General features: G+C 38.2%; 4 protein-coding genes and 2 long non-coding RNA genes across 10 annotated transcripts; 2 read left to right on the top strand and 4 right to left on the bottom strand.

The window, feature by feature from the left end:
- Positions 1 to 3,077: 3,077 nt before the first annotated feature.
- LOC133744183 (uncharacterized) lies at positions 3,078 to 4,016 on the bottom strand. Its single transcript, XM_062172327.1, has one exon. It carries the CDS (start codon positions 4,014 to 4,016, stop codon positions 3,078 to 3,080), a length of 939 nt encoding a protein of 312 aa, XP_062028311.1.
- Positions 4,017 to 22,098: 18,082 nt separating this feature from the next.
- LOC133743424 (uncharacterized) lies at positions 22,099 to 27,716 on the top strand. The gene is made up of 13 exons (XM_062171366.1): positions 22,099 to 22,527; positions 22,874 to 22,947; positions 23,106 to 23,189; positions 23,334 to 23,414; positions 23,668 to 23,748; positions 24,457 to 24,549; positions 25,355 to 25,534; positions 25,700 to 25,767; positions 25,911 to 25,962; positions 26,554 to 26,607; positions 26,715 to 26,807; positions 26,934 to 27,000; positions 27,340 to 27,716. The coding sequence occupies exons 1-13, from the start codon at positions 22,386 to 22,388 to the stop codon at positions 27,429 to 27,431; spliced, it is 1,161 nt and encodes a 386-aa protein (XP_062027350.1). The 5' UTR covers positions 22,099 to 22,385; the 3' UTR covers positions 27,432 to 27,716.
- Positions 27,717 to 28,190: 474 nt separating this feature from the next.
- LOC133743425 (uncharacterized) lies at positions 28,191 to 29,632 on the bottom strand. Its single transcript, XR_009863097.1, has 3 exons — positions 29,269 to 29,632; positions 28,804 to 28,966; positions 28,191 to 28,630 (listed from the first exon to the last, which is right to left on the bottom strand). It is a non-coding gene; the product is annotated as an uncharacterized LOC133743425 (long non-coding RNA).
- Positions 29,633 to 32,513: 2,881 nt separating this feature from the next.
- Positions 32,514 to 36,905, top strand: LOC133707281 (uncharacterized). Of its 4 annotated transcripts, none has more exons than XR_009845031.1 (4): positions 32,514 to 33,003; positions 33,155 to 33,286; positions 33,443 to 33,507; positions 36,601 to 36,905. XR_009845031.1 is itself a non-coding variant. In XM_062132844.1 (2 exons), exons 1-2 carry the CDS (start codon positions 32,706 to 32,708, stop codon positions 36,705 to 36,707), a joined length of 405 nt encoding a protein of 134 aa, XP_061988828.1. In that variant the 5' UTR covers positions 32,518 to 32,705; the 3' UTR covers positions 36,708 to 36,902. The 4 variants fall into 4 exon arrangements, 1 of the variants encoding a protein (XP_061988828.1); XR_009845029.1 differs by having other exon boundaries at positions 32,520 to 33,003; positions 33,190 to 33,286; positions 36,601 to 36,903; XR_009845030.1 differs by lacking the exon at positions 33,443 to 33,507 and having other exon boundaries at positions 32,521 to 33,003; positions 33,190 to 33,286; positions 36,601 to 36,903.
- A 460-nt stretch (positions 36,906 to 37,365) lies between these two features.
- LOC133745390 (uncharacterized) lies at positions 37,366 to 38,791 on the bottom strand. Of its 2 annotated transcripts, none has more exons than XR_009863592.1 (3): positions 38,534 to 38,791; positions 38,174 to 38,450; positions 37,366 to 37,614 (listed from the first exon to the last, which is right to left on the bottom strand). It is a non-coding gene; the product is annotated as an uncharacterized LOC133745390 (long non-coding RNA). The 2 variants fall into 2 exon arrangements; XR_009863591.1 differs by having other exon boundaries at positions 38,174 to 38,390.
- Positions 38,792 to 47,659: 8,868 nt separating this feature from the next.
- Positions 47,660 to 49,667, bottom strand: LOC133742546 (ethylene-responsive transcription factor RAP2-4-like). The gene has a single exon (XM_062170233.1). It carries the CDS (start codon positions 49,132 to 49,134, stop codon positions 48,001 to 48,003), a length of 1,134 nt encoding a protein of 377 aa, XP_062026217.1. The 5' UTR covers positions 49,135 to 49,667; the 3' UTR covers positions 47,660 to 48,000.
- Between the last annotated feature and the right edge of the window lie 11,947 nt (positions 49,668 to 61,614).

Raw genomic sequence — 61,614 nt, 5'->3', positions numbered from 1 at the left:
AAATAACCTGATCAGGGGAGGGCTCCTCTGGAAGCTCAATTGAGCGGATGGACTGGGCAAGAGTAGGCAACGAGCGACAGAAGCTTGAAGGTAAGTTCCACCGCCCATTCGCAATGAAGCAAGACACTTTATCATTCAATAGCTTTTGGACCTCTTGAACATAATTGAGGGAAGAAGCAATGGTTTCCCCCAACCAATTGTCACGCCAAAATCTAATGGAATTGCCATTACCAACTAGCCACTGAACCCCTTCCGACAACCTTGGCCAGAGCTTCTTGAGACCTAACCAAACCGAAGATTTTTTATAATAAGAGTATGGTTGCAGATCAATTTTTACGAACCGATCGTGCAGAAAGTTGGTAGAGGTGGACGCACGAGAGGCAACGTCCCAACATCTTTTGAGAAGCAAGGCCCTGTTCAAAGTGAAAATATTTTTTAGTCCTAATCCCCCCTGCTCTTTTGGGGTACAGACTGTGTTCCAGGCGATGAGGGCGGAGCCATCCTTGAGAGGGTCCCCGTTCCAAAAGAAGTTCCTGATCCATCTTTGAACTTTCTTTAGCAGGGCCTTGGGCCATTCATAAACTTGAAAACTGTATATCAAAATGCCATGAATCACTGAGGAAATGAGCTGTACTCTACCTGCTTGTGATAATTGCCTACCTTTCCAAGAGTTTAGCTTACATCGCACTTTGTCCGCAATTGAAGCAAGGTGCTCAGGTTTCGGATGTCCAGTAAAAATTGGGACTCCAAGATATGTGAAGGGAAGATTGTCCACATGAATCCCCAATATCCGGCTAATTCTGTGTTGTGTCAACAAAGCATGCTTCCCGAGGAACAGATGTGACTTCGTTTTGTTTATAACCTGGCCAGAATTCAAAGCATACTCATCCATAAAAGAAAGAAGGTTCCGCAGATGAGAAAGTTTACCTTGCACGAACACCATAATATCATCTGCAAAGAGCACATGAGAAGGCGGGGAGATGCCTGACGGCGCTGCAATACTTTTAATCTTGTTTGTGGAGATAAGAGAGGAAAACCCTCGGCTTAGGACCTCCTCAGCAAGGCAGAAAAGTAAAGGCGATAAAGGATCACCTTGTCTGACTCCTCTAGAGCATGTGAAATAGCCATAGGCTTGCCCATTGACATCAACAGATAGATAAGCTGATTTCAGAATGGCATGGGTATAAGTCACGAAGTTCGCATTGAATCCGAAGGCTTTTAAGACACGTAACAAGAAGTTTCAATCTAGGGTGTCAAAAGCTTTGCGAACATCAAACTTAATAGCCACATTTCCATATTTGCATTTATGATCCAGCAAATTAATACATTCAGAGGTAAGAACAATGGGGTCAGTGATGGAGCGTCCTTTGATAAATGCGCTCTGGTTGGGGGAGATGATCCGCGAAGCTATGGGACCAAGTCTATCTGCAACAATCCTTGTGATGATTTTAAAGACAAAATTAGCAAGTGCAATAGGGCGGAAGTCAGAGATGCTCTCTGAGTCATGTACCTTTGGTATAAAGATAAGGGTGTTCGAGTTAAAGTGAGGCAGAATGAACCCATTGTGAAAGAAACTTTGAGTTGCCCTAACCACATCATTTGCGACTACAGGCCAACAAAAAGTGAAGAAGTCTCCACTGAAGCCATCTGGGCCGGGAGCACTCTTCCCATCCATGCTCTTGACAGCTGCAAAGACTTCCTCAGGAGATGGCATAGCAAGGAGGGAAGCGTTTTCCTCATCAGTGACTAAGGAAGGGATGGTTCTCTCAACCAAGCCCGTATTCGTAATGCGTGGATCACAGGAGAAAGCCTCTTGGAAATGTTGTTCTATATGGGCAGCAATGGCAGGTTGATCTGTGAGCACTACGTCATCGACTAAGAGGGAGGATATGGAATTATGAAGGCGACGAATCTTTATCATATTATGAAGAAAAGAAGTGTTCCTGTCACCATCTTTTAACCAACGAATTCTAGATTTGTCCCTAAGCAACGTTGCTTGTAGAGACAAGTCCAAAAGATACTTGGCATGGGCTGCCGTTTCTAATGCAGTCCGCTCCGCATTTTGACCATGAGTTGAAATTTCGGACTGAATTGCGTCCAAAGCGGCGCGGGAGTTATTCACCTGAACATGCACGTCCCCCACATTATCCTTGCTCCATGATTTTAACATGGATTTCAGATAGCGCAACTTGGAAGCCAGAATAAACTGTGGACAACCAAAGAATTGTAGAGAAGCCCAGAAAGTCCGAATAAGCTCTAAAAAATTTGGCTTTTGCAGCCACATGGTCTGGAACTTGAAGGAAGGGCGCGGAACAAAACCCAACTTTGAACAAGATACCAAGATGGGACAGTGGTCAGAAGTGGCTTTTGTGAGAGTACAACAGTCCATCAGGTTCCAAGCATTCATCCACTGGAGGTTGGCAATTGCGCGATCTAACCTTACTTCCGTAAATTTATTAGACCAGGTGTAGCTAAGGCCCTGTGTGGGAATATCAATAAGGCCACATGAAGTGCATGTTTGACTAAACTCGAGGCAGGAAGTTGCGTTTGGAGGACGACCCCCACGTTTTTCATGTGCACCCAAGACACAGTTAAAATCACCAAGGACAACCCATGGGCACTGGCCATGCAAAGAGTGAATGTAGTTTAGCTCCTGCCATAACTGACGTCGACCCCCAACTGAAGTTTTGGCGTAAACCGACGTAAAGATACAAGGAACTCCCTCATAGGAACAGGAGACAGTAATCTGTTGGTCTGAGCTCAAAATGACCTGTGTGCTCAAAGCTTCCTGACATAAGAACCACATGTTGGGGGCTTGGCATCCCCGGTTATTAGTAGTTACAAGTTTAAGGCCCAAGGACCTCCAGAAAGAGAAAGGAATAGATGCAAAGTTAACAAAGGGCTCTGAAATACAAACAATGAGGGCTTTCTGTGATCGTACCATACTAGCAAGGGCACGCTGAGAGTCGTCGTTGCCGATGCCGCGTGCATTCCAATAAAGGATTCTCATCAGAAACGCTTGAGATTAGCTCCCTTACGAAGGAGAGCACGTCCCGCAGGTTTATGGGAGATTATTTTCATTTTTGCTTCAGCAATTTCTTCGACTTCTTGTGTAGGACGGGAGTGAATTCACCTTCCTCCAAGAGGTCAGTTCTAACTCCCATCTGATAGTCACTTTGATTACAGTCTGCCATAATGATTGGTGGAGCAACTGAAGAAACCACGGGAGTCGACGTAGAGCTAGCAGGTTGGAGATCAAATTCCGTTTCCATCCGAGTAAATCCAGGCGGGACGCTATCACTTGAATCAGAGTGTTGCACGGGCACAGCAGGCATCACCGGCTCATCCAAAACTGGAGTAGCAGTGAAAGCTGGAATTGCAGTGATAGATAGAGCTGCTGGGAAAATCTCGACATTATTCAAAACCGGTGAAGCCATCGTATCATCAAAGTCGTGCCTTAACTTTGCTGTTGTGGTTGCCGGCCGTGGCGAAACCTCAGGTTGTCTGGGTCTGACTGGTCTCCTAATTGCACCCCCATGCTTTGAGTTGTGCTGTGACTTGCGTGGTCGATTATTCCTCCTTCTCTTCAGGTCAGAACGCTCTGTTGACCTTCCCCGCTCGTTTGGGATAGCAGCCACCGTGTCGACCGATGCCTTAGAGCGGCAAGTACCAGCGACATGACCAACTATCCCACACCTGGTGCAGATGTCAGGTACAGACTCATATTCGACTCCAATCACCACAACCTCACCATTGGCCCTAGTGATTCTGAGCTTGTCATGAGGAGGCTGCGAGAAGTCTACATCCACAAGAATTCTGGCAAACAAGCCCACGGTACGGTTCATGGTACGGGGGTCAAGTTTAAGGGGCGTACCAATACCAGATGCAATTTCAAAAAGAGTTTGTTGATCCCAGTAGGCAAACCCTAAATCCCAAAAGCGCACCCAGACCTGTGCGAAGGTGTTTTTGTATGTAGATGGCGAGAACTCAGGTGACCATTTAATCAAACGAAGCATGCCAGGATTAAGTCGTACAGTCCCCGACGATCAAACGCGCTGCATGTCAACCAAGTTTTTGAACTGGAGCATGAAAAAACCCCTACCTAGAGGTGCCACCGTCCAGAGATCAAGGCCCGACCATAGTAGCTTCAATTGTTGTACAAGGTCTGGAGTCTTGACTGGGGCAGAAACTCGACCAATCAAGTTGGTCTTGCATCTCTCAAGACAGCGAAGAAATGGTTCCTCGGAGATGCGAATGGAAGTCAAACCATCTTCTAAAAAAGGGGAGGGCAGGTCAGCGATGGCAAAGGAGATCGGGGACCCCTCAGACAGAGCTGCTGCATAGGAGGACTTTTGTGTTTTCGGGGTGTCTACCTCCATGAAGGATGGCCGACAAGAACAATGTATGGGCCGTCAGAAGAATATCTTGGGAGTTGCCATGGCACGCCGAAGATTCCTGTTTGCCACCTAGCTGAGGGCTAACCTGCCACAAATAGCTTGGAAAGGATGTTTTTAGTTAAAAATGAAAAAAGTAAGTTTTTTAGTTGCACGCGGAATATTCCTGTCTGCTACCACCACCGGAGCCCGAACCCGAGAGGGGGGAAGAACCTGTCGAGAACCACCCTACTGGCAGCCAAGTTGCGGCGGAGGAGAGGGTTTGGCTAGGAGAGAGCAGCTACTTGCGTCCATCACCGAGTACCGCCACTAAGGAGGCCGCTCATCAAGACGAGATGGAGGTAGTTGATCCAACGGAGTCTGCAGCACATGCCGCAGCGGCGAAGCCCAGCGAACGAGAAGCTTGGGGACGGCTCACCAGCAAACGAGCCAGATAATCTAAGCTATTATCATGATTGGTGGCTTGAACGCCCTGATTGCTATGATCAATTGGTCGAGACGAAACAAGTGATGACAGTATGAATCATCGCTGGTTGGGTTTGAGGTTGGGTTTGAAATATGTGCATATCGAGATGGAGATCTTCAAGGCTGGTCAGATTGCATAGTGCTGTTGGAATTGAACCAGTGAGTTCATTTTGGTCCAATCCTAGATAAACCAGATATTTCAGGGATCCGATCTCTTTAGGAATGGTGCCAGACAGTTTATTTGTAAAGATAGAGAGAATGGTAAGGTTGGTCATGTCACCTAGTGATATCGGAATTGAACCAGTCAGTTGATTGTTGTTCAACTCTAGATCCACCAGAGATCTCAAGTTCCCAATCTCGGCGGGAATTATGTCTGAAAGATTATTAGTATGGAGATACAAAACAGTAAGATTTCTTAGAAGACCAATCTCTGGCGGGATTCTCCCAAACAACTGATTAGCAGAGAGATCAAGATGAATGAGTTTCGAGAGGGAACTGATTTGAGGTGGGATTTCACCGAATAATTTATTCGTGCTGACATCAAGGTATTCAAGATTAGTGAAGGACAAGAACGAAAATTCATTTAGCGTACCTTGTACACCATAATTGGCAAGGGTTATGTTGGTGACACTTCCAGCTGCATTGCATGAAATACCAGTCCAAAAGCAAGGGCTTCTTCCGTTTGATTTGGGATTGTGGGAAGAATTGGTGGCATTATTAGTACTGGGAAGGTTCATCCATGAGTTGATGAGCTGGGTTTGATTTTGTAAGCTGGCTTTCCATTTCAGAAGGGCTTGTGCTTCAGTCGTTGAACTGGCATAAGCAAAAGCAAAGTAGTTTTGTGATGAAAGTAGATGAACATACAACAAAATAAGGCAATAATAAGATCTCATGCATGGTTATTGTTTTGTTTTTGTGTTCACTTTGTGAGGGTTAGCTATCTCTTTATAGTGCCCTGTTCTGGTTTTCCACGTACATTAATCAAACTGACTGGTTTTTCAAGTCTTTCAAGAATCTCATCTTTTTTCATCTCACTTTTCGTTAAGATGGGCGTGTCGATCGGGGAGAGTTTTGCTGATCGCAGTCAAAGTCTTTGTCCTTGTGTATCCGTAACATTGGAAAGTTTGAGCCGTCTCATTGAACAAGTGAATGAAACTGATAATATCCACATGACTGAAAAACAGTATCATTGAATTTAGACTAATGAAACCTGGAGGCCAAAAATTTGACTAATAATATCAGTTATTATTCATGAGTTTGACAGAAAAAGACCTAGCAATTGAATAAAAATCAACCAAGACTTTTCTTCAAGTCGTCTAGCATTGTCTTGCTTGCATGACTTGATGAATAGATGAAAACTTTTCAATCAAGACCATATTGTCGCTTGGTCTTCTGTTTGTTTTGTAGCTTATGTACTTTCAAGTATCGAAGCTTGGCTTGCAAAAACCGGGATAATTTGAATGCGTATGTTGCCTCCGTAAAAATGGAGGCCTAATTAGTTAAAACGATATTGAAGATTAGTTCCTAGCTATACTACTGTTTTTTCCAGGATGATATGAATAGTTGAATAGTGCTCTCAATTCTCAGCAGGACTTGTCAGAAATGAGAGAGGGGATCTCCTAGTTGCAGCTGGCACTTGATTATATGTTCCTTTCCTTTTATTGAAGCAGTCATTGCTTTAAGGTCTCGTTTGGTTCGCGGAAAGAAAATCAATTCTTTGGGAAAGCTCATGGAAAATGAAAACAAATTTCCCACTAGCTTTCCTTTCCGCTATTTGGAAACATTGGGAAAGCCACGAAAAAAGATATGTTTGTTTCCATTTTAGTGTTTGGTTTGCGTAAGGAAAGAAAACTAAATTATAGTAATATTCCATTTATATCCTCATATATTAAAACACAAATCATAAACTTTTCAAATAACAATTTTCAATAAGGATATAAATGTATTTTTATCATGTAATTAATCCACATTTAATGCTGGGAAAGTAGGAGGGAAAATGAATAATTTGGGTCTCGTTTGGTTCGCAGAATTGAGGACTCAGGAACTGAAAGTATTTGGTAACCACAAACTCCGTAAATACTTTCCTGACAGAGGGGAAAGTAGGGGAAAATCATTCCACTCAGGGCATGTTTACTTATTTGGAATGGGAGGGAATGATTACGGGGTAAAAGTATTTATGCGTTTACTAAAGTATAAAGGAATCAGAATGATTCCGGATAAAAGTATTCATGCGTTTACTAACACATGAAGGAATCAGAATGGATGTAGGTTCCACCTCTTTATAAGGAATCGATTTCTGAATACTCAGGAATTTGATTACGAATGGGGTGATGGGTTTAGGAATCAACTCCTCCGGAATCAATACCGATTCATGATTAGTTTCCATTCCAAGTAAGTAAACGTGCCATCAGACCCCATGGGATTGATTTTCCGTTCCCATTTCCCAGCATTTATTACAAAAGTTTTGGACAACAATACCCTCTCTTGCATAAAAAATTGGTGTACTTTTGAATTTTTATGATGTTGTTTTTATTTTAAAATACAAGGGTATTATTGAAACATTGATATATTTTTACTTTCCTTTCCTGCACCAACCAAACACCGGAAAGGAAATCAAATGGTCTTTTCTGAATACTTTCCCTGCTTTACCAAACAGAGGAAAGGAAACCTGACAGGAACTTTAGTTTCATTCCCATGGGAAAGACAAGAGAATTGATTTCCCTTCCGTGAACCAAACGAGGCCCTATATTTTCCCTTCTTAAAGGAAATTTCCCTTCTTAAAGGAAAATTGTTCTAAGGGAGAATTTTTCAAACAGTACCTGAAGTACCTGAACTAAAGGTCACTGTGAATTAACGTGCCTCACTTTACACTAACTACACTTTGGTACCTGGACTATAAAACCCGACTACATTTAAATACACGCCATTAATAACACCGTTAACCTCATGTTATTATTCAATTTTATAAAGGGTAGTTTGGTATTTTCACTCTCTCTCTCTCTCTCTCGGTCATGATCAAATCTCAGCTCCAATCTCCTTTTGTGCTCATCCGATCTCCTAATTCAAGACTCACTTAATGATCTGATCTCTTCCGGGCCGCCTTCACCTACTGCCTAGAAGCCCAGACAAACCGTAGCTGCCATTCCTCCAAGCCAGGTCGCCGTCAGCCGTCGTAGCCTCTCCGAAGTCCACCTTCTTTGTCAGATACGAAATCGCATCTAGAATGGCAGCAGAAGATCCTACTATACCTTCTCAATGTGGTCATAACTCAAACAAAGGGGAATCCCACCGATTTCTTCTATCTAGTGTCTCAAATCTCCTCACCAAATCTTCAAAAATGTTATCATCATAAGCATCTTCTCCCTTCTCCCTGCGCTCCTCATTCCATTTTCTACAATGGGTTTCATCATCATCACAATATACCACACAATACCTTATTCATGTAGCACAAGCCGGACACCACAACTCATACCTATAACCCTTGATGCTATTCAAAGAATCTACTATTATGATACTGTCTCTTGACACCGACCTATCAACTTCAGATCTCAGCACTCCTCTTAAGTTCTTCTCCGCATGCATATTGGCATATCCTCTCCGGGCCGCCGTAGCCCTCCGTCGCAACCCATCTCCAACCGTGCCTACCCAATTTTTCTCTCTCTTCTTCCTTCATTCCTCTTCTTCTCTCTCTCTCAAAGTTTTGATATTTGATCCATGGTTTCCTGACCCAAAAAACCAGATTGATAGATTGGCTGAAATTGGAGATAAACAAATGAAGAAAAGGTCGAGTCTTTGAATCTCCAAATTGATAGTTCGGCCCCTCCGCTTCCCCGACTCGGTATTCCGAGTTTCGAGTGGTGGTCGGAGACTCTCTAAAGCGATGAGAACTCCTATTGTCATTTTTGTGTTATTAATCTATTTAAAAAAAAAAAAAAAAACTTTCCAATGGTGAATCTACTGTTAAGATTGCACCACCAATTTTCTTTTTCTTTTTATTAAAATTTTTTTTTGACTTTCTAAAGGTGAATAGTCAAGAGACAACTTTACCCTTAAAAGTATGCTAGGTGACATACCAACTAACAAAGTTATTGACGGCAGGTACCAAAAGTGTGTCAGGTTTTATAGTCCAGGTACCGAAATGTAATTAGTGTAAAGTGAGGAACCTTAATTCACAGTGACATTTAGTTCATGTACTGTTCGAAAAAATCTCCCCCTTGTTCCAAACAAAGGAAATGAATACATTTCTTTTCCCAAGCCCTCAATTCCGTGAACCAAACGAAGCTTAAGAGAGTCAGAGAGAGAGGAAGGTTAGCTACCTTCCCTTTCTACATTTTCCATTCATTACATGACATGTGTACTCCACTATTCCTAGAAATCATATATTTAATACATTAATTAGACAATTTTTCTCTTTTCTTTTTTACCCTTATTTAATTCCAATTTTCTTTAAAATTGTGGTTGACTTTTCCTTAACTCTCTGTCTCCCCCTCAGTTTAGTATTCTCTTGATTATTTTCTTTTTCTTTGAACTTGGGTTTCCTTTTCCGCCTCCATTCCAACGATATATTTCATTTTTCTAGTCTTCGATCACAACTATAAATTGCATCATCATCATTTAATCGACGAAATTTCAATAAATTGCCTAGTTGTTAGAGTTTACACAAAAAGAGTACTATAAACTATCTCAGAATAAGCACATGTAAACACAGATACTGTAATTTGCATATTAGGAGTGTTGTGGTAGACGCATCCTAATTTAGGATTGCAACAGTATATCTATCCTAACATCTGCAGATTTACATGAACAGAAGATCAACTATGATAAATATAGGATTGATATGTTATTTTGGTCCTAAGTTAGGATGCATATGACGTTGCAATCTTATAACACATCAAGTAAATATATATATATATATATATATACAGTCCGGCTACACTAAGGATGTCCTTAGTTTTTCTTAGGTACGAATTTCTGGTTTTCACCCACTTTCCGATCAAATTTTCACATCTTAACCGTTCAGTGTTTAGGTCCTGTATAGATCACCTCTGCAAAATTTCAGCCAAATTGGTGATCATTAAGGCATCCAAAACTGCAAATTACAACAATGTAAACGAACGGTTCCGGTTCGACAGATTCGGTTCTTTCGTGTAAATTGCTGTTTTGGACGCCTTAACGATTACCAAATTGGCTGAAATTTTGCAGAAGTGATCCATACATTAGGACCTAAAAACTGAACGGTTAAGATGTGAAAATGTGATCGGAAAGTGGGTGAAAACAGTAAATCCGTTCCATAAGAAAAACTAAGGACATCATTACCTGAGAAAAATCCTATATATATATATATATATATATATATATATATCGCAGCAAGCAATATGAATTGAAATAAAAGATAAAGGGATTGTAGAGATACTAACTAGATCCATATATATTGCAGTGAAACAATGTGATCGAGTCTGAAACCAGATTAAAAGGGGTGTATGAAACTGACAAAATCGATTGCCTCAATCCATTGTTCTTCTCCTAGATTCACCCTTAATCTCAGATTGTTAATGGGACAATTTGATTGAGGTGTGGTGCTCTAGCAGGGATCAATGAAGGCGTTGTAATCCACTTTATATCAGGAAAGCAGTTAAGGCAGTTCCTTCCATCAAGAAACTGTTCTATAACTTCTTTATCTTTGTATGATGGATTACTCAAAATAACCATACTATTTGAATTCAAATTCAAAACAGATTACATTAATAAAACTATTTTCGATTACAAGTTTTATTTAATACTCTGATGTTACAAACTGAACTCTAATACTCCTCACAATGTCAGCTTAAGTCAAAATGCTGATGTCTAGTTCAATAAAGTCTTACACTAGTGCCTAAAATCAGAACTCCCATCTCAAACACGAATCTTCAAAAGGCTTTGATTTACTAACGATCCTCGATGAAGTGAGAAGTTTTTTGGATCTCTTTCGTTCTAGATAACTAGTCATCTCCAGCCATTGTAATCTTTCATCATGAATTTTTCATTAAATGAAATCTCAATCAGAATCACCACTTGGGGCTGACGTCAAACACACCTCATCATCTTCGATCAGTATGTACCCACTCCTAGTTATTGGCATGTTGCTGGTTCATCTTTTATTAATTTTGAATTGATTCTAGATTGAGTAGGTGGGAGGCCATATATAGGGATAGCAACTTAGCATTGTGTATCTTATCAAACAAAAAAACTTAGCATTGTGTATCAGTTCATGAAGGCATGAACCCAGAAAAGAGAGCCCAGCAAAAAGTTCTACGCCAAAAACTTAAATATGAAAAGGGTGCGGCTATTGCCACCCTACCATTTTCTTAGTTCACCCTACAAACATTTAAATTATTGAAAGACTATATTACCTAAGTGCAAAATGACTAATAAGTACACTAATTTTGTAAAATCCAAATCTATAAGGAAAATTAAATGCATAACCAATTAATTAAATACAAGACTACTTAATTTTTCATTGCATAACATTAATCTTTATCTTCTCAACCCAAATTTGAATTTATTAAGTTATTTTTTTAACTTTTTGTTGCCTCCTCAATTTAATCCGTGATTCAATTTACAAAACTATTAGTGTTAACTTCATCATCTTTGTAATACACTTTGTAAAACACACAAAAAAAAAATTTAATAAATCTCTTCTTCATTGCTCATAGTTGTTAACTTACTAATCTTTTAACATGGATTAAATTAGATGAACATTGAAACTAAAAGAAGAAGAAAAATTAAGAAAATGGAAGTAAATCAGATTATGATTTTATTAGGAAACTTTAATAATTGGTATAAATTAAATGAGAGATTTTTATTAAAAAAATATTCTTTAATTGGATGTGTCATATAGGGATATTTCTGGAAAGAGAAATAGGTTAGATAAGTAAATATAATAATAGAAATTAAAATGTAGGGTGTAATGAGCAAGTAGGGTGAACAAAGAATATGGTAGGGTGATAATAGCCGCACCCATATGAAAAACAAAAAAGAATGTTGAACATTTAATAGAAGGGTACATAAGGAAATAAAGTGATTTATTTTTCAATGCAATAAATGATGAGTTTTATATCTTAACGGAGTACACATGGCATATAATGAATGAAAAAGGTAAAAATGAAAGGTTGGAGGGGAATGTTACTAATATTCCTCGGTAACTAAATATAGGTCTCCTGATATTACTCAAAATTATAATACATTGATACCAACTTTCAAACAATAAGTTAGGATCTTTGTTGAGAGTGAATACGGGTATCTCCAAAAAAGTATTAATGAAGACTAAGGTAGGAATGCAAATGGAGAATGGAATTGTGGTGGAGAATATTGTATTTTGGACAAGCCTAATATGAAGATATGGAATTCCACTAGCTTTCTAAGAGTTACAATTTTGGACGGGACAACAAGACTCAAACAAATTTATTTTTCTGTTCGCTAAAAATTGTTATTAGTATTATGTTAAGACAATAACGCTTTGGTTAAACTTTTAATAAACCTCAAATGCCCTTGCAAGAATAAATTGAAAAATTAGAAAATCTGAAATACAAAGGATAAAATAGTAACTTAAATACAGAGAAATTGAAAAGACAAAAAAGACAAAATAAAGAGAACGTGTATTACAGTTTCAGATCAGAGTAACTATTTTTTTTTTTAACTACCTTGCAGTTTGAGAAAACAAAATTCTTAACAAAACAGGTACCACTTTTATATTTATATACGAAAAATAAAAATTGAAAAAAACCAATGTCACGCACGTGTGAAGAGGCTAGTAAGTTATTAAACAAAAAAGAGAACACAAGGCGAAGAAAAGCCAAAATCCTTTAGAGAGAAGAAAAAAATCAAAAAGAAAAGGCAAACTTATAGAGGATTCATTTTGTCTCAACCTTGGCTTCAATTGGTTTGAATTTATCCTCTCTAGCGGTGCTTATTCTCGCGCTAACTCTAACGCCGTCTCCTTTTGTCGGTGATGCACGCAGCGATTCCAGCCGACTTCCAAGCCCTAAACTTTTAGGTATGATTCTCTTCCTCTGATCTACCTTTGTTGGTAATGGTCATGTTGCTTTTGGTTCGTCATTGGTTGTGGCCGTGGTGGCCTGATTTCCAAATCTCTCCCAAACTCGATTTTGAAGGAAAGCTTGTTGTACCCTAGCTAGTTTCGACACGATAATGGTATCCCGGGCAATGGCGGCTGTAGTGTTACAGTCTAGATGTAGGAGACTGTAGAGTGGAAGGGCGATGACATTACGATAAGGTGTGACGCATTGCTTACTGCGGTGGTTATGGTGAATGCTAGTGATGGGGATGTGTAACTATGACTGGAGGCAGCTTTTGGACTTCCCAACTTTTGCTACTCTCTGTGACTTCGAAGGCGTCAACGTCGTTGTTGCGGTGGCTAACGGCCGGGCAATGGCAGCTGAGCTAGTTGAAGATGCCATCTCTGTTGGAGGTGCGATGGTTACCAATAGTGCAACTAGGATTTATCAGGCCTGAGTCTCTAGCTGGGCATGAAGTTGCTTTTGGGCTTGGACTTTTTAGGCCCTAAAGATCAATTTTGGGGCTACCTATTGGGCCTGAGGAGCCCATTGTGCTTTGGGCTCTTGGATTTGGGCTAATGCTTGCTACTATGGGCTAGATAAAGAAGAGAAAGGGAGAGCTTCTTTTAGGCTATCTTAGAACCAAGATGATTGCTATTGCTGAACCATCTAGCCCTAGTTTTAAGGGCAAGGGGAAAATTTAGTTTTAGTTTTAAACTTAGCTTATTACTATGTGTTTCTTGTTCATAGCTGAATATGCTCACTTTAATAAGTGAGCGCTCAGTTCGAATATAGTTGGTCTATTCCTATGTACTACAGTGATTTTCACCACAACTTCTTGATCTGTCTATAGAAAACGATAGGAGGGTATGTAATGACCATCTCGGCATGCATTAATGAAATCCATATTTACTAAAAAGGTTGAGACACATAGTTGGTGTCTAACTGCAAACAAGATAGGAATTTGATGAACTAGTTTGACAAATTCTTGGCCTTCGATTTTTTTTTTATTGAGTTTTTGGTAGAGTTTGAAGAAGACTTGCATGGGTCATCCTCATCATTTAATAACCAATAGAGTTACTCTCAGACCGAACATAGATTCTACTCCCAATGAAATTTTTATTTTTCCAAATCACCCCAACATAATTTAGTTTGAATATTGGGTTTATTGTTTCTTGAATACTAGTTAAATGTGTTCATCATATCATAATCCTCAAATGCCCTTGCATTAGTTAGGCCTCAAACAATTGAATTAGTTAAGCCAATAACGTTTATGGTTAAACTTTCAATAACCCTCAAATGCCCTTGCAAGATTAAATTGAAAAAAGGAAAATGATCATTTACCCAATTTTGGGGTTAATCAACCCCACTTACCCAAACACTCTAAAAGATTGCCCACTTACCCAATATTTAATATATATTTTTCCCTAATACCCAATTAAGTTTTTTTTATTCATTTTTATTTATTTTTGGGACAATTTTGTCATCTCCTTCTTTGTCACTTAGAGAGAGAAGTCATCGGAGACCTTGCCGGACTCCGGCGACCGGTGGCCGACCCTGGACTCTAGCGACCAGTGACCGGAATCCTGCAACCGGTCACCGGAATCCCGAATCCGGCTACCGGACTGGTGACCGGATTCCGGCGTCTGATTTTATTGCTCCCTAATAATACCCAATAATCATATTATTGCCCCCCAGTAAACATATTATTGCCCCCAATAATCATATTATTGCCCTCCATTGAATTGGATAAACTCCCAAAACCAAAATGAATACACTACAGGCACAATTGATCAATTTATATGTTCAATTCTACATGTTCACTTTTTTTTTTCCTTCCCCATTCTTGGAGCTCACAGTTTCCAAGAAAAAGAAGAAGAAAAAATTGGGCCACCTAGAAAATGCTCTGGGCACCCACTGGAGTGTGAGACCGGCTCGTTTTTACGACCGCTATGAGATTGATTAATCCAATTTCATCATCTGATTTATCCAAAATGAATAAATGCAATTCCATCTGAGATTGATTAATCTGAAAGGTCAGTAACCTATTGCTTTGGGTTTTGAAGCCGGATTGGTGGTATTAACGGACTGCTCCTCCCCCACCGCCGCTCGCCTCCTCCCCCTCACACAAACAACCCGTCTCCTCCTTTGCACCCACTACGGTGTCGTTTTCCCTCAACGCCTTATCGAAGTCAAAACTTTGTAATCAAAATCAGAACTTTGTTTCACGATGTCAAATCGGTGAGGCAACCCGGGAGGACATCCGGCGATGAACAACTTGAACTAGGCGGCGGTGAAGACGACGGAACCGCACGACTGTGACGAATGACGTCAACGGATTTGGTATTGTTGTCTTCGACGACGGCGATGAGAGTCGATTTGATCAAGAGGTGTCTAAAGTGAGAGGGTTTGAGGGAGAACTTGAATCTGAAAAATTAGAAAATATGAAATCCAAAGGATAAAATAGTAACTTAAATATGGAGAAATTGAAAAGGAAAAAAAAAAGAAAAAAAGACAGAAGAAAGAGAATGTGAATTATGTTGTAAATATTATATATATGTGGCTGTCCACTGTAAATACTCATTAGTTATGTCCTTATGATGTAAACACTACTCATATATAAAGGGGTTTAATGAGAATGAAACACACACTTCTACCTCCTCCTACATTTTGTTTCTCTATTATATCTCTCTCTTATTCTCTAGTTTATAACACGTTATCAGCACACTTTGCTCTTATTTCTTTTTCTCCCTAAACTCCATGATGATCCGCAAGCATATGGTGCAACATAGTTGCCTATGACCAAGGCTAATGATCTATGAGTTTTTTTTTTTCATTCTCAATGAATTGCTTCATATATAACATAGATATCTTATATTATCGTATAACAGATATATTTGTTTCATGTTTATCATCTTTGTTCCTATTACATAAGAACATCAATTTTTTTTATGCAATCATTTACATATATTTGTATGTATCTTTTATATAAAGTAATTGTGGAGATTTATGTTTCATATTCGACTTTGAGAACCATTGTTCCAATAGTCAAGACTCGAGTCCGCTGACCGAGTAGTCTTAGACCTATGGCTCTACAGACATCACACGAATGTTTTTCTCGTGTTTTCCCTATGGGATCCATTGTTCATATTTATGAACACTTTGAAACTTCTGTTTCGTATATGAATTTTCTATCATTGTTCATAGAACATATAGTTCTAATACTTATGGATCCTGATATATCTCGTCTTTTCTCTTTGTAGAAAGATGACGCATCTGACAAAATTGGACTTTGATCCTCTTGAAATTTCTGGCAAGAACTATTTGATGCCAAAATTCACCTTATGGCTAACAATCTTGGAGATGCCATCAAAGTTGACAATAAGTCATCTGTGGAAGATCGCGCCAAGACTATGATTTTCTTGTGTCATCATCTTGACAAGAGCCTAAAAGATGAGTACCTTACGGTAAAAAACCCGCTTGAGCTTTGACAAGCATTGATTGATCGATTTGCTCACCAGAAAACCATTGTTCTACCTAGAGCACGATATGAATGGACACATTTGCGCCTTCAGAACTTCAACTCTGTCACTGATTTTCAATTCCGCTATACGTCGGATTTACCTCCCAACTAAAATTATGTGGAGAATCTGTTAGTGAAGATAAGAAGCTCAAAGTCTCTGATTTTTTTGTGGACAATGAAAAACATGCTGATGACATGATCAGTGGCGGTGTTCTTGACACCGATTAATTTTAAGCCTATGTTTAGGCGCTTTTTTTTGTCTCTATTTATTTATTTAGTCATTTTAAGCCTATATTTTGGCACCGATTAAACGTAATTACTTTTTCTTATCTTTATCTGTTTAATCTCATTTATTACGTTTAAATTACCTTTATTACAATTTTTTCATAACTGAATTTGTCATGAGTATTTGTTGCAAGAGTTACAATTATCATGATATTACCATTATCTGGTAGTTATTGTTATTAATAACTCATTTTATTAACATCCCCCATATAATTATTGTTATAATAAAACTCATTTTATTACCATTATTTGATACTTATCATAGTTATTTATTTTATACGATCATAATGAACATTTGTTACTTATGATTATTTTTGTCATGTCTGCTACCTCGTATAATTATGTCGTTTGTGAAAAAAATAACAAAATACGTTCCATTACCAGGATTTGAACCCTGGTCCCTCGGGTGAGAGCCAAATATCCTAACCAACTAGACTACAACAAATTTTTGATTATTTTGTTATAATGTTATATTAATGCATGTATCAATTATTGACTCTAAATGAATATCTCTCTATTTTGGCATATGGTACTCACGTATTGGTATCAACAATATTAATTACGTTTCCTACATAATCGAGGTATGTATTTTCATGAGTTTGACGACTTCAATTTGATTTCCTCTTATTATCTTATCTGATAATTTGATATAAAATTGTCAATTTATTATAAAGATATCGAAACTACATGTTTCTTGATCCAATTATATGAGGACTTAAAATTCCTCCACTGATGATCGAAACCTCTTGCTTCTTGATCTCCAATTATGACAGGACTTTTGTCCCTTCTCTTTATGAGTACATGCGAACCTCTGTTCACTCCACTTTTAGAACAAATTTCTAATTGTGAAGACTCCAGCCCAATGCTTTTAGTACAATATGAAATTTGATGAGGTTATGATCCTCTATTGTATTATTATTGGAGTATATGCTTATACTCATATGGACTACTGTCCCAGAGTCGAAATTTGAGTATATCATTTTGGCATATGTTTTCATTGTCAAACAATAATATGAACCACATGTTCATCAATAAATTCAATTTGAACTATGAATGTTCATGATAAACATATTTGTCTTGCATATAATGCAATTATGAACATGATCCATTGCAATTGTTGATAATTTTTCACAATTGATGCTTCCAAAAGCTAATGTAACAATTATCTCAAGAGCTGCAGATCTTGATTGATGGCTCCAAACTGAGCTCGTATTATGTTACCTATGTGGAATACCATTGCATATATTTGGTGATGAAATTTTCACCTACATTAAGTTGTATTAATCAACTATAATTAAGTATACTACTATATATTGTATCATGAACTAAAATTTTCATTGAGCCAAATAAAATTATTTTGGCGTGAACAATGTGTCTTTATTTAATCTACTATGTCATGTAGACTCATATACATACATACTTTACATTGTTGTATAATACAACAACAGTTGCATACCTTCCTAACAAGGACATTATAATTTATCGCATAGTTGTGAGTTGTCACTATAATGGGACAATCCTCCAGCCATTAGGGGGAGAAATATCATTAATGAAAGATGTGAATTGGTGTGAGATTTTATCTACCATGTCTCATTTTAATTTTGAGAAAAAATCTCAATTCATTATCTTCTTGACCTAAAAATTGGTTTGGGCCCGCCACCCACCAATGGATTTTCAATCCAATATTTATGAACACATATTTTGTGTGGTCAAATCTGATAGTCTTCCCGTCGTTAGGGGGAGGAAAGACTAATGTAACGGAGTGAATTATGTGGAATATATCCACTAAGTCCAATGTTTTAAGCTCCTTATAAGGGAATATTATACAAGCTCTATAACGCTCTTCATGAGGTTATACAAAGATCCACATTCTTTAATTAATTAATTTATCCTAGAGAGACAATACATTCCTAAAAGAGGAATGAGTACTTGATATCAACAAAGCTTATTATAGCTAATGCATGCATATATGAATGTGTGAGATCAAAATTTGATGATATCTCATCTATAGTAGCGCTACTGAAAATCATCAAGGGTTGTATATTATACCACGTTTCGCTGTGTCGACAAACTATAATATTTGCCAAATTGGAAAGAGGCAATTCCAATGAAATTGAATATTATAAACGTGATGATATACTTGGACTTTATCAACCTTAAACATTACTAAAGGGTGTACTAAAGTGAATTGAAATCACTATGACACAAGTCTCTTTATAGAGACATGGGCTTATCATTCTTCTCCAAGCGACAACTTTTCTATAAGTACAGTGTTATATTGACGAGAGACTTATGGTATGTTGTCTTGGCTAATATGAAGATCTTAAAGGAAAATTGCTAAAAGCAAATCCCCAAATCCTATGTGTCATTATAAGCATATTGCTTAATCAAATCCTTGACGGATTCATATTGCCAAAGGCAAGTCCATGAATGAGTGAAAGAGCTTAAAGCTCACTCATGGAATAAAAAAGTGTAAAGCTCATATATACTCATTCATTTACGGTCAAAGTGACTTATTGCCTCAATGAGTGCTATGACAAGACTAATAAATCGAATTCGAATCATGCTCATAATGTTGCAACATATTCTAACTTTCACGAAGTTATGAATTTATCAAGAGCTCATATTGAGCCTATATAAAATTATCAATTACACAAATTAATATTTGTGGCCAAGTATGCCATACTTAAACTTCAATGCTCGGATAAAGGTAAACGTGTCAATTATTGTTCCTTTATATTGTTATTCTTTAACTAATATCGTTATCTATAATTTGAGCATATGAAATTGGTTTTACTCTTATCATGTCAGGTAAGATTCATTAAGAATATCATAGTTTTATTGGTGTTGTCCTAACCTTTACAGGAATTGCAATTCATGATGAGTCCCCTTTATGCAAAGCACACATAGTCTCACCTATGTGATCGACACACCATATCTAATATACATGGTGCATGTATTTTATTACATACATGATTGAAACTTGCAACAATCAGGGGGAGATTCTCATCAAGGGGAGCATTCAAAATTATTCTACCTAGGACATATGCGCGTTGCACTCTTTTTCTCCTTCGACCAGGGTTGTTTTTATCCCACTGGGTTTTTGTTACCTAGCAAGGTTTTTGATGAGACAACATTAAGCGCGTCCAACACCATATCACAAATTCGTGGACATCCAAGGGGGAGTGTTGTAAATATTATATATATGTGGTTGTCCACTGTAAATACTCATTAGTTATGTCCTTATGATGTAAACACTACTCCTATATAAAGGGGTCTAACGAGAATGAAACACACACTTCTACCTCCTCCTACATTTTGTTTCTCTATTCTATCTCTCTCTTATTCTCTAGTTTATAACAGATTACAGTTTCAGAGCAGAGTAACTATTTTTTTTTTAACTGCCTTGCAGTTTGAGAAAAGAAAACTCTTAACAAAACAAGTACTACTTTTATGTTTATACACAAAAAAAGCCAATGAACACGTGCATAAGCACATGTGAAGAGGCTAGTAAGTTATTAAACAAAAAAGAGAACAAAAGAGGAAGATGAAGCCAAAATCCTTTAGAGAGAAGAAAAAACTCAAAAAGAAAAAGCATAGCTTATAGAGGATACATTTTGTCTCAACCTTGGATAAATTGGTTTGAATCTATCCTCTCTAGCAACATTTATTCTTGCGCTAACTCTAACGCCGTCTCTTTTTGTCGGTGATGCACGCAGCGATTCCAGCCGACTTCCAAGCCCTAAACTTTTAGGTACGATTCTCTTCCTCCGATCTACCTTTGTTAGTAATGGTTGTGTTGCTTCTGGTTCATCATTGTTCGATGACGGCCTCAAGTCTTGGTGGCGGCTTGATTTCCAAATCTCTCCCAAACTCAAATTTGAAGGAAAGCATGTTGTACCCTGGTTTCGACGTGATGGCGGTATCCCAGGCTATGGTGGCTGCAATGTTGCAGTCTGGCTGAAGGAGACTACAGCGCGAAAAGGCGACGGCGTTACTGCAAGGTGCGACACATTGCTTACTGCGGTGGTTATGGTGAATGCTAGTGATGGAGATGTGTAACTACGAGTGGAGGTAGCTTTTGGATCTCCCAACTTTTTGCTACCCTCTGTGAATTTGACGGCGTCAACATCGTTGTTCCGGTGGCTAATGGTCGGGCAGCGGCGGCTGAGCTAGTTGGAGATGCCATCTCTGTTGGAGGTGCGGTGATTACCAATAGTGCAGCTAGGGTTTGTCAGGCCTGAGTCTCTAGTTGGGCCATGAAGATCTATTAGAGGGCTACCTAATGGGCCTGAGGAGTCCTTTTTTGCTTTGGGCTTTTGGATTTGGGCTAATGCTTGCTACTATGGGCCAGATAAAGAAGAGAGAGGGAGAGCTTCTTTTAAGCTATCCTAGAACCAAGCCCTAGTTTTAAGGGCAAAGGGAAAATTTAGTTTTGGTTATAAACTTAGCTTATTACTATGTGTTTCTTGTTCATAGTTGAATAGGCTCACTTTAATAAGTGAGCACTCAGTTCGAATATAGTTGGTCTATCCCTTTGTACTATGATGGTTTTCACCACAATTTTTTGATCGGTCTATAGAAGACGGCGGAGGGTATGCAATGACAATCTCGATATGCTTATTAATGAAATCCATATTTACTCAAAAAGGTTGAGACGCATAGTTGGCGTCTAACTGCAAACAAGATAGGAATCTGACGAACTAGTTTGACAAATTCTTGGCCTTTGATTTTTTTTTTTTATGAGTTTTTGGTAGAGTTTGAAAAAGACTTGCATGGGTCATCCTCATCATACAATAACCAACAGAGTTGCTCTCGGACCGAACATAGAAACTACTCCTCAGTGGAATTTTTATCTTTCAAATCACCCCAACATAATTTAGTTTGAATATTGGGTTTATCGTTTCTTGAATAAACATGTCCTAAACCTAATTTTCATCACCAGCACTAGTTCTGGATGCTAGGTTGAACATCTTGCGAAACCAAATTTCCAATAGGTTCATCAACCTCTACTTTGATATGTGTTTTGAATGTCATTTTCAAACTAATACAGTATACAACTCTTACATAAAACTCATAATTTTGTCCTCACTATACTAGTTAAACGTGTTCATTGTGTCACATATTAATTTTATGTCATGTTTGAGTCGTATTAGCTATTATTAACCCAATCACATACACTCAAATTTCAAAAGTTCACACGACATAGTAACACAAATCACATTAGACGATCTACTCAACCAATTTTCCATAAACAAATATAAAACGGTATATGTACCAAAAAAACAAAAAAACAAAAAAAAAATGAAAAAAAAAAATTAAAAAAAGTAACTAGAAGAGCAGGCCTTGAAAGTTTGTTCAGAAAAACCAAAAATAAAAACGAACAAAGCTCTCTCTCACCAAACCAAAGGCCAAAACTTTAGACGCCCCCGTTCGTCAAATTTTTTCCCCTTTCTTAATAATACCAATATCTCTCTCTCTCTCTCTCTCTCTTTCAATTTCAACGGGGTGTATAAGTTTCCTTCCAATTTCAATTTCAATTTCCGTTTCAGAGTAATTTTGACTCAGGTTTCAGACCCATATAGATTTTCATTAGGTTTTTACAGATCGAGAAGAAGAAGAAGATCCCAAAATCGATTCTTTGGTAGCAGAGAGCACAATACTATGGAGAATATGATGAGCCGCCTCCGCAATTTGGACGCGTACCCCAAAATCAACGAAGATTTCTACAGCCGTACCCTCTCCGGCGGCGTCATCACCCTCGTCTCCTCCATCGTTATGCTCCTGCTCTTCCTCTCCGAGCTCCGTACGTTCCGATTTCTCTTTGTTATTTGATCGGAATTTGTGTTTTCTTTGAAGATCTGTTAGAATTTTGCTAGGGTTTTGAATTATTGAAGTAATGTGAATTTTTCAATTCTAGTGTCAATGTAAGCCTGCAGGTTCTGTATGTGAAGATGATTGCAAAGTTTTCCGACTGTCGAATTTCTAGGGTTTTGAATTATGGAGTAATGTGAATTTTGTATTCCAAGTCAATTTAAGCCTGCGTTTTTTCTATATGTAATGGCTGTTTTGGAAGTTGCAAAGTTTTTGGATTGTCGGATTTTCTTGCTGATTGATAGTCTGGTTTTTTGTACTGTGTGGCGTGGGAGCAGAGTTATATCTACATGCGGTGACGGAAACGAAGCTTGTGGTGGATACTTCGAGAGGAGAAACCCTGCGTATCAATGTAATGTTGTTTGTTTTGTCTAGCAAGCTTCAAATGTGCTTCTCATTGATAATCCATCGTATCTGATATGTCCTGAAGTTGCTTTTGCTAATATTGTGATACGTTGCGGTTGTTCACTTAAACTAATGATTGCAATTTTTTTACTGTTACAAGTGCAGTTCGATGTAACCTTTGCTGCGCTTCCTTGTTCTATACTCAGTCTTGATGCCATGGACATTAGTGGAGAGCAGCACCTTGATGTAGTACGTATTTAAATTATTTGGCGCCACCGTGAAATTCTTTTTGCTCTCTTCTCTCTATATAGCTGGCATGCAATTGTGCCGTAGAACTGTGTTTTTATTCAAGTTCCACTCGTTTAAAAAATCTGTTTCTTACTTAACTTGCAGAAACATGACATTATCAAGAAAAGAATAGATTCCAATGGAAATGTTATAGAATCAAGGCCGGATGGAATTGGTGCCCCCAAGGTTAGTAATACCATGTTTGAGCTTTGAACTACAATTTTCTGACCAAGTTTTGTTGATATATTACATTTAGATTCATCAAAATTTAATTTATTTTGGAACTACCAAACATATTGAAGGCGTTCTCCTACAGACTTATTTCTTTTGTTCTGCTGATTGATATTTCACCAATGGAGTGCATTAAGGAACTATGAAGTTTCTCTTTGATTTTTTACTCTGTAGTTTTCATTCTACTTATTCTTTCTCCCTGTGACAGATTGACAAGCCTTTACAGAGACATGGTGGCAGACTTGAGCACAATGAGACATACTGTGGTTCTTGTTATGGTGCAGAAGCGGTAAGCATGTTTGTTTGGATTTATGCCACATTTAGGTTAAATATAATGATGAAAGCTTTTTGTATATCTTTATTCTAGTATATTGAGGATTGCTGAACTAGGTAGGTGTCATTAATCCATCCTGTATTTCCATGTAATGGTCCTGATTAAGATGTATAGCCATGGGCACATGAACTGAAGATATTTTGATATCCAATCATATCCTATCTTTTAACACTAAACCAGAAAGATGGGATGGGATGGAGTTTGGGAGATTGGGGTGAGAAAGAGAAAGTTGGGCCGCAAAGGGTGAGGGTGAGTTTGCTGAGGGGGCAAAAATAGGGTTTCTATTGGAATTGGGAGCTTTTAAGAGATTATTGCCCAATAAGTGAGGATCTTTAATATATTATACCAATTCAATGCCTTAAAACTTAATAGAGAATTCAAAATAAACAGCTTTTAATTTTTTTTATATATTGTGTTTGATTAGTTAGTTATGGTTCTCCACCCCAACTGCTTTGTTCTCTAGCTTTGGATTTCATTTCTGCTTCAGCTTTATGCATTGAGAGTTGTAGAAATGGTTTCGTTTTGGATTTTATGCTGGGGCTGTCAAGAGGCATTGCTAATATAAGCAAAATTTGGTCCATTCATAAGTAATTATCATTTTATTCGAATAAGTTTCCTTTAGTTACGAGTTGCTTACTTTTTTTTTGAAACAAATTTATGCAGAATGATGAGGATTGTTGTAATAACTGTGAAGAGGTCCGTGAAGCTTACCGAAAGAAAGGTTGGGCCATTTCAAATCCAGATTTGGTTGACCAGGTTTGTGAGCTTGAGAGCTTGAATCCAAACTACTAATGCAAGATGAGATTTATATTGCTTTGAATTTGTCATGCCTGTGTGTATAAGTTATATGTTTGGGAAATATTATCCTGGGTCAATCGTATTTGATTTCCAACATTTCCAGAACATTTGGTTGAGATCTTGTCTAAATTCCTTCGTTTCTTGTTATGTGAACCTTCATCTGAAACCGTATTCGTCTTTCCCTCTTTCTTTCTGATTTTTGACTTTAGATGGCATTTGGACCAAAATATAATATCTTTTGAAACTTAAGCCATTGGATCTAATATCTTGTGCTAGCTTCCCTAGCAGTCAGAACATTCTAACTACTAACATCTTTTGCAAAGTTATTGATGAGCAAGCTTTTGAGTGTTGGTGATTGGACAGTAGTCTGTTCCACAGCCAGAGGAACATGCCCACAAATGGGTACTGTATAGTATTTGACAAATCTCGTAGTATCAAGCTGCAGTGAAACTAATTAGTGATTTGCGGATGAGAATCATTGAATACTGAAATTTAATTATGAGAATTCCATCTGTGTTTCATCACAAGGGGAAAGTTGCTTGGATTTTTCCCCATTTTCAACGGGCAAACAGTGGACCTTGTCACTTGTATTTCTAACTCCTCCACCCCCTTCCACAATTTTTCTTTCTATGCTTGTCGTCCTTTGACATGTCTATGTGGTCCCTATACATGGATATTTTGTCTTCCCTACTTACCCCCCTTACATACTAATTGCTATTTTTGATATATGACACTATCATTGTTTCTATTTGTGGCATGACAGTGCAAAAGAGAAGGGTTTTTGCAAAAGATTAAAGATGAAGAAGGTGAAGGATGCAATATATATGGGTTCTTGGAAGTCAATAAGGTGGCCGGGAACTTTCATTTTGCACCTGGGAAAAGCTTTCAACAATCAAATGTTCATGTACACGATTTGCTGGCATTTCAAAAGGATAGTTTTAATGTAAGTGATCCATGACGTTTTGTTGGTTTTTTTCTATATACCCAATATAAATAATGAATTTACAAAACTAATGTTATGAAATCATCACATTTTTTTTAATTTAGTTTTTTGAGACCCCATCTTTGTCAAAGAAGCCATCTAATGAATTTGTGTTATATGATACAGATAAGTCACACAATCAACAGATTGTCTTTTGGAGACTATTTCCCTGGTGTTGTCAATCCTCTTGATGGGTATGCTCCTTCCTTTCCTTTTTTTTTTTTTTTTTTTTTTGAAGAAAATCTTTGAATTCCTCTTGGTGATGGTTATTTACATCATCTACATTGGATACTAATATATGCTTGTGTATGCTTATATATTGCTTGTTAACCTTCAGGGTGCACTGGACGCAGGACAACCCCAGTGGGATGTATCAATATTTTATCAAGGTCAGAGTCCAGCAAAATTTTCTTTATAGTTTTTCTTTCCTAATGGAAGCAACATGCAACGTGCATTGTCTCAACTCTTTTGCTTGTTAGTACAATGTGGTTTTTTTGTTTACTTACAAGTATTTTTGAAATTCAATTTCTAGAGGAAAATTGATATCTTTGGGGATTTGAATTCACACGATATACTATTTTCTTTATTATGTCAGCTGCATGCATGATGTGATTGCATGTATGCACAACCACTAAGCATGCAGAGAATATATTTTAGATAGTAGAGGAAGTTTTTTTTTTTTTTTTCCGTAGACCAAATTAGCTCATTATTGGACAAATTTTCTACTAGATTTATATCATAGTAATTAAATACCCCCGCATGCCTTCTTTTTTCTCTACTCTACCTGCTTTCACCACATGCTAATTATAGTTTTTGTAAATAGAATACAATGCCTCTCTTTTTCCCCTTGCATAATCTCTAGCTAGAAGTTGGCCTTACATATTGTGCCCATTGACTTTTGTTACTTTATAGTAAAATTCAGAATTTCAAGCAAGTTAGTTTGGTACTGCATGATGATTCTCCTATCTTGTATTTTGCAGGTTGTTCCTACTGTGTACACAGATGTCAGGGGGCACACTATCCAGTCAAATCAGGTGGGTAAACTCGAACTGAAAAAAGGATAACAGGTGTTTGCAAATTTTTGAATTTTGTTGTGTGCCAGTAGAATGTAACATTACGCCTTTATAATTGGACTTTGCAGTTCTCTGTCACTGAACATTATAGGGGTACAGAAATAGGCAACCTTCAGTTTCTTCCTGGAGTGTTTTTCTTCTATGACCTTTCCCCGATAAAGGTGGGTTTTGTGGCGTATCCAATTCCATAGGAAGTTTTTGAATCATTTTCAAGATACTTATCTAGAACACTTTTGGGGATGGTTTCTTTTTATTTTCGGTCTCATGTAGCTGATTTACTTTTTCAGGTAACTTTTACGGAGGAGCATATTTCTTTCTTACACTTCCTGACAAATGTGTGTGCCATTGTTGGAGGTAATATTGAATGATTATTATACTTATATAGCAATGTAGAGTAATTTTCTAGTTTCCTTTGATTTTTTTCATGTTCTCTTATGTATTTATAGTTATGGCATTCCATTTGTCGTATGATCATCGACCTTATTAACTTTGTGGTTGATTGTCATCAATCATCTTGAAAACTTGATCTGAACCTTTGCAAAATGTTACATTCTAGAGGTCTTTTCTGTTATTTATTTTTGGTTGCAATCTGGGTCTTGGATTTGCTCATATTTTATTGATCTCTTGTCACTGTTATGATCGTCTTTCTTTTCTTTCTTATTGTTTTAATGCACAAACTATGTTGTTTTTCAGGTGTTTTTACCGTGTCTGGAATATTGGATTCGTTTATATACCATGGTCAGAAGGCAATTAAAAAGAAGATGGAAATTGGCAAATTCAGTTAAATGGTTCTGTTGGCGTAAGTTGCTGCTGTAATTGTTGATTTGTCAGTCAATGGCTTTCTGGACGGAGACGAGATAGGAAAGAGGAGTTATGTAATGAATTCATCAAATGGATTGGGCTGGCATCATTTGACCACAAACTAAAGTTTTGTCATGAATGGGTTTGATCAAATGGATTAGATTGAAATTTTCTTAATTTAGAGATGCCAAATGCCACAATTAGAACAGTTTTGTAACCGCAGGCATGATGTGAATATGCTTCAAAGTTCAAAAAAGACGGCTTTTTCATTTGTTGCAGGATATTCGACACCGAACTTAAAAGCATAAACCTCTATGTTGCCAGCTTCCTCTTGCTTTTGAAATGCGAGTTACAATGTTCTGGTGCCTTGTGTTTACTTACCCTTAGATTAGTGTTTAATTTGAATCCGAGAGTGGGCGACCCCCACATTCCTGGTGACCAGCTGAACACTACTAATTTGAAAAGGGGGGTGAAATCCACACTCCCAAAATTAAAATCCACTCCCTTTTAATTTTTTAGTATTATTTCATCTCCACAATGCCCTTTGTGTTAAAATATTGTTTTCCTTTTCTTTTCTCTCTCCATCAGACATCTATATATAAACATATATCTTAGAATCTTCTATTAGAAATCAGTAGTTCTGTCTTAGAATCTTCTATCTTCGTTATAAATTAGAATCCATTAGATTTTTTTTTTCTTGCAACTCTTAAACATCTATACATCTGCAACTCTTAAACAAACACTTTCACACCAAAGAACAAGATAGAAGACATAGAGCATTAATGTATGTGTTTTACATAATAATATGTCATATACAAAACTCTTATATGCTGCGAGAGATAAAAAAGAAGATAACTGATTTTGAGTCATCTTCTTAAATCCTCCAGGCCACAAAGGAAGAACAAGAAGAAACTATAGTAAAAAGAAACTAAAACCAAACAACAAAACTCCTTCCAAACACCCTAAACCCTTTGTGGCTTTTGCCTTTCTTTAATGAATTTCCAGATAAAAAAAAAAATATTTTAAAAATCCTCCAGGCCACTAATGTTCATCATGCATTACACCAAATACAAACAGATTTTTATCATGTTGTATTGCCTAAATTCAGAATTGAATAACCTGATCCGGAGTTAAGAGAACATATGTGCCAATATTCTCAACAAACATGGGTTCCAATGCACTCCTGCAATGCCAAGAAAACAAGAAAAGATAAGTGTCTTTGGCAAATACAAACTAAATTCAAGTTTAACCCAAGATAAAATTAGATACAAAACAGATCAGAGATCAAAGTACAAAATTAAATACAAAACTAGAACAATAAAGATATCAGAGCACAAAATTAGAACAGATACTTACATCTACTTGTTAATTGATGGACACTTGTTACGATAATGGCCAGTATTATCACAACTTCTACATTTTCGAGGTGTCTTCTCTACTATCTCAAAATATGAAGGTTCTCGCTTTGTGGAGCTAGTTTCCTTTCTTTTATCTGAAACATCAATCATTGCTTCATCTCCTAAATCATAAATCACCAGAAGTTAGGGAACTAACTTACTAACTAACTGTTACTACATTGTTATTGAAAACACGGTTTCTATCTCTTCTATTGCTGCAAATTAGGTTGAAGTGATGAAATCAATGAATTTACTTTTTGCAAAATTCACTCCCAAACATGTGAGTCATCAAAATGAGTCAAATTTAACAAAGCCCATAGCAATCCAAGATACATAAACCAAAAATTTTGACAGAAAATTGAACTTGGTTTATCAAAATTACTCAAAATTAAACCTTTAGATTAAATCAAGGTATGATAAGTACCTTATGTTTGCATTTGTTGGAGATGGAGGTTTAAGTCTTCTCTCTGCGAAATTGGCCATGTCGACCAATGGTCTCGAAGTTCAAAACTCAAAACTTGAAACGGCAAGGAAAATAATGAAAAATCAATGTAGGATTCGGTATAGGATAAGGCTAGGTCAATTTAGCTAAATCCTTGGATCAATCTCTTTGGGTTGGCCTCATCGTCTTCTATCAGTAGCACTCTTGATTGGATTGGGTTGGCCTCAATGTCTTCTACCAGCAGTACTCTTCGGGAACCAAAAGTTTTGCTGGAGAAGAGAGAGAGAAGAGAAAAAGAGAGAGCTATTGTCGTCGTGTTTTTAGATAAGGAAGAGAGAAAAACAAAGAAAAAGGAAAATAAAACAATTTTCTGACATAGGGATATTTCAGGAAGTAAAAAGATAGTGGAGATGAGATAATATTAAAAAATTGAAAGGGAGTGTGGATTTCAATTTTGGGAGTGTAGATTTCACCTCCCTTTGGGGATGTTAGGTTTGCTAAAATGAATTTGTTAGGAGTTCCACATGATAGGGTCGACCTGGTTATGGAAGTTTAGAGCTTTATGCGATGAGGCCTTTGGTTTCCCAAAAGTTGAGCTTGCGCCTTAAATAGTGAATTGTTGTTCAACCAACACTTTAGTATAATATAACTAAAAAACTGAGATGAGAGCTCTTGCTCTCTTTTCTGCGGCGGCCAACCCTATGGTTGCGCCATTTGATTACTGATGGTGTTTGCGGTGCCTGGCTGCCGAGTTCTTTGAACTTGTGGATAACCTTTGTCCAACCTTTTGGTTGTTGCTTCTGAATCTCATTGTTTCATCGATGGGATTCAATCACTAATGATCAGCGTGGTGCTGCTCGTTCTCCGGCAGACGTTAGAAGGAGGATGTGGATCCTTAGCAAATTGGTGGATCCAAATCAAATTTGGGATCCCAGATCCTGGTGGTGGTGTCTAGTTGTAGCCGACATCCACTTCGTAATCGGAGCATTCTTAGGTTTTTTAGTCGAATTTCGAATCGGCCTAGGGTTCAATATCGGTCTCTGCAGTGGCTTTCGAATCGTTTTAGATATCGGTTTTCATGTCCGACGACGAGTGGGTTGTGCGCTGGGCGCTTTGTTGGCGGCTCAACATGGTGGTCTGCAATGGATTCGGACGTTACTTATGCATGATGGCATCATGTTTATAACTCCCCAACCAAGAAGCTCCTCTTACTTGGGGACTTCGGGGACTTGTACATACCTCCAACAATATGAAGGATTTACTACATCACCAAGCATAAGTAACACCCTCTTTGTGGGCCTGCAAGCCATGGTGGGACCCAACCGCGATATACATCCCGTAACCCGACATCCAACCTACCCCATGGTAGTTGGAAGCGGCCAAGGTCTCGTCGGGAAGCAACCTTCCCGGCCTTACCAAGTTACCTTCACAAACATGCTTTCTAAGACTAGAATAGTGGTTTTAGCATCTCACATAGAAGAAAATGTAAAGGAGAGGGGTTCCCTTACCTATAAAAGGGACCCCTCCTCACACTTAGAAGTCATCCCATTACATCCTCATGTAATCCTCTTGGGCCACAAGGCCCAACACACATAGTTAAACATTTCAAGTGGACGTAGTCTCCCGCTAAAGCGGGAGACGAACCACTATACTTCTTGTGTGTGTGTGTGGGTGTGTGTCTCTCTCTCTCTCTCTCTTTCTCTAAAGCTAACTAGAGCCATCGGTTCTAATGTTAACAAACACCATCCGGATTTTTGGTGGTTGAGTGGGGTGGATTCAAGGCAAGCTTCAGCCTCTGATTTCTTCTCCCGACGTGGTCAAAATGGTGGTGGCAGATTGTAGCCTATTTGGGTTCCCAGAGCAGTTTCTGTTGGGCCTGGGTCCCTATTGTTTGGGTTGGAATCTGCTTATGTTTGGCCATTTTTGGCCAAGATTCTTAGGCCCAATCACTTTTATGTTCGTATTTGGGATTCGGGAAAGCCCCTCTGCGCATGGTGGGTCCTAGTTATTGTCTGAATATGTTAGGACAGGTTTCTTCTATACCCCTAACATTGTCTTGGTTACTTTGGTTAGTTCCTAGAGTAATTACATTTAGGTTGTTGTATGTTAACCTATCATAGATTGATATTGACGTGGCCCTTGCGGGCAGGTCATAACTTGTAATTATCTACTTTTGGTTATTAATAAGGGCTTGACGTCATTCTCTAAAAAAAAATAAAAAAACTTGATTAGAATATATTAATCTTTTTTTTTCCCCCTAATATGAAGGATTCGTAGATTTTCCATATATAACCCTAACTTGGATAGAATACTACCAAGAGATTACTCCGTTTAACATTGTTTTGATCACCGAGTAGTCTATATTAAACAAACGCACTTCACCCTGTAAGCAATCTATTTTACTTTATTCTAGACGTCGAGTACGCAATTGTAGTAAGTTGGAATCAAGTACCTCTACAAAGGCTAATAGAAAAGCTCCTGCTAAGTATAGAGTCTGTGGCTATGTTGTTCTCAACATAGGGTTAAGTTTTATGTAATCTGCTTGTGTATATTGATACGATTCACTTGGTGTTGGAAGCTCTGCAATTGCATTCTGTTAAATATTAATCGTGTTGTTTGTTGTAGTTTTCTCTTTCTTTATTCAAGCTGTTGGGTAGCCATGGATTTGTAATTTTTGAGTGCATCCTAGTTCTTTAGTACATTTTAGCAAAGGTAACAATGAAGTAGCAGTGTTATGGCATGGTTACAAATTTGTTTCAATATCTCTGCTTTTCTAGAACAATTTTTTTTTTTTGACATTTTGGATTCCATATTCCAGCAATTATGAATAGTTTAGTAAAAAGAGGTACTTCTTGGAATAAAGCAATGTTTATGAGTTTAGGAAAGTTACTTCTTGGCATGAAAGAACTAACCAAGGGAGCATTGTTAGCAGATTTTAATCTCAAACCATATCTTGTTCCATGATTATGTCTCCTTGCCCCATTTCTAGTGTTTTTTCAATTTGCTAAATACTTCACTCTAGTATTTTTTTTTTTGCCATTAATTGGTTTGTTTGTTTGAACAGGTACCGAAGCTGCACCAAGGAAGAAGGGAGCTGCAGGTTCTGCTCAAGTCTGTGAGAGTGTCATTTTGGGTAGCGGTTATTGCTTTACGAGGGTGCTTTATGATTTTGGACAAGTTCTTTAACAACATTGTTATTGTTATTATAGAAAATTACTCATAAGTGTCATTTTAAAACTTTAATTAGTCAAAAGGCCACCTAATCTCTCTCTCTCTCTCTCTCATTGGCGATTCAGGAGCATCCCTTGGTGACTCGCCGGAGCCGGAGTCGGAGCCTTAGCTCGATCTCTCATGTTATCCTCCGATGGCGGCAGTGAGGCTCCGTCTACTCCCCATGGTGGTCCGACGAGACTCCAACCATGTTTGAGCTCCGACTCAACCAAGGGGCTGCTCTTCTCCTGAAGGCCGTGGCGCCACTCATTGACCTGGCCGACTTTGCCAATGTCTCACCGGATAAGGTATTCTTGCTGATTGCCGGCAACTCCATGATCTCCGAGGGGGACTTCGTTATGCTATGGATTCCGGAGTTGACCTTCGCTTGCGTCATTTGCAACGTTCACGGATCCTTCGTTCTCAACCTAGGCCGCTTGTACTCCAATCTGAATCGCGCCGGCGACGACGGCGAGGATTTGATCAGCTTCGTGACTGTGAATTCCGGTCAGTACAACTTTAGTTTTACGTTTCTTGAGGTTTTCGCTTGATTCTCTGAGTAATTTTGTAAAATTACTACTTTCTTGGAAATGAATCGTAGTTAATTTCACAATTTACCTACACCGACTTGAGAATTTTCCACTTCCCTTTCAATTAGGGTTTAAAGGTTTCGGGTGCTATTTGTTTTGATAGTTCACGGTAGTTTCAATTGGTTCTTGGATGTGGAAATCAGTACAATGCTTTGTTGGGCGTGAGGCAGTATTGAGACAACACAATGCTTAAATGGATGGTTAGTCATTTCTCGACTTCTATTATTACAATTCCAACCTTCTTCAAGTAGAGCTCTATCTTGATTTTGGACTCTTCCTTTTTCTTAAATGCGAGCAAATGTGATGGAATGATTCGTTATGTGAATTTTGAATTACTTCTGCTGCATTTTTTTCAGGTTTAATGCTAAAAATGTAGCTGAATAACAAGGATTCATACAATATGTTAGTGCAAGATTTTGAGGTGTCTCTTCTACAATATGGATTATCTCTGGGCTGTTTTGTGTTTAGATCAGTAGACCTCACAAGATACTCAAGTAGGTGGTCCAATATTTTATTTTTGGATCAGTTTAGTCCCTCAAACTTTAGGCCAAACATCAGTTTGGTCCTTTTTTTTTTTTTTTTAATCAAACTCATCCCTGATCTCCCAAATTACATCAACTTCGTCCAAAATTTGAATTTGACTCCGAAGATGACGTCATCCGCTGAGCTTGAGCCGACAAGGAGGTCCCACATATCTGATTTTGAACCCACAGGAAGGGTAAAATGGACATTTCAAATTTAATTTAATTTCTATTTTTTTTCTCTTATTTTCTCTATTGTCTTCTCTCTCTCTCTCTCTCTTCTTCCTCTCTAGATCGACGACCACGAAACCCCTTCTACCACCTCCACCTCCACCTCCCTTCGATCTGAAGCTCCACACCACGCCGTCTCGCTCCTCGTCCTCCTCCTCCTCCTCGATCGGAATCTTCCTCTCTAGATCGACGACCACGAAACCCCTTCTACCACCTCCACCTCCACCTCCCTTCGATCTGAAGCTCTACACCAAACCGTCTCGCTCCTCGTCCTCGTCCTCCTCCTCGATCGGAATTGGTGGCGTAGGCACAACCTTCTCTCTATCTCCCCAAACCCGATTAAAGCCCTAATTTCTCACATTCACCCAATTCCATCAAATATCACCCACGGTTGGTTTCTCCATGACCTCTGAGTCGAGCTCCGGCGACGAAAACTTCGACCCGAAGCCCAACCAGATTGCAAAGTGAAGGAATCGAGCGAGGGTTTGGGGTGTGATGGAGGTGGTGGTATTCTGTGGGCGAGGACCGAATCGGATCTGGAGGCTGACGGGCCAGCGAGCCCTAGCAGCAGCGATTATGCCTGCAGGTGGGGTACCGCTGACCTCCGATCGCTTCCCTTCTGATCGCCGCAGCAGATCTCTGGTCCATCCTCAAGTAAACAATCACAGAGATGTGCTCTGTTGGTTTTGTTATCTGTTGGAAACTCTGTTGTTTTTGGAGGCCTGTGATTTGGATGTGCCCAGAAAGATGAGATTTTGGGTGTAGAGAGAAGATTTGGGAGCCGGCCATTTCGGTTTGTTTGAATTTCTGGATTTTGCTTTTAGATATTAGTGATTTGAAGTTGGGCTCATCTTACGATTTTATTTGGATTGGATTTAGTTTGCAATTTTGATTTTGGGAGAAGAAAATGGATATGATGTGCAGTTGGGGAGGGGGCGGTTTTGAGATTCATGGTGGGTAGTGGGAGCTTGTGAGCAGAGATTCATGGTGGCCGGCTGGTATTCATGGTGGCTGGTAATGAGAGAGAGAGAGAGAGAGAGAAGAAAATAGAGAAAATAGAGAAAATAAGAGAAAAAAAATTAGAAATTAAATTAAATTTCAAAATGTCCATTTTACCCTTCTTGTGGGTTCAAAATCAGATATGTGGGACCTCCTTGTCGGCTCCAGCTCAGCGGATGACGTTATCTTCGGAGTCAAATTCAAATTTTGGACGAAGTTGATGCAATTTGGGAGATCATGGATGAGTTTGATTAAAAAAAAAAAAAAGACAAAACTGATGTTTGGCCTAAAGTTTGAGGGACTAAACTGAATTTAATCCTTTATTTTTTATACCAAAACTCGAGCAAAAAAAAAGCCTATTGAGATAGGCTTCATGATTGGCCTATGACCTTAAAGTTGAAAAAGTAGTAAAGCAACATGATTAATTATGGGAGCAGAAGATGTCGAAGCTCTCAGTTCATTTTGAGGGTTGGTTTTTCAACACAATGATAGATTGATAGTAACTTTATAAGTCTATGGTAGTATCTTTTTAAGTTGATGTTAGTAGCTTTTTTATTTTTTTTTATTTATAGCTAAAATCATTTTACCACCCTGAACTTTACAACTAAAATCATTTGTGTCCTCAAACTTCTAATTTGATCACATATACCCTTATACTCTCTAATATGATCAACCAAAGCCATTAGTAAACTAATTCATCAATTTCTTTATAAATTGATGATGATGAGAGTCCACTTAGAGTCAGTTTTTAGCTTTGGACATGTAAATGGTGTGTTTCTTGCATGATTGAAGGCCAAAATCTAGTTTGAGTGGGCAACACTATATCAAGAAATTGATCGATTAGTTAAGGATTGACTATAATCAGTCACACTGGAGAGTACAATGGCACAAGCGTTCATATTAGAAGTTTAGGGGCACAAATGATTTTAGGTATAAAGTTAAGGATGGTAAAATGACTTTAGCTCTTTTATTTGTATTGATTTCAAGTCAGTAACTCTGTAGAACTGTTATAATGGCTTTTTTAATACAATGATAGTAACTTTCTATCCCCATGTTAGTATATTTTCAAGTTGATATCAGTAGGTTTTTTTTTTTTTTTTATAATTTTGATTGATTTCAAGTCAGTAGCTCTCTATACTTGTTATAGTGGCTTTTTAACACAACAATAGTAGCTTTATATCCCTATGTTAGTATCTTTTCAATCAGATATCAATAGGTTTTTTATTTTTATTTTGATTGATTTCAAGTAGTCTTTTGTCAATAGCTTATCAAATTGGAAAAGCATGATCATGAATGAAATTCAATTTTCTTCTTGTTGTGATTTTGTATTTTTGTATCTCTAGCATTTTTTGTTTGGGTTTTGTGTTACACATTCAACATGGATAATCAGCCGGTTTTGTGCAATCAGTATTTTGTTACTGGTCTGGTAGCTTTGTACATGTGTTTTAGTAGTTTTTTGTACCTATGTTTGTAGCTTTTTAATACTGGTCCAGTAGCTTTGTACATGTTTTATACTAGCTTTCTGTACCTATGTCACTCTTTTTATTACTGGTCTAGCTTTATACATGTGTTATAGTAGATTTCTATAACTATAATAGTAGTTTTTTTTTTTGAAGGATAATGCTAACTTTTGTAGACTGCTTATTTATTTTTATTTTTTTATCTAGTTGATAAAGAGTGCCACGTTTGCAGTGCAGCGGTATATTGTCATTTTTAGTTTTCATTTCAAATACTAATATTTTATTGTATTTTTGTTTTTGCAGAATTCTTTCCCTTTGCATTTGTAGTAGTAGATTTTGAAAATCATGTGGATTTGGATATTGAAGCCTCCATTGGCCAAGATATCATTCGGCCTACCAAGAAATGTTAAAATGAAGTCTCGTGCTGAAGGTGACAAAATTATGTCTATGGGTTTAGAGCGTCACCATTGAAAAATGACAGTAGCATTACAATTGACAATAGCTTTATACAACTATTGTAATATATTTTCACAACTATGGTAGTGGCTTTTTACATAGTTATATCATTGTTGAACGTTGCATACTTTTAGTATCATTGAATATTTTTTTTTTTTCTCTCGATTGCAGTAGCATTTTTATTTTGATTGTATCATTTACATTTTCATAGTTTTTTTTAGTATCTAAGATTAGCTTTCTCAGTCTCTGGGAGTAACTTTTGTTCTGCGTGGTAGTAGTTTTTGTTCTGCTTGGTTATAACTTTTGGTGTAGGCCTCATCATGGGCCGAGCTAGGGCCAGCCCTACCCTAAATTTTAGGGCTTAGGGTAGGGCCGGATCGGGCTTTGACTAAGTCAACGAAACTTAGGGCCGGGCCGAGGCTTCAAAACATAAGCCCTTACCCGCCCTTAAGGCCCATTCCGCTAGGGCCGAAAGGGCCGGGCCGGGCCAGCCCTTTTCAAATAGTGTCGGGCCGGGTCTTTGTTTAACTCACACAAAACACAAAGTTTAGTACAACATACACTCAAACAAAAGAAGGGAAAAAAAAAAAAGAATAGAAAAAAAACTCAAACTGAAACTGAACAAGTCATCACACTAAAACAACTTAGAACCTGAATTAATTACAAATACATCAAATACATTCTCACTGCTACTTGAAATAGAAATTTCACTGAGGCTACAAAAACCTTGTTCATCAATTCACAAAACGTTGTAATCTAGTAGGCTTCTTCCTTTTCAGCAAATTCTTGACAGATGAGAGACTGATCTAAAAGTGAGACTCTGTCCAGATGGGGATTCTTCATACGTAACATCTCTTGCAACTGGACATATGTAAACCAAAGTTGTTGAATGGAGATCAGAGTAATCCAATAAAATAAAATATGTAAACCAATTTGATTAATGTTCCTGCACAATATCTTATAGAACATGCATAATATGATGGTATTGTTCCTATCTCTATATGTTACTCACACATCAGCAGAGAGAAAATTACCACCTGAAGTGGACTATTAGACATGATTGAGATCGTAATTGACTAATTGCTTAATAAGTGCGAGTTTATCTTTCACTTAATGACAATGCCTATTTAACTCATAAGCTAAGTAATTGAAGGCTCCTGTGATAGGAAGCCATATAAGGTGAGACTTATCTTTCTATCTTCTCTGCAGTAGAAAAGAAAAGAGTTCCTATTCATAGATTTCCTTGGCTTCCATTAAATAAGTATATAATTGTATCAAGTCCTTGATTCTAATTTCATCAAACCAACAAATTCTGTAATTCTAGCTACTGTATTTCATGATTAATATGATGCTTGAGCATAAGCTCCGTCGGATAGAACATGATCAGAATAAAAAAGACTTTAGTAGAAGCCACACACACCTTTAGTAGTAATAACCAGAAGAAGCCTTTCTATGCCCTCCTCTCAAATTCACACAGCCACCTGTCTTGGTTGCAGCCCTAGCTTCTTGGCCATCTAAGTCTTCCGATCCGGCTCCAGTTTGTTATCTGTCTCAAAGCTCTTCTCCAGCAGATGCACCCAATAATTGAAATTTCAAAAATCCGAATCAATATTCCGATCCGATCTGATCTGACCTGACTGCAAGTCAAACACAAAAGGAAGAAAAATCGAACAAAGTTCGCTCTGAGCATCTTTGATCTGGAAGAAGTGTGAGATTTCGTGAGAGAGATGGAGAGAGATCCAAACCCAGAACAAACAAAAACCGGGAACGAAGTCCTCACCTTGGCCATCGGAGATCGAGACGGAGGGAGCCGTCCACCAAGCCCTTGCCGACCGAGACAGAGCTGTTCACTGTCTGATTAACTCACTGGGTCATTGGGAATCGGAGGTGGTGGTGGTGGTGGTGGTGGTGATTGTACCGGCAGCGGAGGACTGGAGGAGTATAGGTTTGCTGTCTGAAGGAAGAGAGGGTTTGAGAGAGGCGGATGCGGACTTCATTTTTCAGTTTTAGATTTTTTGTCTGAAGACCTCGATTACTCGGTTGCGCTAGGTTTTGCCATATTGGAGACTTGAGTTGGACTTGGATAGTTGGTTTTTTGGAGTTGGGCTTCAAACCTTTGGGCCTCAAACGGACAGACTCATTTCCTAATATGGCAGATTGAAATAATTTTCTATACTTCCATAGTTTTATACACATAACACATGTAATAGAAAATAACAAAAATAAAATATAAATTTTAGGGCCGGGTTTTAAGGGCCGGGCCGGGCCTAGCCCTTACGGGCTCAATCGGGTCGGACCGTAGGGTAGGGTCGGGCTTTATTTGTGTGACTCATACCTAGACCTGTAAATGGACCGGATTTTGATCCGGACCCGCTCCAGATCCGTAGCTATTAAACGGGTTTGGATCGAACATTTTGATCCGTTGATCCGTTAATGATCCGAATCCGTTAACCCGTTTAATAAACGGATCGGATTTGGATTTAGGTCGATCCGATCCGTTAATGATCCGACCCGTTTTAGTAATAAATAAATATTATTTTTTATTAATATATTATTATTTTTTAAAAATATAAAATATTAAATATAAAATATTAAAGATTTCTAATATTACTTTTTTGCAGAAATCTAAGAGGCAGTCTTCGTAATTTTATTTTTGACAATGTAATTTTATTTTTGGTGATACTCTTCATGTAGATCATGTTATTTTAATAATTTATTAATATCTTATAAGATATTATGATATAAATTTAATATTACTATTTAAAATTTAAAAATATTTGAAATTATAAACGGATCGGATTAGCGGATCGGGTATCCGTTAATCCGACGGGTACGGATTTGGATCGAGGTATCAATGATCCGCCGGGTTAACGGAGCGGGTTTGGATCAAATTTTTTTTTTAGTAAACGGATTTGGATTTAGGTCGATCCGATCCGAACCCGGTCCATTTACAGGTCTACTCATACCCTACCCTATATAAAAAAGGGTCGGGCCGGCCCGCCCTAATGGAAAGGTCGGGCCGGCCGGGCTTAGGGCCCAAGGGCCATATGATGAGGCCTATTTTGGTGTTAATGAGAGTAACTTTTGGTGATGGTCATAGTAGCTTTTGTTACTGGTGAAAGTAGGTTTCTGCCTTTCTGGTGTTGGTGACAGTAGCGTTTGTTGCTGGTTAGTGTAGCTTTTGGTGAGGATAATAGCTTTTGGGTTTAGGGAGCATAGGTTTTGTTGTTAATAGTAGCTTTTGGTGTTGGTGATAGTAGTTTTTGTTACCTCGCCTAAAGTTGCCGAAAATCTCACCAGATTAGCTTTTATTGCTAGTGACAGTAGCTTTTGTGACCTCGCCGGAGGTTGCCAGAAATCTCACCAGAGTTGCTTTTGTTGCTAGTGACAGTAACTTTTGTTGCTGGTGACAGTAGCTTTTGTGACCTCGTCGAAGGTTTCCGTAAATCTCACCAGAATAGCTTTTGTTGCTAGTGACAGTAGCTTTTGTTGTTGGTGATAATATTTTTTGTGACATCGCAGAAGGTTGCCGGAAATCTCACAAAAGTAGCTTTTGTTGCTAGCGATAGTAGCTTTTGGTGTTAGTGACAGTAGCTTTTGTGATAGCCTGAGTTGGCTGGAGGTCGGCCGGAGACCCGTTGGAGTTGGCTGGAGGTCGATCGAAGACTCGCCGGAGTTGGCCGGAGAGGAGAGAGAATGATTGTTGACTTTTTACTCTAGTGGCATTTATGTAAATATGTTGGTTTTTATATCTAAAATGTAACATCCTTTTTAATCTAGTGGCCTTATGAGGAAAAAAAATAGTTAGTGGCCTTATGGCTAAAAAAACATTCAAAACTACAATTATAATGTAATTAACCCTTGTTATTATCGATGGCAAAACTTTTATTCTTACTGTGTTATCACTCCGTAATTTCAAAGCGAAACTCTGCTCTATATATATATATATATATATATATATATATATATATATATATTTGTAAATAAAGTCCGATCATCCGAAAAAAATGAGGACTACCTGGCCCAGCCCGAAAAAGCCCGCAAGGCCCGCTTATATAGACGGGCTTAGATCTTGCAATGTACAATGAAGTCCGGCCCAATCCGACCCATTATTATTATTTAAAAATATAGTAAGACTCGGCCCGCCCGGTTCATTGACGAGGCCTACTATAGACAAAGAACACAACTAACTGCTGGACAGAGAAAAAAAAAACCTAAAAGTTGCATAGACTGGGCTGAAGCCCACTACTTCGTCAGTGTAGGGCTCAGCTCAAATCGGACCTAGTGGAGAAGCGGTTATTGTATCAAGAGGTAATCGCCTTTTCCCCGACCCCATTATAGCGGCAATGGTGAACCGCGAAGCAGATCATGGTGGGCTAAAAGCCTCTGGTGAGCGGAGGAGCCAAGTTTCCAGTGCCCAAGGCAGAGCAACAGGCGTCATAGCACTCCGACCTACAAGTGTCACGGGGGCGATGGCTGCGCCAGACGGTGGGCAACGTTTAGCAAAGGCAGCGATGAGATTGACGATGTCGGCAGTGGGATCGAAGGCTGGGCTTGCCATATTCGGCTGCCTGAGGTACTGTGGCGGTTCACGGGGTAGTGACATCCGGCGGCACACGGCTTTGATGGTGCAGCGGCAGCGGAGAACATCAACTAAGTGACCATGGCATGACGGGTAGACAAGGATGAAGAGCGACGGCGTGGTTGTAGACTGAGTGCCCAAAGTACTTTTTTTTTTTTTGGCAAAGAGTGCCCAAAGTACTTTGGATGCCCAAATCTCATTGGGTGTCCAAACCATTTTGGAGGCCCAAACTAAAGAAGGTGCTTAGAACGTTTTGGGTGTCCAAAGCAATTTGAAATTGGATTTCGACCCAAGTGTGGACCAGGCTAATGGGCTAGGGCTCTCTAAGGTTTCGCATTTAGGATCCAAGAGGATTAACCCAGCTAATACTTAGGTTCTTTATGTTTATAGTGAGTCTATGTACTATGTTTGTGTTTCATAGTTTAATAGGCTTGCTAGGAATTAGTGACCACTGGATGTTTAATGAGTGGTCTATCGGTCTATCCTTATGACCACTGTGGTGCCACCACAACTTCTTGCCATCTAGTGAATGACAGCGTAAGGGTATATGATGGTCATTCTAGCTCAAGCTAAATGACAAATCATTTTAGATTTTATTCTTAAAAAAAAATTAATAAAAAAATTAAAAACCCGCTACTTCTTTGAAAAATTGGAGAATATATTAATCTACTGCACTTTGCAATCTTTATTTTATTTTTATTTTCTTTTTTGAATGAAGGTAGAGAGCTAATATATTGATAAAAAACCAGAATGATCATTACTTACTCTTTCGCTGTCATCTAGACAGACAAGAAGATGTGTTAGTACCCACGTTGGTACATAGAACTAGGTCACTCATTTAACATTAAAATATTAAATACATCGAAATAGTATGATCCTCATTCGATACTACTTCAAAAGATTCGCTATAGGCACAATTCCTAGTTCCCTAAAATACTTGGGGAGTTGTTGAAAGTAAACCTAAAGTTCCCTCAACAAAAGGGAAATAACAGAAAGAAAAAACTAACTATTTAGAAGCCCAACTGGCTCGAAGAAAAGTCAAAACCCTAAGCCCAACTGCTGGCCCAGTCCAGTACCACCTCCACTTCTCGAAGATGGTAGATTTACTTTGCCTTGAGCTCTTGAATTCTCAAGACCGGCCCTAGAGGTGGGCACCATGATAACTCTGAGGGTGGGTGCGTGCGTGTCCAAAGAAGAAAACGATCGTTGAGGGTTGAAGAAGCGGTTTTGAAACACCACAGGTTGGTTTCAGCCGAAAAGTTGCAGGTGCTTGGCAGGGAATGCGCATGAAGTCCACATTAGCCATTAGTCCTCTGATTTGGCTATGGAAAAGTCTTAGCCGCTGCTTTCATCTAGAATCTAGATAACATTGGAATTTTCTGACCAAAAAGAAAAGAAAAAAATAACATTGGAATTTCTCAACTTTTTGGCGCGTAAATCTCTCATCTCATACCAAAAACAAAATTCTGTGGGAACCATGGAGAAGAAAATACTGAAAAGCGAGTCTATTCTCAAATATCCATGTATTGGAGCTTTTCTTTCGGAACGATTTGCGGAGATTCTTCGACAACTTATCTGCAGAAGGGTAGCCTCAGCCTCACTGATCTAATCACCTTTAATCTTTTATCTTTTCAGAGCAAAAGGCCAGATATATTTCAATTCCATTCGTCCAAAACGACCTTTGCACTATTATCCCCTGGCCGTTTCATACGCCTTTTTGCTTTTCCCAGAAGTGCTTTTGGAATTTGCAGAAGAAACAAAGTATTAGCACATTGTTTTTAAGGAGCAGTAACTATCATTTATGTTTAAGAATCAAACCCAATTACTTGATTCTGTCACAAATGGGTTCCAAATACCCTACCGGCTTTATCTTCCTTTTACCCTCTTTCTGTGGCCCTCGTGTGGCCTTCCTTATGCAATATGGCCATATGGGTATGCACCCTTGGAAGGAAGAATAAGAATAAAGATGAACATCCAAAGAATAAGAACAAATATTTTGGCCAATTTGCCTATTATTTTAGGAAGCAGATGTATTTTAATCATGGGGCATCAACGATACTTCTATATTGTTTCCCTTTGATCGCACCATGACATTAATCTATTTCTTTTATGAAGAAAAGAGAAAAGTCTTTTCATTCATAAGTATGTTGAGTAGGCCTGGGCTCGGTGCAGATCGGGCCGGTTTGGGCCTAAAACCGCAACCGAACCGAATATTTCGGTAAGCCCAAAATGCAAACCGCAACCGGATAATTGAAATAGCAGACCAGATTTTCGGTTTCATTTTGTTGTCGGTGCGGGCCGGTGCGGTTTCGGTTTCAAACCGCAAAGAAAAACATTCCACTTCCAGCAGACTCATTCCACATTCACAAACCATTCAAATCAACAAAATGCAGAAATGGCTGGAGTAGGACTTGGTGAGTTGGTCGTCCCGATGCTGGAATCTACGGTTGCAGTTGGGGTTGAGATCGGAGTTGAAGATATCCCTTCCATAATCTGCTTGATAAACACTATCCCAGCTATTAAAATTCAACAATATAATCGATGAAATTTAAAATCATACCCCAACAGATACAAAGATACATGATTAAATGCAATTCCAAACAATCAAACAATGAAACAATCATACCCCAACAGATCGGAGTTTGATAAACACTATCTCAAACAATCAAGGAAAGCCCAAAAGATGTTATCGATTCAAGGAAAGCCCAAGAGATTACCGATTCAAGGAAAGCCACGAGGTGTGCGAGCGTCGGGAGTGGAGCTCCAGTCGAGAGAGACGACGAAGACAGATCGAAGACGACGAAGACTCGAAGAGAGTGAGAGTGGCCGTCTGAGACTGAGAGAGAGCGAAACGAGGTGTGCGGCCAAGCTAGAAAACAGACCCCGACTCGAGCATTAGGGATTTAGGGTTAGGTTTTCTCCGGAATAATATAAAAAACTAATAAAATATATATATAAATAATAAATCGGGTCGGGCGGCTTAATCCGGGCGGTTCGTGATCCGGAACCGAGCCCGCACCGGAGCCTACCGGGTCGGTGCGGTTTTAGTGTAAAACGACGTCGTTTTGTACTTGATTCGGTTACCGACCCGTTTTATTCGGGTCGGGTCGGGCGGTAACCGAATTTTGCCTGATTTATGCCCACTCCTAATGTTGAGTTGTCGGGCGTGGAGCTGAGCCTTCTAATTAGGCTGGGTTCTAAATCCCTTTTAAAAAATAAAATAAAAATATGTTGAGTTGGTAAACCCATTACCTGAGTTGGCTCGAACTAAATAAGTTACTACATGATATACACGTTACACAATAAATTCTTACATCATTTCTTAACCGTTTGCTTCTTTCTAAATCCAAAAGTGGAGTAAGAGCCCTATACAATAGTCCCAAGAAGGACGAGTAGAGCTCTGATTATGTGTGATAATTTTCATCTCAACCATCGCACTCTTTAGAAGTAAGTCTTCAATCAGGCGATCGGATCATTAGATCTATCTGACACGGCCTTCAAACTATGTCACGTGTACAACTTTAATGACAAAAAAGGATATTTCAGTTTCTTTCATGAGAAACTAGGAGTAGTTATACGAGACTAAGTTTCTGAAGTTCAATTGGTGGGTCCGAAGCGTCATCGAAGACTTGATCCGACTTCTTGTTTTTTTTTAATAAACTTGACTTCATCCGACTTTAGAGTCCTTGAGGCCACAAACACTAGTTACCACTCGAGAAAAACTAGTTCTCTTGAGAGTAGGCTTACGGCATTACATGGCTGATCCATTGTGCCAATTGTTCGAGCTCGCCTAATGAGCTAGGTCCAGAAGAAAGCAGTGTTTGGCTTTAGGTATGGGCATAGTTGTCCCAATTGGAATTTGGGGTCGTCTACCCTAGTTGTATGGGCGAAACCCTAGTCACAGTCCCTATATCAGCAACCTCATCTGCAAATTCTTACAACACCATGATACCTTACTATACCCCACTATACTATACTAATTCTATATTACGTTTAGTCTGTCAGACGGCAACCTGCGAGCTGTCTTATAGTTTACTCAAAATTCATAAATATAATAAGCAAATTAGACTAACTCATCAAAACATTTGCCGTCTAGCGGTCTAGGCAAGACATAGTCATAATACTCAAAATTCAACAACTTTCTATATCATGAGTCAAGTTTACCATTCTTCTCCTCCCCAAGATCATTTGATCAGAAAAAACAAAAATGATAGCATGTGCTTTCAAGCTATGAATATAGTAAGGTAGGGTTCAATCAATGGCCTGCATCGCAAGGCATAGCTTACTAAAAGGATTAGTTAACTAATAACTCTGCTTTCGAATTTCAACATTGCATCTGCTTCGTGCACGCATAACTAATCACTAGTGCACACTGCACACCTCCAATACTCCCAATTCTTTAATTTTTGAAAATATTTGACCAATTTGTGAGTGACATGAAAAATCACTAGTGCCTGAAAATTAGCGCAAGCAAAAATAATAACAACTTATCACATGCATAGACTGCTCCAATGGAAGTGATTTTTCCTGTCTCCATGTGAATTTTACTATAAAAATGAGCAACATTTTGCTTTCACATTAATCTCAGTGACAGTGCTATGAATTTTGGGAGAATATTCCTCCTGTAGCTACTATTTAATTGGAAGAGATTATTTTTCTAACAATATAGATTATGAAATGAAGCAATGATGAACTAGTTTTATTCAAGCACTCATTGAGATTGTCAACTATGGCTAAACCTATAGTATATGGTTTATTATACAAATCAACCAAGTTCTGCTTGACATTTGGTATCATCCTGATTTTTAAATCATAAAGATATTTCAGATGAAACTAGAGGACATGTCTTTCACTGTATTTGTATAGTTATTTGAGAAAACTTAACAATGTGCACAAAAACATATTCAAATTATTGATATATTCAGACCAAAGTGTTGTCATTGAAATTAAAACTGTATCCTTCATCAAGTTGGTGATATTAGTGTAGGATATTCCAATGTTAATATTCAAATTAGGAGATCTTGTTGATATTTTCAACTAAATAGCTTGGATAAATTGAAAACCTACAAATGTAGAGTTGTTTGAAGCACATAAGGTTTCTTATTTTCTCGTGTAAATGTAGTTGTTGGTTTTTCCTAACTTCATAAGTAAGCACTTGTTTGGCATCGATGAATCCATAGATGAAGAAGCTCCTCATACAACTTGTTTTACTTGTCAACTTAATTTTAGTCTTTTTGAAGCAATTATCAGACATCACTGTATCGTTCTTACAAAGTATTTAAGTCTCACCAAAAGTATGCTAGCGAGATTTCAAGACTCGTGGCTTTAGATCTGCAAGTGTTGACGCAGGCACTTCTTCATAACGAATCTATCAGCTACTGAAAATAAAAAAAAGTTTTGAATCGCGTCGTCTTGAAACACATTTAGCAGTTGCAGAAGCCTCTGCTAAGTGACTTAGAAGTCTGGGATCAAGTCTATGTAATCCCATACCAGATTACTTGGGATTCGAAAGTCAAAGAAATCAATCAATCATTTTGCGTAGTGGACGTATTGGAGACTTGGAGTATTACCTACACATGCCTAAATGATTATTGCTTGTACGGGAATCCAATGAATCATTTTTACTCGAATGAACAAGAAAGGGTACCCCCGTTACTTGGATTGGTAAAAGACGAGAAAGGTTGGCAACTTGGCAACCCTCGTCCAGGAGAGGAAGAAACCCTAAAACTACCCTAAATTACCTTGTTAACATCTTGAGGCTAAAGGGTACCACTGATTTAGTAGGAGTTTCATCTACCAGCGTTGTAATTGGTTCAATGTCCGAGTCATCCCGGCGCACACACTGATTGATTATGGATACCACACTCATGGTGAATGATTATGAATCGTGATCCTAATCATTCTAGCACACAGGTTATCGATCACCCGATTCACTTTTAATTGAGTTTATCTCTTAAATCTTTCGGCTCTCATTACTCTTACGTTGAACTATAATCTTTTCAATGTGAAACCACAAGGATAATGATGGAGTTACCAACCACCAAAGTAAGGTGGTCCGTGACTTCTACAACTTGAGAAATCAGAACTGTAGTCTCCCCAATCTTTCCCAGATTCCCCAGCTAAATGTCACAAAATCTAAATCAAAGATGGGTCCATCAGATGTATGAATGACAACCTCTTGACTCGGCATCACATGTTCATTAATATCTTCCAGATTTCTGTACTACTCCAAGCTCAACCACAAGGGTACTACAAACACATCGATCATCAACATTATCTCCGAATATGAATCAAAGAAAGAAAGAAATAGACAACTTGATAATATAACAATAAAATTACTTCAATTCAATACCATATAAACAACTAAAGAGTACATACTGGAATAGAAGAAGATTACATAAAAAGAAGTTCAATCACTCAAGGTCTCGCAAGAATAAAAAACCAGCTGACCATGATGAAGATGATTTACATCATAATATTAACATAAACCACTACTACCCGAAATGATCCACTAAACCCTAATCTTCCAATACTAGATTAGGCCCTGCAACTGCCAAAAACTTGATTGCAGTAGCCCCCTAATTACTTAGTGAACTTAGACTCTCGACTCTTGTTTGAACAAACTAAAGCATAACCCAGTTACAATTACACATAACCCACATGGTTTAATTCAAATTTTGATTGAAGATCGAAGCCCAATCAATCTCCGAAGGATACTTCTCCAACATGTAACTCTCCGTTCCGCAGGTCTCCCAGGGCGATGAGGACTCTGAGCAGTCGGCAAAGGTCAGATCCGATAGAGGAGAAGACCCTGCAGACCCATCACTATCCGTCATCACCGGCGACAAGGAGGAGCTCTCCATCTTCACCGTCAAAGCCTCCGGTTCCGGTTCCGGCACCGGTGTTGACTTCGGCTTCTGCTGCGAGCGGGCGGCCGATGATTTCTTGGCCGCACCCGCCTGCTTCCCTGCCTTCCCCTGTTTCTGCGACTCAGCCAACCCTTCGCAAATGGCCTGAAGCTTCGCGTCAACAGAGGAATGCAGAGGCTTGTACTCGCCGAACTCGCCACCAACAACTGAGCCGGTGTGCTTCAAATGAGGGAAATTGAGGCGGGCAAAGTCGCCACGGAGCTTGTAAGCTGCTTTGTCATAAGCCAAGGCTGCTTCTTCAGCTGTGTCGAAAGTGCCAAGCCAGAGGCGGGTTCGGTTCTTGGGCAGCCGGATTTCGGCGACCCATTTCCCCCAATGCCTCTGCCTCACTCCCCGGTAAAGCTTGGTGGGCTTGGGCGGCGAACCAGATTGCTTCATGGGAACAGGTTTGGGACTGAGAAAGCTGAGCGTGTGGGATGGTGATGACTGTTGCTGATAGTTTTGCTGCCATGCCATCATCTGGGGTTGATTCTGGAGCTGGATCTCGGCCTGGATCTGGTGGATCTGGGAAGGGGTAAGGTGGTTCAGCCCAATCGAACCATGCTGCTCGAAACCCAAGGGAAAGGTTGAGCCACCGTCTTGGTACAAATTGGGCTGCGAGGTAGGGATCGAAGGGGAGAAAGACAGGTAGTTGTAGGAAGAAGAAGGAGAAGGAGTAGAAGAAAGGAAAGGGGTTGAAGAAGAAGAATAAGAAGAAGATGGGGTTGGGATAGAAGGGTTGAAATCAAAAGAAGAAGGAGAATAAGAAGAAGAAGGCGGCGGTGGAGACGCACTTTTCATAAAAGGTTCAAGTGCTTCCATGAGCTCACCCGTAAAAGGATCCGAAGATGACTGAAGAGGTCTGCTACTGTAGATATCCATAGCTGCCATGCCTTCAAAATCAAATTCAAAGATAACAATAGAAACAAATCTGCTACTCAGAAGTAAGAAAAACTAAAAATAAAAATAAAAAAACCGAACCTGGTTCTTCGATAAAATTAAAGAACAGGCACGCAAAATAAAAAGGAGATCGAAAGAGATTTCAAATAATCAACCTCTTGTTGCTCCTGGGAGGAGGGATCAAAAACAACCCTCGAAACGAAAAATGAAAAATATTAAAAATTTAAGAAAACAAAAGCTGGATCTCGATTCTGAAAACACCTGTGGCTTCCGGAGAAATCAATCTTTTCCAAGTTTGAGAAAACAAACCCAAAAACCATTAACCTTTTAGAAACACAGATGATTAACAGAAAGGGATTCAGAGAAGCGGGGGGAATTACAGAAGGGGGGGGAGGGGATTTCAAACACAAGCAAGAACCACACAAATCTGATCTGAAACTCTCTCACTGATTTTCACTCCTGTTTGGTTTTTTTTTTTGTTCTTTTGGTTTCACTCGGCCTCACTTTGTTTCGCTCTTACTGGCAAAGCTCGCCCTCGCCGTCTATATAAAGGCCCCGAGCGCCTTAATCACCTCCCGATAATTACAATGCTAATCATGATTATCTCACTCTAAGCCCCACTTGTGTTTTTTTATTTAATTATTGCGTCGCTCTCCGGTCTCCCGGTTCTGTTCCTGACGTATGGCTTGTCCATCAAATGAGATTAAGCCAGTCAGGGTGTGCCACGTACTATACAACGGTTCGGTGATGGACACCTGTCATGTTGGTGACGGGCAGCTGTCAGTGGGGTTATAGTTGGTCGCACCTTCAATTTGTTGCCTAGTTTGTTGACCATATTTTGTGGCGTTCACACTTCGCACTTTCTCGATCTGGTTGGGTTCATTTAATGCTCACTATTCAAGATTTGTACTTAAAACTATTATATATATTCAAAAAAAAATTTGATGAAGATATACTTAAAAAATTATGGCAACACTATTGAACCCTTTTTTTTTTTTTTTAAATATCGACACTATGGAACTTTTGTACCGAGTGCATGTAGTCCTATCCATTTTCTCTTTTGAAGTTTTTGTATTGAGGGTATTTAGGTATTTGAAGAATTAGTATAATAAATTTCAATTTTTAGTTGATTGTGCTAACTTCAAATAGTATCGGATGATACGAGTTATTCATGTGTTAGGCTTTAAAGGTCGGTGAAAACATTTGTTTAGTATAGACAGTATAACTTATTTACGAGATGGCGTTAAAGTCTTAAACAGCTTTTTGTTTAAAAAATATGTTGACATAGCTCTTTTTTGAAAAGTGAACAGTCAAACTAGTTTCACGATATTCATTCAATTGAGCTGAATGTAACGGGCAAGGTTGAAGGTTACGATGCCTCGTAATACTGAACCGACAAACCGACCAAGTTTATTTTATGGTAAAAAAGATGTTATTTTCTTATCTGTTTCATACAGAATACAAGTATTACCATTAGCTGATGAGTTATTCATGCGTTAGGCCCTCAATAATCCAATGAATACACATGCTTCATATGGTTAGTAATAACTCATTTGTGAGCTAACATATGAGTTTTACTTAAACGGTTTTTGGTTTAGAGAGACATTAGCATGACCTTCCAAAAAGTGGACAATTGTGAATAGAGGTGGCAAACGGGCCACTAAGCACGAGCACGGCACGGGCCCAGCACGCTTAAAAGCGGCCCGGCACGGCCCAAGCCCGTTAGTGGCCCGGCACGACCCGAGCACGTTAGAATAACGGGTCGGGCTGGGCCTAAGAATATTGGCCCATTGGCCCGGTCAGGCCCGAGCCCGTAATGGGCCCGGTACGACCCAAGCACGACATATTGTGGGCCGGCCCGTTACAAACACAAATTTTCATTTTGTTTTTCAAAATATTAAAAAACTACAATGATGAGATTTGAATATGAGACCTTTTTATTTAAAATCTCATGACAATTCCACCAATGTTTTCTTTTATATTGTCAAAATAATGAAACAAAACATTATATCCTTGTTTTGACATAAGTATTTTTTCTAAATATTAAATATATGTTTATTAATAATGACTAATCTCATAATAATACAACTATAGAATGAAGGAAAAAATAATAGATACTAAATCTTCATTATATTAATAAAGATTAATCTCACAATAATATACTAAAAACAATATATTTTGAGTTTTTTTCTTTCTTTCTTTCTTATAGTGGAATATAAAAAATTATTAGAAATCTAATCTTAAAAAGCTAAGATTAAGAAAAACGTTGTAGAACTTAATTTATTTTAATTTTCTAAATAGTTAAATAAAATTAATTTTTATTTGTTCAAATTAAGATTTTAAAATCGTACTTTATAGTGGGTAGGCACGAGCACGGCCCGTTATTGACCCGGCACAAGCACGGCCCGGCACGATATGGGCTCGGGCCATGGGCCGGGCCGGGCTTAATGTTTAAGTAAATGGGCCGGCACGAGCCCGGCACGATAATAAATGGGCCGGCCCAAGCACGACACGAAGCACGACTAGGCCCGCTTAAAATGGGCCGGGCCGGCCCGTTTGCCACCTCTAATTGTGAAACTAGCTTCACGATATTCATTCAATAGAGATGAGTGCAGTGGACATAGTTGAAGGTTACGATGCCTCATAATATTGAACCGATAAACCGACCAAGACTTTTTGGTTTGTAACATATTTTTACATATTGAAAAACCAAAAAAGTTGGTTTTATTGTGGTGAGTACCAAAATTACTAAATTCAGTGAATCGCTACAATAAAAATGAATCGGTTATTACTAACTCAACAGAGTTGTTGAATCCAGAAGTGCGTGCAAATGGGCCTAAACCACTATGTGGGAGTAGCTCATGCCAAAATGGATTCTGCCTCTCTTGTTCGCCCTCTCCCACCTGGCCATTTCAGTAAGGTTGCTCAAAGGATTCTAGGCGACTATACTTGGGCCGCATGTCTAAACATTAAAAAATACATCAATGTCTTATTAAAATTAAAAAAAAAAAAAATACAAAAATACAAAAAGAGTTTCAAATTTGTGCGTCGCGGAGGATGCAAAAAATTGTGTTCTTGCCTAATAGTGGCTGGAACTTGCTAATATACTTAAGAGGTCATTGGTATTGGTCTGGGCACATATACAAGAGGCATTTAATATGCCTAGTATGGTATTAGCAGTGGAGGAGGTCAAATCAATATTTTTACCAATAATTGTGGCGAAAGCTGGGTTGCGAATTGTTGGCAGCGAAGTGGTTTTAATTACATGGCCTCGCAAAGGATGGTTCGCGAAGGAAGACTGGCGATTAATATATGTATGCTCACTATGTATAATTAAGAGGGAGAGAGGCTACTGTTCAAGTAATTTTAGTCAAGCCAATACAAGTGGCTTTGGAGCAACGACATTATAAGAGGAGTGCTGATTCAAGACCTCTTCAGTCAAGACGAGGACCTTTGACTTCGAGGTCTGGGGGGCAATGTTTGGACCCAAAATGAACATTTTGGCTTGACAAGGCACGTCTTGGAGAAATTGAGCCAATATCAGTGGCTCAAGCTATATATTGTCGACAAGTTCGAAATATATATTTAGAGGCTAAATAAAGCCTACTATGGAAACATGAAAAGTCAACTTTAGCACATTTTCCTACTTCGGCTAGGAAAAACCGAGCTAGACAAGGAAGGAGGGGTGGCAGACTAACCAAATGAAATCGAAATGTGCTGAAACTTTCCAGATCCATTCTAGACAGCCCAAGGATCATTTCTTATGAAGAGTGCAAGAGCTTTTTTTGAGTGGAAGGCCTTCAAACAATCAGCCCAATTTTCTACAGAAGCAAAACTGGAAAACTGGACCTGTAAGAGGTCCAGCAGCATTTTCGGCCCAACCACATGAAATAAAAATCTGAAAATTTGTCAGGATGATCTACACTCATAGTGGAACATTTCATATGAAGAAGTCGAAGGCATATAATGAAGTCTTGTTGGAGAAATAATTGAAGGAATAAAGGGGCAGAAACTGACCTAAAACCAGCTCAATATTCACATGTTCATGTTTCCTACCCACATGAAGAAAGCTAGATGCTTTTCTCTTTTTCCTTGGATATATTTTTCTTCTACAATCTCTTTAATAGATCATCACCACTTCCATGTTGCTGCACCTTCATGCTTTGCTTTCATTTCATCTTTTCTCTATCTTTTCCTTATTTTACAAGTGAACTTAGATCTACTTTCATTATTTTTCTTCCACTCATCATTTCACTCTTCTTTTTCTTCCCTATATAAACACCTTATTCTCTCATTCTAATACACCCATACACATTCACAACATCAAAACATCTCTAAGATGATCTAAGTTCTCTCTAGAGCAAACCTCTCTAAGAGCAACTCCTCTCCTTCTCTTTCTCTTAGCGGTGATCACACTCCTAGTCCTAGTCTTCTCAGAAGCCGACTTTCAGTGCCACCAAACCCTCTGTCAACGTACTTCGGTCCTAGTCTCCTCGGGAGCCGACGTTAGTGCCGCGACCACAACGGTTACAGAACCAGCCAAGCAAGGGTAACGCCCTAGCAACCCAGCCAAGCTAAAGTCACGCTTTAGCAAGATCTCAACATTTCCCGGTGATGTCGCTCTGCTCGATCTACAATATTGAGTATCGATTGTGTTAACAAGAAGAAACTTCAGCAAAGTCCTTACCACGAGGCAGAAAGAATCCCACGACGAGGTTGGTGCTCTCCTCGTCTACAATAGCTCGACAGAAGTCAGGTCAAGGGACACCCCCGACCACCGCACCCGAACGGTGCTGGCACGCCCGCGCAACAAAAGAGACTGTTGACCAGCTGCAGTAAAATTGGAGCCAAACAATTTTAAAATAAACCAATCAGTTGTTATTCATTTGCAATGAAAGTGATGCAGTAAATTATATATCTTGGTTTCTCATCCTACTGTTATATGACCAATACAGTATGTGAAATTGCCTCGATTGTTACTTTTTTTTTCATACTTGTGAAGTATTCATTGTGTGAAACTTCGCTCAAGCATATATTTTTACAAATTCTTATAGAAAAATGTGGCCTAATCTGTTTTATTTTTCTTTTGTTGCTATCTAATATTATTCATGCGTTAGGCCCTAAATCCGATGAATGCACATACTTCATGCAGTTAGTAATAAGTTAATGACTCATTTGCGAGCTAACATATGGGTTTTACTTACAACTTTTGGTTTAAAAAGATGTTAGCATGACTCTTCTAAAAAGTGGACAATTGTCAAACTAGCTTCATGATTTTCATTCAATAGAGCTGAGTGTAGTGGACACATGCAGTTGAAAGTTACGACGCCTCATAATACTGAACCAACAAACCGACCACGACTTTTTGGCTTGTAACGTGCATTTACATATCGAAAAAGCAAAAAAAGTTAGTTTTGTTATGGTAAGTACCAAACTTACTAAAGTCAATAAATCACTATAATATAAAAAAAAATCAGTTATTACTAACTCAACAAAGTTGTTATTATAAAATTAACCAATCAGTTGTTAACCACAACAATGAAAGTGTTGTAGTAAGCTATATGTCTGCTTAGATTGTGATTTTTTTTCATATCGGTGAAATACTCATTTTGTACAACTTCACTCTTTTTGTATATATTGTGTCACAATATCTTATAGAAATATTCGGTCTAATATGTTTTTTTTTTCCTTTCTTTTCTTTTGTTCCTATCTAGTATTATCTCAAACTAATTAAATACGTCCTACCCAGAAAAAAACAATCTCAAACTAATTAAATACGTCCTCCCAGAAAAAAACACTAACACAATAATAAAACAATGCACTAACGAGCACACAAACATGATCCGATAGTCCCCATGCGCGCATGATCCACTATGTTTGACAAACAACATTGCTTTACCCCAATATTTAATCTTATCCGCCCAATATCCCTTAGCTCACCATCACAACCAAGTTAATGGACGGCTAGTGATCACATAATTACTTCACCACTTACCAACTTCCCCCATTTCCCAGTAGACAAATTTTTCCAGAACCATTATTTTAAAGCAATGTACAAACTAGTGCAAAGCTAGTATAATTCGTGTCAAGTACCCAAGTTTCTGTTTTTGACCGATTAGGACAACCAAATACCACAATTACCAGAACTAGCGAACCCTCCGGACCAAAAGTAATTGACGAAAATCTCCGATTGGCCTAATCTAATCCAGGCACTAATTAATCATCCTCATCCTCATCCTCTTCTTCTACCACGATCTAATCTTGAAGCCTTTTATGTTAATTAATTGATTGCAAATCGTTTTCAATAAAAGTCGTATACGCGTACCAAAAGGAAAAGAAGGGCAAAGTTTCAATCTCAATTTTGCCTAGTTGGAGTGACAAGGACTTAAAGGAGCCATGACAGCCGTTGATGAGGTAAAAGGAGGGTTTTTGACGTCAGAATGGCATGTATCAGATGGCTGAGGTTGACTCCCTGTCTGTTTCGTGATCCTTTATGTGTTTATGCGAATGGAAACTTGCGACGTGGAAATACTCATGCTTTTCACTCCTTGGGTTTTTCCAAAAGGCACAAACTCTCTCTATCGAAGTATCAACTCGTGCCCAAATTTGTGATTTGATTCCTTTAGAAGTCTAGAAGTGTGGGTTTGATTTGAAGTATGCTATTTCCTAATTGTTTCGATCCGAATTTGATAGATGGAATTGTTACTCTCTCACTGATATATTGGATTTTTTTTTATTTCATTTTTTACCATAGCTAGAACGACACATACAACAATTTTTATCATAGATCAAGTCTTTTATAGACCAAGTAAACTATCAATACCGGCAAGTACCACTTATTTCAAACAGTTAAGCTCGTTTATTCTATAAAAAAAAAACCTATCAAATGAACTAAAACATGATTAGTTTAATTCTCTACACGGCAATCCTAATCATTTAGAGAACTCAATTGTTGTATAATAGAAAAAAAAATAAAAATCAAGTAATCAAATAACTAATTGAATTAGCTAAAGTGGTCCAATAAATACCAAAACTATTACACCATTATAGTGCTACAGTGAAAATCGATGAATTGACGGGCTTCAATTATTTTGACAAAGTTTTCAAACTATTAACATTGATAATACGAACCCGATGATCATCGTACTGAATAGTAATTGAAGAATTAACTATTTAAAATATTAAAATAAGGAATTTCTTCAGCAATTAATAAAGATTTCAGAGTTAATTTTTTTCTCTTAATTGATGAAAAATAAAATAGAGTCAAATGGGAGGGTTTAGAACATTCTTGTATTATTGAATTAACCTAACCATGGTTTCTATTCATGTCGACTGCGGGTTGGGTTTCGGCGGAGGATACGGGGTAGAATACAGCAGGAGCCAACACGACACGTGCAGCGAATGGGACAAGCTCTTCAATTGCGGCGCCAGGACCTTTTTCGAAAATTTGACCCACGCGCGCCAGCGAGAAAAACCTAACTTGTGATTCATGGCTCGTCCATTTGTCGCGCTGCAGTGGAAAGTGCATCTCACGGGCTTCTTGTCTGCGTCGGTCATTAGTGAGCGTGATAAATACTTTTAATATGGGAGTAACTGAAGCACGAAGGCGTTGGTTTAGTCAGTTGACCGAATCGGGTCAAGAGAATCGCGAATGAATCTTGGGCCATGTCGGGTGGAACCCGAAGTCCGATATTATTTCGTCGTGCAATGATTTGTTTTCCGAGTCATGCCTTTGCGGGTCGAGTCTCTCTCTGCCAAATTCTTACGCAACCATTGCATTCTTTCCCACTTGGTTTATTTTTGTATTTTCTTCTTCAATTTTTTTTGGATTTTCAATTCTCTTTTTAGCATTATTCGTGATCAATCATGTTAATGTTCATTACACGTTAATTTTGACTTCATTTTTTAATTAATGTATAATCGATACATAGTCTATCTCATAATGCAACTGAATCAAACTCATAATACATAAAGTTTAATGTTATAATAATTAGTGAAAATATTAATATCTTTTGAATTCAAAGAAGCTAGACGGATTATCTTCATTGCCCATATGGGATCCATAAATAGTTTAGTGGCCATACTATGCTTGGGCTCCAAATTTCCAGTGATGAATTAGTAGTGTAACTTATAATGGTGAGGCTATGGTGTATGGTTTTAAAGTTATATGACGATTCACGAGACAACGTGAAGGAGTGGGTTAGTGCTAAATTAGAATTAGAGATTGTTCTATTAGAATGATATAGAATAAAAAAACAAATAAAAAAAATAGTATCATACAACTTATTTAACTAATAAAACAACAAGGATGTAAACAAAGTATTACTAGTTACCTAAAACTATTACGTGGATACTTAATATCAATTTATACGAGATCACATTCGGCTTAGGCCACAAAATTCTCATGGCGGGTCTTGCCCAAATTAACTAATAGCTCTACGACAAGTAAATAGAGATTACATGTAATCACGAAAATAACAAGCTAAATATTTAAAATACACAGTTGTTTTTTCCCTTGCGAAATACTAAAACTAGTAAAACCCACCACTATGGTTAAAACTTTCTTGCACCAGACAAAATGATATCCAACTTTCAAAAGTGATCAAAATGATACCTAAATTTTTAAAAACAAATCAACTTGATACCCAACTTTCAAAAGTAATCAAAATGATACGTAAAGTTTTAAAAATAAATCAATTTGATACCTTAGTTTATTTTTTTTTTTAACTTCTTTGTTAAATAAAATGCAAAATCAAGCTCAAAAATTGAAGTGATTTGTGGTCAGAGGGCCATCAATCATCTATAACCCAATCTTCTTCTTCTATAGTATTAAAAAAATCTTCCATTCAATTTCAATTCTACCATTGATCGTAGAAACAAATAAAGTTCGGATGTTTCCCAACTTCGAAAGAAACAAAGAAAAATGGGAAGAGAGACAGAGGTAGAGATAGAAGAAGAAGAAGAGAATTAACAAAGTAAAATAAAAAATAATTGAAAAATAGTTTTTTGTGTAAAATATTATTATAACCCCACAAAATACTGCACCACACGTGATCAATTTTAACAAAAAGTTACAAAAAATTAAACCGAGGCATCAAATTGATTTGTTTTTAAAACTTTAGGTATCATTTTGATCACTTTTGAAAGTTGGGTATCAAGTTGATTTGTTTTTAAAAATTTAGGTATCATTTTGTTCACTTTTAAAAGTTGAGTATCATTTTGTCCGGTGCAGAAAAGTTTTGACCCTAATGGTGAGTTTTACTCTACTAAAACCGTAGAAGTCCTGTTCTTATCTAGTAACCCCTTAGATTACTAAGAAAATAGTATTAATATTAATTCTGTAAAATTGCTAATAGGTAGTCCTTTACAACTCGTTCTTATCTAATCATGCATACGTGATAACTACTTTTTTGACTTCTTACCACATTCCTCTAAATAATGAGTGTCAAATTCTTGCTTCATCATGATATGATCCAACTTGTTCCTTGCCGCTTTTATAATTTGGAGGAAGAACACAACGAAAGCAACCAGTTTTTTTTAATAAAAGAAAGGAATATGTCCTTTAATTTAATATTTTAGACAATATTAAACGGAAGTAATCACATCTTATTCACTTGCCTTCCAATCAAGGGTGCACTTCTGTGCTAAAAAAAAATAGAGAAATATGGCGAGTATGTTCTTCGCCATTCTCTATGGTTGAGGCCGTTCCTCAGAAGTGGTCCCAATTTGTCCTTTCGAGCTAGGGTTCAATTTGGGGTTGACGACTTTCGTGGTTCCGATGCAGGGAAGATGCCATGGGTGTTGATTACAAAAAACAATCATGGTCAAGCTGTTTGTGGCTTTGACACTATCTATGAGAGGATTCTTAGGCCTCGTTTGGTTCACGGAAATGAAAATTATTCATTTGTCTTTCCCATGAGAACGGAAATCTCTAGAATTTTCTATTCCGATATTTGGTAATATTAGAAAAGTTATCAGGAAATTTGTTAAAAATTTTGTAATTAATGCAATAAAATAATATTTTTTGAGTAATAAATGCAAGGAAAGTGATTGCTTTGGTATTTGGAATGAATCACTTTCCCCCTTATTTTCCTTTCCTTCAGGAAAGTATTTAATTTCCTTTTGGTATCTCAAACGCAACAAAGGAACAAGTTTCATTTCCTACTGTTTACTTTCCGAGAACCAAATGTGGCCTTAATGTATGTATCACCATGACACTCACCTATACTGATCGTTACGATTATTAAATTAATGAATTTATTTATTTAATTTTTTAAATTCTTTGAAACAATCAAAATTTTCATCAAAATTTTTTGTAATTTTAACTTTATTAATATTTTATATTCAAAATATTTTTGAAATTTGCATTAAAACCGAAAATTGTAAAAACCTTGATTACTTATTTGCTTAAATATTAGATTTTTGAACCAAACGACTTTGTTTAATCCAGTGAACTAGGAGACAAATACCAAGAGGTTGGGCATTGCATGGCACGCACGAAGGAGCGGAAGTGACGGTGTAAAAGAAGAAGCGTGAAGAGGAAGCCAAGTATTTAATGGAGACGGCGGGTCCCATGGGAGCGTTTGGCACGCGGTTTATGTTACCCCTTTTTCACTGCCGCCATAGCATAGCTCTATGGTCTACGGTCTTCTTCATTTGTCTATAGTCAACAAGTGTTCCGGTCTAGTAAAGCCACACTTAACACGACAAGTACACCACCTGACTTCTCGTGCACCGCATGTGACATCACACGGCTTTCAGGAATTTCACTTTTTTTTTTCTTCCTCTTTTATTTTCAAATTAATGTTTCAACTCCCCCTAATTAGGAGTAATTGATAGGGTTTTCGATTCTCGTATCATGTCACATTCCACTATATTTTAGAATAGAGATGACTTAGGCCTTCTCCAACCCATGGGGGGAAAGGGCTAAGGGGCCAAAAAATAACCCAAATGGTGTCCAAACCCATGAGGGGTATCAAATAATAATTTCCATTTTATTCAATAAGTTTGCTCGTTTGTTCTCACACTTTTGATAAATTAAGGAAATATAGTCATTGAGTTCATCAAATAGGCTGCCTACGTTCAATTAGAGAGCATAAATGCGTAACTTTTAACGGTTGAAAATTATCTCATTTGTTAAGGACTCGATCCCTCATACATTTAGTATGCGAATGATCACTTATATTAATTATGAGTAACAATGACAATGACAAGCTATTCATCTTTTGTATCAATTACTTAGGGTATATATAACTAATGGAAATTAGAGTAGGTGCCTCTACGTAACCTAATTCTTATGGGATAATCCTTGTTTAAGAGTTGTGAGAAAACGATCTTCCCATTTCGTGACAACAATTAGTCCCACCATTTTCGACGTAATTCTTTATGAGGCAACCATTTTCTCCCATGATTGAGATAATAATGTTTGTTGAATTGTTGTATAATAATTTCATTACCTAAGATAGAAAAGAAAAAGACGATCATTAGTGGACAAGAGCTTTGGGTAATTAGCCAATCGTGTCACCTTAGCCCACACGAAAACATTATTGTCACAACTTTTAGCTATGTTAGGTAGGTTTTCAAGCTAATATTTGTTTGAGCTCAATATGGATTTATTTAATACACTAAAACCGGAAGTTGTAGCAGGTTTAAAAGATCAAACAATCAGCTACACACAAGGTTCTAGATATCTCTTTTGTTTTTGAAATTTTCATAATCGAGACTTATAAATATTTGAACCATTTCAAATTAGTCAATTAGAAAACATTATATCACACTTAAAAATAATTCACCAAATTAGAGAAAAATGGAAAAAACCATGAAAACCCTATTCTCCCTAACGGCGCCTCCCTTTGCGCTGACCCTAACCCCGCCTCCTCTTGCCGGCGAGGGCCATAGCGGCTCCGGCCAGTATCCTGTCTCCGGGCGTCTCTGCCCTCCTTTTAATCTGTTTTTGCCGAATCTGATCCCTATTGTTGATGGTCATTATGGCGGGGCTGCTGAGGCCCTGGTGCTTTGGGGTAGCGAAAGCCATGGCGGCGAAAGGGTCGAATGCTTCATCTATGATGGTGACCCGGTTTCCTTGTCCGGGTTGCCTTTTCCAATGGCTGAGCAAGGTGCGACGCTCATGTGGCTGGAATTTCCCGATGCTGATGGGGGTTCGCGAATATCGTTCGATGGCGTCGCAGCCAATATGAAACTGAATTTTGTTGAAGGCGATAGTGGTGCCGTCGAGGCCACTGGTTATGATCTGTTTGGAACAAGAATCAATGGGAATGATGGAGGCACTATCTATTTGGAGCTGCTGATCTCTGCCAAGCGGGCTGCTGGTAACGGTTCATGGGCTCCGGCACACAACTGGATCTGGATGTCCAAATCGGTGGGACCGGTGTCCCATCTTTTGGCTCCTTTCCGACCCCATCTTCCGGTGGCGTTGATGGAGGAGAAATCTGCGACTGTAGTAGCGGAGGA

This window comes from Rosa rugosa, chromosome 4, assembly GCF_958449725.1.
Source record: "Rosa rugosa chromosome 4, drRosRugo1.1, whole genome shotgun sequence".
Taxonomy (NCBI): domain Eukaryota; kingdom Viridiplantae; phylum Streptophyta; class Magnoliopsida; order Rosales; family Rosaceae; genus Rosa; species Rosa rugosa.
This window is presented reverse-complemented; position numbering and strand designations above follow the sequence as displayed.

Coding starts and splice junctions, on each gene's coding strand:
- LOC133744183 (XM_062172327.1), bottom strand. CDS start 4,016: ATGCTTCGTTTGATTAAATGGTCACCTGAGTTCTCGCCATCTACATAC.
- LOC133743424 (XM_062171366.1), top strand. CDS start 22,386: ATGGAGAATATGATGAGCCGCCTCCGCAATTTGGACGCGTACCCCAAA. Junction 22,948..23,105: donor GAGAAACCCTGCGTATCAAT/GTAATGTTGTTT, acceptor TTACAAGTGCAG/TTCGATGTAACCTTTGCTGC. Junction 26,608..26,714: donor ACACTATCCAGTCAAATCAG/GTGGGTAAACTC, acceptor TGGACTTTGCAG/TTCTCTGTCACTGAACATTA.
- LOC133707281 (XM_062132844.1), top strand. CDS start 32,706: ATGTTTGAGCTCCGACTCAACCAAGGGGCTGCTCTTCTCCTGAAGGCC. Junction 33,004..36,600: donor CTTCGTGACTGTGAATTCCG/GTCAGTACAACT, acceptor TTGTTTTTGCAG/AATTCTTTCCCTTTGCATTT.
- LOC133742546 (XM_062170233.1), bottom strand. CDS start 49,134: ATGGCAGCTATGGATATCTACAGTAGCAGACCTCTTCAGTCATCTTCG.